The 63,260-nt window shown below is 38.5% G+C and overlaps 2 protein-coding genes, 2 long non-coding RNA genes and 2 pseudogenes across 6 annotated transcripts; 5 read left to right on the forward strand and 1 right to left on the reverse strand.

Moving 5' to 3' along the window:
* The first annotated feature begins 1,531 nt into the window (after positions 1-1,531).
* Positions 1,532-4,451, forward strand: LOC148735843 (uncharacterized). Its single transcript, XR_015998928.1, has 4 exons — positions 1,532-1,552; positions 1,858-1,987; positions 2,291-2,416; positions 3,818-4,451. It is a non-coding gene; the product is annotated as an uncharacterized LOC148735843 (long non-coding RNA).
* Positions 4,452-10,438: 5,987 nt separating this feature from the next.
* LOC148735844 (uncharacterized) lies at positions 10,439-12,543 on the forward strand (annotated as a pseudogene).
* Positions 12,544-18,954: 6,411 nt separating this feature from the next.
* LOC111338529 (uncharacterized) lies at positions 18,955-22,588 on the forward strand. The gene is made up of 4 exons (XM_088753442.1): positions 18,955-20,473; positions 21,059-21,164; positions 21,650-21,876; positions 22,377-22,588. The coding sequence occupies exons 1-4, from the start codon at positions 20,471-20,473 to the stop codon at positions 22,440-22,442; spliced, it is 402 nt and encodes a 133-aa protein (XP_088609568.1). The 5' UTR covers positions 18,955-20,470; the 3' UTR covers positions 22,443-22,588.
* Positions 22,532-46,407, forward strand: LOC111338525 (gamma-aminobutyric acid type B receptor subunit 2-like). Of its 2 annotated transcripts, XM_088753441.1 has the most exons (19): positions 22,532-22,672; positions 22,986-23,251; positions 26,832-27,068; positions 29,470-29,613; positions 30,372-30,548; positions 32,512-32,637; positions 34,354-34,419; positions 34,857-35,078; positions 35,945-36,181; positions 36,701-36,764; positions 38,739-38,822; positions 39,690-39,846; positions 40,608-40,740; positions 41,793-41,903; positions 42,131-42,256; positions 42,672-43,016; positions 43,595-43,724; positions 44,109-44,261; positions 44,811-46,407. In XM_088753441.1, the coding sequence occupies exons 2-18, from the start codon at positions 23,036-23,038 to the stop codon at positions 44,249-44,251; spliced, it is 2,718 nt and encodes a 905-aa protein (XP_088609567.1). In that variant the 5' UTR covers positions 22,532-22,672; positions 22,986-23,035; the 3' UTR covers positions 44,252-44,261; positions 44,811-46,407. The 2 variants fall into 2 exon arrangements, with proteins under 2 accessions (XP_088609567.1, XP_088609566.1); XM_088753440.1 differs by lacking the exons at positions 22,532-22,672; positions 44,811-46,407 and adding an exon at positions 44,522-44,804.
* A 4,642-nt stretch (positions 46,408-51,049) lies between these two features.
* LOC148735845 (uncharacterized) lies at positions 51,050-52,896 on the forward strand. Its single transcript, XR_015998376.1, has 2 exons — positions 51,050-51,740; positions 52,096-52,896. It is a non-coding gene; the product is annotated as an uncharacterized LOC148735845 (long non-coding RNA).
* Positions 52,897-53,793: 897 nt separating this feature from the next.
* On the reverse strand, positions 53,794-60,609 carry LOC148735846 (uncharacterized; annotated as a pseudogene). The gene is made up of 8 exons (XR_015998628.1): positions 60,579-60,609; positions 60,305-60,373; positions 59,491-59,960; positions 58,320-58,352; positions 56,539-57,922; positions 55,975-56,244; positions 54,347-54,378; positions 53,794-53,881 (listed from the first exon to the last, which is right to left on the reverse strand). The product of XR_015998628.1 is annotated as an uncharacterized LOC148735846 (transcript).
* Positions 60,610-63,260: the final 2,651 nt, after the last annotated feature.

The following is a 63,260-nucleotide window of genomic DNA, read 5'->3' on the forward strand; positions in this document are numbered from 1 at the left end:
TAGAGTTTATCAACCAGTGATCCCATTCCACGAAGCTTTCCATTTCCATCCCAAATACAACATTTTTGGGGACCAAACTCTACAGCGTTGCCCTTAGAAACTGCAGCTCTTACAGAAAAAAGGTTGCAAGTGAGTTTAGGGACGTACAGGACATCATATAAGACTGCTTTCTTGGATTCGGTTGCTTGAAACAGCATATTCATTCGTACACTCCCAGATCCCAACGCTTTCACAACACGGCCATCACCCAGCGCGACATTTTCAGGCTCGGCAAATTCCTGAAAATTCACCAAAACATTCTTTTCTGTCGTCATATGACTTGATGCGCCCGAGTCGATAACCCAAGGACAACAATTTTTTTCTGTAGACTCCACGCTCTCAACAGACGCCATAAACGCAGTAGCATAAACGTCTTCACCTTCGAAGTCAGAATTATTCGGTCGGCGCTCGTCGCTGTCAACTATTTTTGCTTTGTGCCATTTAAATTTCTTGGGACAATAACGGCGAATATGACCCACATCACCGCATTCGAAACATGTCAACTGCTTACGGGGCGGATCGCTTGGACAATTACGGCGAATATGACCCGCAGCACCACATCCACAACATGTTGGCCGATCGCGTGGCGTATCTCTCCTAAAGGCCCCCGTTAGCGCTGATTCAGCTTCATTCAAGTGACCGGATAGCTCAGATTGCTTCATTTCTTCGTGAATAAGTGCTTGTTGGACATAATCCAGGCTAACTCCATCTACTCTTGCTTCGATAGCGGTGACAAGGGTCGCGAAACTTCTCGGCAAACTTCCTAACAAAGTCACAACTTGATCCTCTTCGGAAATGGGCGCTCCAATTGCCGCAAGTTTATCAGTGATATCTTTCATGAGCTTCAAATGTTGTTCCACCGGTGTACCTTCTTTCATCTCGGAACGAAAATATTTCTTCTTTAAAAATAGTTTGTTCGCGAGTGTCTCTCGTTCAAAATGTTTCCTTAACGCATCCCAAGCTTGCTTTGGTTCTTCGCTTGAGGTGATCAAGTAAAGCTGAGCGCTATCAATCGCCAACACAATTGTCGAGAACGCCTTTTGTAGCCTCGATTGGTAAAGTGTTTGTGCCGTTGGAATCGCATCGTGTGCGAGGACTTCTGATCCTTCTACCAAGTCCCATAATCCTTTCGCCAACAGTAAATGTTTCATTTGAAATTTCCAAGTGTTCCAATTGCTCCCGTTAAGTTTGTCGATCGAGAACTTTTCCTCCATGATTCATTTACGTACTTCTGGGCCCATAACCTAAAGATTTTTGCACGTTTAAAACAGACTTCTGCTTCTTTTATTCCGATCACGTCCAAATAAACGGTTACAACAACAGAGAGAGAAAACAGAATACACTATTATATATATGCTAATTCCTAAAAAAGAAATTTTGAATAACAAAAGAAAAGACACACCTGGACCAATCATAGATCAAATTAACTATTCCTGTGAAATATTTCAAATTTAAAATAACAACGGCAAACATAATATGCATAATAACGCTGTTGCTGGTTTTTATTCCTAAGGTAAACCAAGCAGTTTCATTTCAGGAGTAACAGTTAACTTGACAAATACTGACCGTGATCATGAAATAAGTTAGTCTCGTTTATTGGAAAGAGAGCAGGAAATAATGCCCCATCAAGTTCAATAGTACCTGAAATAGTACCTAAATAGTACCTGAAATAGTACCTAAAAGCCACTAGGGAGAATGTTGAATACTTTTTAAAGAAGAGAATAGATCTTATTCGTCGGAGATACTCACGTTGCAAAATAATCTTGTTGGTGTCATACTTAAAACAGGTAGTACTGAACAATATCGGGTACATTTCAGATCTTCCAGTTTCACCGCGATGACGAAGCGCAGGGAACTGCTGTATTTGGTAACCTAGACTTAATGGAGGGGCAGAATAGATCCAATTGTAAAGGAACTCAGACAGACTACGACTTTCCTGGAAGTAAAGGTAAAACAAATATGTGAAATAAAACAGGTTAACCTTGCCTTCTCTTATGATGACAGACTGTTCCAAACAAACAGCACTTAATCGCTGAAGTGTCAGTTTTGATGAAACTAAGGGTCTGAGAGAACACGATGATGAAACAAAATGAGGTGTAAACAGGAACTGTTGGGGTGCTCGACTGAATGAAGCGGGAAGGAGAGAAACACAGAACTCTAAATTGATCTATAGGAGGACCTGCTTGGTGCGAAATATATCATTTTGTATTCTTCATCAGTGAGTTGTTGTTGTTGTTTTCGGTTAATCCAGGAAACGAAGGCTTGTGCTTGTCGGATGAAATGTCCCAAAAGCCAAAAGAGGCAAGAGTGGGGACGGCGCAGAATCCCCAAACAAACATACAAGCAGAAGGGTCATTGAAAACTGCTTAGAATGGAAGTAAGTTCAATTAATTTTAGGGCCTTTTGCAACCACAATTCGAGCTGAATATGCGCTTTTTAGGCTCTCAAAAAGTATTCTGAAAAACATATTTATAAAATTTGCATATTCCAAGGTTAGAGTTAGGACCACACAATAACCCAAAGCTTTCTTGAAAGAAACTAGATATACATTGCACGAGGTTTCTAGTTAAAAGTAAGACAAAAGAAATCCAAATTTTGAGTCAGTGCCACGACAAAGTAAGGAATAATTATCATACGACCCGTCCGCTGCGCTCGTTCAATCTCATAGAAAACCATATTGAAAGCTGGCGTGGGTAAACCGGGACAGATTGACATTAGCTACTTTGGAAAAAGCCGTCTGGTCCTGCTGCCCCCACGTTGTGTTGTTGCGAAAAATGAAAAGGAAAAAAGAAATGAGAGAAAAATTGCATTTTAAAAAGAATTGGGAGTTTCTTGTTCTGACTGGGAAAAATAAAGCATAACTTTTAATTAAATTTTTTTGTGCTCGTGTGGCTGCGTGTGCCCGTCTATTGCGTCCTTTAAATTCTAGGTTGGAAATTTTCAGCAATTAGTAATCATATGATAAAATTATTATTCAGCTTACTGATTTTGGTAGGGCAGACGGGAGAATATTTTCCCTTCCGGTCCGACCAAACTAAGTCAAAGATTATATAATATCAAAAGAGAGGCTTGGCACTTTTTTTGCGTAGTCAGTGATGTCACCTAGTATGAATTCCGGAAACTAAAGTGTTACCTACAAAGTCTTGGGTGACGAAAAATTTTGTTTCATTTTAAGTTACTAAGGGAAAAAAGAATGAAAGAGAGGATGATACTTGCCAATCTCGTTCCAAGGGCGCTTTTCCTTTCAAAGAGGTGACAGGCGGGAAAAGGCCCTGACGTCGGCCAGTCACGTGGTGATTTCAAATATTTATTCTATCACTGATGTATGCATTCCTGTGGTTAATCCTACTTGTTTATTGCTTGATAGAGTTTCCTCAAAATCTACATAAGCATATTCCTGGGAATTTCGCTTAATATGCGCTAAAAACTTCGCTACGGTGGTTCATAAAGACTAATAATTCGGTGAGTAAAGGTATCTATGGAGCAGTCGACTCCCAAAAAAGTCCATGTTCGTAATTGGGTTTGCCGGCTCTGTGGTGGTGCATACGAAAGTCATCATTTGCTTCATGTTTTCGGCAAGACAGATTATGATTATGCGAACTGCCACGTCAGAACCTAATTTATCACACCCAGGTTTTTCGGGTGTTGGATGCGCACGCGCGACCGACCGATGCCAGGGCCTTTTCCCACGCGTCTCCTCTTTGAAGGAAAAAGCGTCCTAGGAACGAGGTTGAATACTTGCACGAACAACGGCATTTTGTTGTCTTTTTTTTTACAGGAACCGAGAAAATCATCCTCGCTCTCTTGGGACGCATTGAAAATTGGGCTGTATTTCTTGCCAGATTCGAGTATTGGAATAGCTTCAATAAAATCAACAAGCTTGATGGAATTCAGTACATTTATCATTGGAATATTTAACAATTATTCCACGAGCGCGCGTTGGATATGAGATGATAGATAGCCAACGAGGCGCGTAGCGCCGAGTTGGCAATAATCATCTCATATCCAACAAGCGCGAGTGGAATAACTGTTTTATTAAAAACGTTAAATCAAATTATTAAATTTTTAGCTCCCGTTTAATTTTAAGCTGACATGTACGCCTACCATATTTGTAGATTATGGTATATTGGGTGATATACCATAATGGCTAAGCCAATAAAAATTCTTGAGTTGCATTATCCAATGATCTAGTTTTTAATAATATGGTTTATCCATTCAACCTTTTCATTAGCATTTCAACCAGGAGAGAATCGGCGTATTATTCTAGTATCTGTAATTTCATTTAATGTTTTATTCTTTCAGCAATCGGGAAAATATGGTCTTCTATGCTTTATCACGGATTATATAAGCAAAAATCGAAGATGGTTGTATTAGTTAACTTCGTATCAATTAAACTGAGATCGACGCCGCGAGTATGTTTGAAACTGACTCAAGCCGAATCATAAGGAACGACGTGGAGATACTCATCTTTTCTTTTTGTAATATTCATTATCATTACACATTACACTTGCGATGAAACACCTACTTGGTCGAGAGTATTCAGTCAATACACAGTAGCATGTAAAGTTGACATGACAACTCAATATCTGCTGCAGATATTGGGTTATGATATCGTGGTCAAAGTCTTCCTAGTTTCCAATACAGGGGGCCCACACAAGCGGCGTGTCAGGTCGTTTGTTCGAAATATAAAGAAATGTATGGGGGAATATTGAAGAGTCGTAATATCGTAAACTTATATCAAGGAATGTCTATGTTAAGGCTGTGTATTGTCGTTTCTGTGGTTCTAAATGGCGAATTCGAGCGATTTGGTGGGTTTTGCGTTGACTGTTACTTTACGTTATAAGAAGGAGACGGTCGAAGTGGAGATCTCTGATAAGACATGAAGTTCTCTTCATAATAACCTATTTTGAATGAGCGTTTCTAAATCTATAACCGACAGCAATTTTAGTTTTTTACGGCATAAGACAGCGGTCAAGACATACTTAATGGAATTTTGACAACATGTTTCAGCCCGCATGAGTCAGTCAAACAACTTCACATTTATCATTTATAAGAGAAGACCTCAGTTCGCGCCCACAGCACGTTCAAGGTGTTGCGGATGAAGTTTCTGTAATTACTTTTTGGCACTTTTCGGCGTCAAAATTGCATAGTTTGGGTAACCCAAAACCCTTAAGCTGACCTTTCTTGTCATAACACGAATGTTTTCCAGAAAGGGGCACGCGGTAATGTCGGTGTCACTCGTGTGCAGGCATTTTTCCAGGTAAAACCCTCGCGTGGAATCAACAAATGTTTACTTTAACGCTCCTTTTATGCGCACAATGTAAGCCAAAGCATTTTACCAGTTAAACGTAGAGATCAAAATATTTTCTTCTAAGGATGATAAATGATTGACGCTGAACTAAATTATACGTTGAAGAAAATGCAAAACAGCATAACATGCAAATGAGCAAATTTGGAAAAATACGAAGTTACGGAAACCATGAAAATCTTCGATTTTTAAGAAAGGAAATTTTTATAATTCCAAGCCAAGTAAGCTTTTCTAGTATTTCTTTCTTTAAGGTTTTGTGTGGAGCGGGGCCTTTGTTTTATAAACCGTAAAACTTAGTGACAAGTCGAAAGGGTTTGCTCTTGGTTATAATACCAAAGAGTAGAGGGACTTCACGGTGATCTTCCAGGTGTTTTATCATCGTCGCCGCTCGTAGCGTACTTCGCTACTTAGGTGAGCGAAATCGACGTTCTTCTGTGTGAAAGATCTCCTTACAATGAAAAGCGGTCGATTGTGCTTTTTCAGTAGCGGCTTTAACGCTCGTCCATATTCAGCGCTTATCCTAAACATGGCATCTCTAGCTATCTACAAGACACGCTGCGATGTATTATTCGTTCATGTTCAACACAACTGCGCTACTGAGATAGAGAATCGAAAGATCACATTATTGCACTCGAGGCAGAGTGCGCTACGCTTGCCAAGTTCTACAATGGACAACAGATCGTACGGCCTCCCGCAAGAGTAAGGACAAGGTCTGTCAGTTACAAGCAATGGATAAGTGGAATTGTAGAAAGTTTTAATTCATCCCTTCACCCAAAAGCCGATGGTATGTAATTTTGCTCTTTTCCGTTCTTCACACACTCGAATAGTTGTTAAAATTAAATTTAATTGCGGGTTGTGCAGTCAAAATGCAACGTCGCCCAACATGGTTTTAGTTAAACCGGCGTCTTGTGAGGCGCTTCCGCCAAAATAATTTAGAAGGGAACAACAGCGCTAGCGCTAACCGACTTAATATATTCTCAAGAACATGTCAAAGTCTATTAAAACCCAGAAATTAAAAATAGTAAGAATTGGTGGTTCATGTTAAAAATCATTAAAGAACAGTTCTCAGTTTGGCTCGATAGTGCTGTCACTTTGCACGAGTTGTTCATAGTGACTTAATTACTCGTTACTTTCAGTTTTTGTTCGAGCTTTTCTTCGACTTAATAGGGGACATAAAAGAAATCGCAATTCACCTCTAAAATAAAAATAATAACAAACTCTTCTTCCAATTGGACACCAGATATGACTGCGTAGTAATAATTGCGTACTACGCGAAGTTGCAGTGTGAGAAAAATAACGAGTGAGGAAAATAATTAAGTGCTGTACAGCGTAATTTTTAACATAGATTACCCAGCTGAAAGACCTGCTTGTCTTAGATATTTATGATAATATAGGAAGGTCTCCAAGGAATACTAATAACCCGGCGTGTAATTTTGTGATTGACAAAACCTGATAACTCAGGTTTATGTTTGAAAGGGCCAATCATTTAGTACATTTCACTCTAGAAGTAGATAATCACTTAACTTTCGTAATTATTATTTTGGTTTCAGGCAAATGGTGTCGAGTTGAAAGATACTAAGTTCCTGAAACATACATCCAAGCTTTGTTAGCAGGCATGCCGAATGCTTTTATAAGCAGTGCTAGGGAAAAAATGCATTTGCGGCCCCCCGTACGGAGAGAAAAATCCAAAGTTTCTTATTACAGGGATAGTAGAGTGAATGATGTTATTTCTGGTCTGAGTCATCAAAGTTCTGTACCATCAGAGTTAAAGAAAAGCCATCGGGGGAATATGGAGGTTGCTGCAAGTAGTAGTTGTTAAACTCTCAACAAGCTTTGCAGGCGACCAAGGAAAGAGCAATTTTGGGGCAAGAAATTAAGCACGATTCTCACCCAGTAAACTAAACTGGTTGTTGGAAATTGAGAGGGACGAGCGACCAGAGAATTTGAAGTAATCTGGTGGCCTGATCTTTTCTCAGGCACTAGAAATGGGAAACTGACCTTGCGATTTTATGTTCCTAAAGTGATACTTTGATTTCAATGATGTGTAGTACACAGTCTATTGACTTGTTCGTCATGTTTCCATAACTTTAGTAGCTGTTTCTTGGCAGTTTTTGTAAGTTTGTTTTAAAAAACGATAAAATGTGTTTTGCATTTAGAGGAACAAACTTGTCTGTAGAAGGCTAAGATTAAACCCTGAATACAGCAAAATGACCCTGTAATTTTAATGCAATTCATGTCTAGCTGGGCGCACTATACTCTGATGGCCTTCATTCTGTTGTAACCAAATTCAGAGGAAAAAAAAACACCTGGAGAAACTCTTAGAGGGATAATATCTGTGGACTTTCACCATTTCTATGGTCATCAGGAATGACAGAATAAAGCAGTAACTGTTCACAAAAGTCTTAATTCACTTGACTGAAAGAATAATGAGTTGGAGGGAACTAGATCATTTTTTCCCAAGCATCTCTAATAATTCATTATGAAAATAATAATAACATTGACAACAATAATAATGATAACAATAATAATAACAACAATAATAATAATAACAATAATAAAAATATTTACAATAGTTATAGAAATAATGTTCATTATCCTGATGATTATCCTATGATTATTTCCAGTAATCTAATCATTATTATTATCATTTATATTATTATTATGATTATTTCAGCATTTATCTATGAACAAAATGGCATTATTGTTAGTCTAGCTGGGGATTGAAACTGGGGCAAAATAATCTCAAGAAAAGACAGGAAACCCCAAAAACTGTTCAGGACTGCAATTCTTGAGTTGACCCATTGTGAAAGGTTTTGGGACTTCATGAAGCTAGTGCTGTCTGTAGTGGGCCCTGTGCCAAAGAGAGAAGAGTAGCAGCTGAATCAATAATATTAATAATAATAAGGACAGTGATAGCAATGATTGACCAAAATCACCCTATGACCAATAACAGATGATACATGACAAACAGCATATTAAAACTGCCATCAGATAAAAATAACTGCCCCTAAAGGACTGACAGCATAGAGCTGAAAAAATAGAGACTGGTTCTGCCATCAGATAACAACAGTCCATAGACTGACCACCCAAGAGAAACAGAACAGATTGGTGGTTCTGCCATCAGATAACAACAGCCCATAATGGACTGACTACCCAAGAAAAACAGGTCCACCTGTTAGTTCTGCCATCAGATAACAACAGTCCATGGACCACCTACCCAAGAGAAACAGAACCAGGCAGGTAGTTTTGAATCAGAAAACAACTATTTAAGACAAGCCCTCAGTACAATGTGTCTTAGAAAATCTTCTGCATTCTAACAATCCACTGAAGAGAAAAACTATCAGAAACACTTGAATTTCTATCTAGGGGGAAGGGGGAGAAATTAAATGAACATCTACTTGCCTCAGCATGCCATCCTCATTAAGCAACCTATTTCATTTTGAAAATGATGATCACAATCGTAAAGATAACAATAATAACAATAACAAATCATCATTATTATCATTTATATTACTACTATGATTATTTCAATGTTTATCTACGAACAAAATGGTGTTATTGTTAGTCTAGCTGAATGAGTATCCAAGTAATTGAAACTGGGGCAAAATAATCTCAAGAAAAGACAGGAAAACCCCAAAAACTGTTCAGGACTGCAATTCTTGAGTTGGCCCGTTGTGAAAGGTTTTGGGACTTCATTAAGCTAGTGCTGTCTGTAGTGGGCCCTGTGTCAAAGAGAGAAGAGTAGCAGCTGAATTAAAAATAATAATAATTAGGACAATGATAGCATTGATTGACCAAAGTGCTTATGACTAATAACAGATGATACGTGAAAAACAGCATAAGGAACACATTTTTCAAAACAAAAAGAGCAAGCTAAAACTGCCATCAGATAAAAATAACTGTCCATAAAAGACTGACAGCATAGAGCTTTAAAAAATAGAGACTGGTTCTGCCATCAGATAGCAACAGTCCATAGACTGACTACCCAAGAGAAACAGAACAGATTGGTGGTTCCGACAATTGTCCGACAATCCGACGATTGTTAGAAAATCTTCCGCTTTCTAACAATCTATTGAAGAGAAAAACTATCAGAAACAATTGAATTTCTATTTGGGGGGGAGGGGGGGTAATTCAATGAAAATCTACTTGCCTCAGCATGCCATCCTCATTGAGCAGCCTATTTCATTTTGAAAATGAGTCAATCACAATCATAAAGATAATGATAATGATAACAATAACAAAATCAGCGTGTAAAGATGAAAATAAACAATTTTGAAAAATCGAGTTTCCAGATGGGATTTGAACCCACGGAGGGTCGGAGGGTCGTGGGTTCAAATCCCATCTGGAAACTCGATTTTTAAAATAACAAAATCATTAATAATAATGATAATTATAATAATCATAACAACTACAATGACAAAGTCTGTGTTAGTCTGGTCTCTACCTTGCAGAAAATACAGCCCACCAACTGAAGCTGAATTCTTTATAGGAATTTTATTGCAATTGGTCATTGACTGAGGCACTCAAGCCACCTCACTACGACAAGGTACGAACATCGAGGTGGAAAAAAAGGAGTCTGTAAACTTGACTCCATGCTCGATTCGAGATGAGAAAACCGTGTTCGAAGCTTCTTCAGTTCCACTCCAAGGGAATTTACTCTAGCTGATCTTTCGGTAAGTTAGGAAGCGAGCTCTTCGGAGTCGTGACTGAGTTTGGCGCCAAAAGATAAATTTTTCGCGCCTTCGGGCTCAAAGTCTAGTATGGCGGAGTTCACCAGATTTACGATAGTCATAAATCCCGCAGATTTAATAAGTTCGTCGGGGATTGTTTTATTACGAAGATAGACCAGCTATTAGACCGAACGTGAACACAACGTGAACGAGGTCGGGAATCCTGGCTAACCCCACTACTCCGAACGATGATTTGGACTGCTGAAGTTCCCGCGCCGCCACACTTTGGATTTCGTCGGGAATTATCTTAAATACGTGACAGAGTCACTCAGGCTTATTTCCTACTTAAGACATGTCTGTTCTGTTTATTTTATTTTATGGAATTTTAGCGATTTGTCAGTAATGTTAGTAATGTGCTAATGGTGCTGCGCGCCAGGTCTAAAAATAGATATGTCATCTTTGGACCCCCCGCTAGTTTAGGACAAACACTCGGAATCTTTACAAGGAGTTGTATGCGAAACGTGTCAGAAGCAAGACTATTTTCGCTCAAAAAATGCTCTAACTTTCTAAAATGGTTGCAACCAGGCATTGCTGTTGGGGTACATGTAAAAATGACTCAAGATATCCAGAAAGATTACCAGATTCGCTTCAAAAAATGCTTAAAAACGGTAGGAAAGTCTTCATTCCGTTCCCAAAGCCGAAGCATGACTTGGAACTTTGTCAACGCTGGGTAAATGCGTGTTCTAGAAAGAATTTCTCAGTTGATAGTGTTAACTACAATACTTATATTTGTGCTGCACACTGGCCAGGGGGAAAAAGACCGACGGATGAGTTTCCTGACCCGTCTAAAGCGACTTTATCAAAGAAAGAAGTCCACAAATCACAAAGAAAACGAAAGGCGCCCAAGCAGAGACCATACGAAGCCGTGACCAAGAAGGCACGAAAACAGCTTAAAGACCAAATGCCCGATGTTTTACCAGAAAATTACTCATCTTTGCATGATTTTGAGGATGTGGAACCACCAACGAGGGATCAAAGTACCCAAACATTGCCAAATGCAGAGCTGAAGTCGAAGATCGAAACACTCATTACAACCAACGAGTTGAAGACGAGTAATGTTGTATTTAAACCTATTTCCATGACTTCTATGTCTTATGAATATGTTATACAAGACTCGCAGAATATGAAACATCTAACTGGACTCACTAGTCGTCAGTTCAAGGTACTTTTTAACTTTTTAAATGATGTGTGTCCTTTGGATAAGATAAGATATTGGTCTCAAAATCGAAAACAAACTAAATCGCATAAATTGTCAAGCAAATGGTCCTCAGAAGAAAAAGTTTATATCTGTCTGCTAAGACTTAAAAGAGGTTTTACTTTTAAAACCATGTCTATAATGCTAAGCACTCCAGATAAGAAAATAAAGGATACATCGATTAGAGAGATTTTCACTACATTCATCCAGTTGATGTACAAAGTATTTCGCGATATGAGTAGGGTGATGTTTCCTCCAAAGGAAACACTACAGAGATTTTTACCTCGAGTTTTCAAAATCATCAAGAGGATAAGATGCAGTGTGGACTGTACAGAGTTTCGAGTAGAGACATCCAGAAACTTCGCCAGACAAGGGAACACATACTCATCATACAAGCATGCTAACACTTTCAAGTGTTTGATTGCAGTGACTCCTAATGGAGGATCCTGCTTTGTATCAGATCTCTATGGAGACTTTTCTGATGTCCAAATTTTTGAACAAAGTGGAATCCTTAAGCATATTGAACCGCAAGATGTTATTCTAGTAGACAGGGGATTTACTGTTCAAGATCTGGTTAATCCTCTACAAGCAGATATTCAAATTCCTGCATTCTTGAAAGGAAGAGGCAATCTAAGTGCAGCTGAGGAACTTTCCACTAGAAAGATCGCAAAAGCAAGAGTTCATGTAGAGCGGTTTAATCAGCGCCTCAGCAGTTTAAGCTGGTAGGAAGAACCATACCCCTTTCACTTGCTCCATTAGCAACTCAAATCGTAGTAGTTGCCTGTGCTTTGGTCAATTTTCAGGAAGTCCTTTGTAAATAGAATCTAAGACATTGCAGCATTTATAGCAAAGAATTTAGCAACATTGGACATTTAACATTGACAAATAGTGAGTGGGTCAAAACACAGTATTTGGAATGTTACAGAGGGGAAAATAAGAGAATTTAATTGCTTGTATCTATTGACCAACTTCATCTTATTTAAGAAATTTACTATCATGTGATAGATACTTATTAGTACTAAGGCATAATGTCAATCAAACAAATGAAAGTTGTTTAATCTCTACAGCTGTATTCTGAAGAACAGAGAAAAAAGGAAGAAACATTATTGTCTTTGTGATGCTGCAGTTTTTATAAGAGACTAATTCCTTTGTATTCTTTTGTTGTCATTTCACTATTAGATATTGAGCTGTCTAAATTTTTTCACTGACTAAGTACACTCACTCTATTTCATTAAAGCTGTGGAAGTTTATTTTGATATTTCAAAATGAAATGATTAGTTGCTTCATTCAATTTACTCTATTTATTGCCTATTGCTCATCAATACAAAGCAAAGTGACTGATTATCTAATGTAGCTTGTTATATACAATATAAATTTTTATTGGAGTGATTTTTGACCCATGAAATAATATGCTTACAATTGCACACTTCAATTTCATTGTAGAGCAAAAACACATGATCTGTGAAATATTGGCAAATAATCAGTATTTACTGACAAATTGTTGATATCACTGAACCCGAACAGTTTTTAGTCTCTAGTTTTTTTTCCCTTAATTATGTGTTAAGTTCAAGTCATCAGAAATTTGCGAGTTGGCTATTGAGATTACTATCATGTTCAAGTGAATACAGAGTGTACAATGTGTGCTGGGCTACTCTATTATATGTATAATCTGAACTCTTGTAGAGATATGCAGAATTATGGTTTGGGAATCCACAATTGGCATTTTTTGGAACAACAGTATACTTTATATAAAATACTTATAATAAAATGTATATAATTTAAAGTAAATTATATCTTATTATGTACATGAGTTTAAACACAATACAATACATGGCTTATCAAATAGTCTTTAGGTACAATAGAGAATGCAGATAGTCCAGAATTTGTTTGATTGTACTCCTTCAGCCCATCATACAAAAACCATGCATTGCTGTGGCGGAATATACAACTGGAACTGTTAGATCCTTAAGTTTCACGCGATCGACTGTACAATCCTTTAGTATCTTCGCCTGAAGCCATTTCCCATCATCTATACTTGAATCAACTACATAATGTTTTCCCGACTTGAGGCAGTCACGAACACGTGCGATGAGGTCTGCTCGTTTTCCGCATAATTTCAAGCCTCTACACTTTAACCAAGGCTTCAATTGTGTGTTTGAATAGTTCTCTGGGTCTTGCTCGAACTTTGAGCCAGGAACACCGTCGTTTTGATTTAAAATACGAGCTTTAGAGACGTTTGAACTAGAGATGGGCGCATCATCGCCCATATTCCTTTACTCGAGATGCTTGTTTGTTTGTCCTAATCGCTCTGGGGGGTCAAAATTTCGTGACGTCACCGACGCCCAGCGCCATTGTATTATTCCTTTAACTGCCGATTCCCCTTACGTAATTCCTGTTTGACTGCCGATTTCCCTTACGTGATTCCTGTTTAATTGACCGCTCCTAGCCCAAATTTGGTTTAAAGTTATTTTTACCTTTTCCTGTATTTTACTATAAGTTACAACCATTTGCTCGGTGAGTTCAGTTGATTCGTTGCCTTCCTGAGAGTGCCCTTAAAGCGGATTCTAAGCTATACTAGCTTTTGGTATGTTTCAGTATTTTATGTTTGTTTGAGCCCTAAGCTTAGCATGTAGTTGTTTCCATTTGTATTTTTGTAGTGATTTTTCGGGTTAGAATTTGCTTAGTTTAGCCACATACTCCTTTTATCTTACTACTGTATTTTATTTATTTACTCTGACCTTTGTCACACAGCATGTAATTTCTCTGCTATATAAACTACAATTGTTTTTGTTTTAGCAGCTGTAATATTTTGCTTACCTGCTTCCAGTTCATTGTTGCTATGATTCCTGTGTTTTCAGAACCAAATTATGAGTTCATTACACTAGTAATTTCATTTTCCCCTTTCACTGTTTTATACTGTATTAGCTCAAGTTGTAATATTAAGCCTAGCTCGTAGTCTTTGTTGAATTCATGCCTGGTGTAGCAATCACTATTTTTGATAGTTTCTGTCACACAATTTCCTGTTTTCAAGTACTTTGTTTGTTTCTTTTCTTTACTGAATTATTTCTGTCTGTAGGTTATCCTTTAGTGTTAGGTACTTTCTCCTAATTCATTTTAATCTTGTTACATCATTTAGCTCATTGGAGCTTTGTTTTCTTATTTATTGTTTAGTGTCACTCGCTCCGGTTTTTTTTTTTTTTGTACCGTTGCATTTATTTGCTGTGTAATAAACTTGTAAATCTTCCCTCGTATCTTTTGTTCTTACGTCGACCGTTTTGGCCGTCTTACAAATACATCGCGCATGAAATATTTACGCAAAGGAACGTCACATACCTCTTTCAAAAGTAGATACCAATGCACTTGTAATCCTGCAAAGACTCTGCTTGGTTAAGTTAGCCGGTGGAAAGCCGCACGTCGAAACTCCGACTGCCTTTGACTTCATTTCGAATGGTTTCGAAATTGAAAACATGATGCTTCTCGACATTTCGACATTAAAAATCTCGTCGAGGTTTAATATTATAATATTGGTAAGAATTCAACCAGGATACGAGGCCAAGTCGTGCGATCGCCACAGGTTTTGTACAAAAACAATAACATCGTGTACTACGATCGCAAAGCGTGAACACTGATCGATCCACCAAGTGACGCAATACTGGAAATTCGATACGGTTGTTATTCAGGTCGTACGGCATATGAAAATTGCGATATCTTTTATTACTGTTTTATGGCAAACCAAGCGAAAGAATCATACCTAAATAATCGAAAGAGAGGCTTTTTCGAATACGGTGCCTCGCAGGTATTGCCTCTTCTGTGAAAAGGAAGGATCTTAGAAAGACTATGGGATTAGAAATGTCGTTATAAGGAAAGAGGCAGAAACAGAGAAAACGCAGTATTTTATGACCATTACGCGCACAGCAAACTTCATTTCATTTCATGATTTTGATATTCATTGCCAAGAGATGACCCCGCGTTAACTCGCACGCAATCGCGTATCTCTCGTGGATTCGTGGGCGCTAATCTGTGTAATTACATTGTGGTGTAATTAATGCGATGACATCCACCCAACACCTTCTTCCCCAAACCTCGGCATCAGTTTACGATGCCTGCTGAGAATTTTTTTCTTGAGCAAAGCTCGTCATGACTGTTAATTTTCTTTAACAGAAATGGTTTTGTTTGTACAGAAAAGGAGAAATGTTAAATAAATTTTCCATTTACTATACATTTGTGTGTTGATTTTAGTCAGGACTGTGGGTGTGAGATGATTGGACATGAGAGGATTGCATTAATCAAAGTAAATGCGATTCCATTTTAAACTGCCACTGAAACGATGAAATTTCTGATATTGTATTAAATGCAGTGTATTATTGGGTACTTGCAGCTCTAATACTGAAATAACATGTGGAAAAAGCAATTTTGTGTAAATTGACAACAGGATCATTGGAGGCGAACAGAATTTTGGATTATTTCATGACAAAGATGATATTTGCTCCACATTTGTCCTGAATTTGTTCTTACAAATGTCATCTTTAACGCATTTGTCCTTGTTTAGAGCAGGACAAATCATGATATTTAACCCAGATTTACACCACATTTGTCCATATTTACACTCAAAAGCAAATGTACAATTATCCTATTTATCTTTAGGACAAATGTCATATTTGTCTTAAGTCAAATACTGACAAATATGACAAACATCACATTTGAACCACATTTGGACTGCATTAGTCTGACGTCAAATCTGATTTTTCGCCCAGTGATATATGAAGACTTCTTCTGTTAAGCAGAAGAAACAAACAGAATGTGTCCCAGGAAGTGAAAGATATGAAACAGCTAAAAATGGCAGAATGATTTTAAAGTGCAAATGTGCTGAATGTGGTATAACCAAAACTAAATTCATTAAAAATAAATAAGTTACATCCATAATATAACATATTTATAGATGAGATCTTATTGTGTAAAGCAGAAAAAAGTTACAGAATGTGTTCCAGGAAGTGAAAGATATGAACCAGCTAAAAATGGTAGATTGGCGTTAAAGTACACTTGTGCTGAATGTGGTGTAACCAAAACTAAATTCGTTAAAAATAAATCAGGTGGGGAATTGTTTGATGTAGGAAACAGTCATTCAATTCATGAAATGGTTCTCAAAGGATTAGCCAACAGTGGAGCTTATCTTGCTCGACAAGGTGCTGCAAAAGCTATCAAATCAGATTATGCAAAGAATAAAATAAAACAAACAGCAAATAAATGTCTCGATCAAGCTCTTGACAGCTTCACAAATGATTTGAGTAAAAAGATAAGTGGTGGTAACATTGATTATTCACAATGGTCTCCAATGGAAATGTATTCACCACAAGGTGTTTATGATCCAACTAATCCACTTTATAAAGGTGGTGCTGTTGACATTCATAAAATGATTGGAAAGTTACCAAAAGGTGGATGGACTCCTCAATATGAATATATGGGACCTTATAATCCACTTGATCAACAATTAGTATATGATAAAAACACTGGTGAAGTCATACAATGGAATGTCAAACCTTATGATAAAGTCGATGAAATAGCCGCTTATCATGATATATGTTATGATATGGGTAAAAACAACATTTATTGTTGTTTTCGACAAAATTGCATTTCGACAAAATAGCCCAAGAGTTTGGGCTATTTTGTCGAAATGCAATGCGAACCGCTGAACAGCCGTCACGACCCATTTAAAAGTTTTGTATGATATAATTACAAATCAAAATATATATTCTCTTTAAGCTTTATCCTTGTAGTTTAACTCCTCTTAGTTTCTTTCTTGGCCCACCATAGGCGGCGCGTCCTATGGTCAGTGGCTTTTATAACTTATTATTATACAAAACTGTGTACATTGATCTCACCCTGGTAGATAACATAGAAGATTGACGATGTTTAAGATAATATAATCTTGTCAAAAAATTCATGGTGTTAAAATTCACTAGGTTTTAATGGTTGCAGCAAATCATGACCCATGAGTATCCTGTGAATATGTAAAAAAATTCATTGGCCATAACAATTTTCCCTGAATTTTTATGGCCTCTCCATGGTATTTTCATGGCACATGAAAGTTAATTGCCAGTTAGTTTTCATGGGGTTCTCGGAAATAAATTTATGCAAGGACCATGAAAATTCCTTGGAAACCCCATTAATTTGAAATGAAAAAGTCTCCACTTTAATTGCACCAAAGACTATACTACAGTGTATATATAGTTGTATGCTGGCAATACAATAAAACTGTTGTGTGCTAAAATTCAAATGTAAGCTGTCAAGCGGCATTCTCATGTTATGCTGTTTGTTTTTGTTGATTCTGCACATTGAAATTCAAAGATTTCTACTCAATTTTGACTTAACACCCTTGGGAGTGAAGGGCTTAATTACAGTTGAATAATTGATTTTTTTAATTAAAATCTTGCTGTAACTGTAACAATAAATTGTAATGAAGTTATCCTTCACTGCAGACTAAGCAGCTGTTTTTTGTTTTTTTTTGTTTTTTTTTTGCTGGGCTCGAAGCTTGTCAAGCGTGACTAAAATAATCCTGAAACCTTCAGCTTATTGATAGATTTATTTCTTTGTGAAGCGTAAACTTAGAAATTGTGGCATGCAAGTGACCAAATGGATTATCAGTTTTGATCACGTACCGAATATCGCAATTTGAACTCACCGCAAACTTTCAAAATCATACCTTTATAAATGGCCGCTCGACCCTTGGACCGGCCAGTCGATATGTGAACTGTTGTCCCTTCTTTTATCTCCACGGCGCCAACGACTTGCTTTTCATTCATACCACGCACGATGTTCTCGTTTTCCCATTGAACAACGGTAAAACCCATCTTTAGAGATGTTATGTTAAGCAAAACAGTCGAGAAAAGAAATAACTCAACGCACGAGCGATCAACCGATGAAAAGTACATTTAAAAACGAGCGCCGAGTTATTTTTTTGTTTCCTATCACGGGCATGATCACGTGGATATTTTGGGAATTTGTCATTGGCTTATAAAGATAATCGCTGGCTTGCCCGACTGCAGTCTCAAGAAAAGTACGCGACATTTTTCTGATTTCTCTGATCCGTACTCTGCCTTTCGACGATCGATTAATCTTGGATCCATGTTTTGAAGATGATATAAATAATTATGTGAACTCACTCTATGTAGAAATAATCGAGAAGAGTCGAACGTACTACAAATGAACGGTTCGTGGTCAAAAGTTGTCAAGGAAACAAAGAATTGAAACCCCGACTCGAGTTGTGTTCACGGCAAAGGTGGGCCATTCCATTTAATATCCGCATCCCCCATATTGAAGGCTTGGGATTTCTTAGGGGGAGGGGTTGTTAACGCTACATATTTCCTGGGGGGGTTAAATCATATTTCCTAGAGGGGGTCGCCATATATTTCCAGGAGGGGTCGATAGCACGCGGCTCCCACGCGCGTTTCGTGGGGCAGAGCTCCATACCCATGGAATATGGTCAACCTCTTTTCGTTTGGTTGTCACGTGACTGACCGAGCGTACGTGCCCTCTGTCATGTATGCTATCAAGAAAATACTTTAAGCATCATGGGATGCAATAAACCACAAGGTCTGTTGTGTTATACAGTACATAATACCTTCAGATTGCATGGGTAGGGTAGGGGGACTATCAAAACTAAGGGAGGGGTGTCTCAGGTGAGTCTTGGCAAATGCACATCTTTTATGTTATCATTAATATTTCGTACTTGGGGGCTCCACTTTTATGCTTAGCTAAATCTATATATTATATTATATGTTTGCCGAACAAGAGGGGTTGAACCATATATTTCATCTGATTGATGGCTCCAAAATAACTGTAAACGGCTTTTTCAACACTCATAGAATGCCTGAACACGTAAAGCACATCGAATGGGAGATGAAATAGGGTTCAAGATTACGAGTTTGTTAGTCTGCACCGCCAAAATTTCTCTCAAATCCTAAGTTGCCATTTTGTTGGTGTTTCATTGGTCAGCGGAGATTAAATGGATCAGAATTACACTTCATGTATGTGACTCCTGCTTACAGAGCTAATAAGGAATCCAGTTTTCTGAAAAAACAGTTTTTGGTCTGATTTTAAGGTCAAGAGTGGACTTGTCTGTTTTTCCTACATTAGTAGCAAATCAGGGAGTGATTGAAGGAAGAAGAGGATGATAAACTTAATATTAGTAACAGTCATGCACACACTCTTATTTATCTAAAATTATGTCATTTAGTCATGGTCACCTTGCATGCACAAAAAGACTGATGGTGAAGCTCTAATTACCCATTACGTCACAATTTATTCTTTTTTTTGTTTTTTTGTTTGTTTGTTTTTTTCGTAGAACAGACAGGGAGATAACCATTTTGAATTCCTTCAAATTGGGCTGTGTAGTGAGTGTACAACAAAGAAAACAAAACAGTTTAAAATGAGAAACTATTATTCAGAGAAAAGAACTTATATAACTGCTAACAGGAAACTGCGAAAAGAACAGTGACAGTTTAAACGATGTAACAGCTGTGATAAACGGAACTCACAATTCTCAAGAGATGCATGTAACTTAGAAATTCCCTAAAATTACCGCAGTTACAAGCAGCATCCCTACGAGTACCACACGTGTAATTTAACAGTCATTCGTTGATATTGCCTGATGAGTGCAGTAATTCTCTGTCCATATATATCAAGAACTTTATATTTATTTATATAAATGTGTATATATAGAATTCTGAGGGGGGTCATTTAAGGAAATTCCGAAGGGGGTTCAGTTGCTTAGCTTGATAGCTACATAGAATTTTTAGGGGGGTAATTTAAGGAAATTCTGGAGGGGGTTAAAAAATTTCTCTTCTGGAGGGGTGTTACAGGAAAGCCTTCAATAGGGGGGGTATGGATTTTAAATGGAATGGTCCGTGAGAAATAACAGAAGCCAATCACAACTTTGAATGTGATTGCAAATGTGTCTTACTCTCATTATTATAAAAGATGGACACCACCTTAGGAAGTATGAGAGAGACAAGGTGATCACAGTGTGCCAGTACCCAAATCAACAAAGTTTGACCGTAACAAGCATTAAAGAACACGTTCCAACATGGCCATCTCGTGCCCGATTCCTTAGTCTTTCTCTTCCAGTGTACTAGCAGTGGTGCCAATAGGGTCAAGTGCGTCTCATAACGAAGAAACATTTGTACAGAGAAGAAAGTGACTATGGTGAGTTGGAATTCTAGCCTACAAATGGATGCGCATATTCCGAAGCGTTCCCATGTTTATGATTATGTTTGTATTTGGCTCATTTGACTATTATCAATTTCCCCATGACTCTAATCTGACCAGGACAGTTCTTTTGGATGTTCTTGTGAGATGGGCTGCAGACTATGACCTAACTCTTGTACTATATCATTCTACAGTTTGACAACTGTGTTAGAGAAAACAAGAACCGGTTCATGTGAGCTCCACGAGCACTTCTTGTTGAAGAGGGGATTTTTGAGAAGCTTTGTGGAGCTTAGAACTTCCTACATTGCACAGAGTAGACTCTTGAACTCTTTCATGATAATCTTATTTTTTAAAAGTGCTGTGATAAGCTAGGTTCCCTGCTAGCAGAGTTAACCTTTTCCTTTGTGGTTTTGAGATGGGCAAAAGGATAAAAGAATAACTTTTTTTTGTGATGTTAAATCAAAAGTGGTCTCATGACGTTCTGTATTGGATCACAATTTACAAAGCAATAACACAAAGAGTTGATCAATCAACAGAGTAAGTGCTGTAGTAAGAACTGTGGTTTTTGTTTGTTAACTGCAGATCAGAGTAAACTTTCTCCCAGTGGGTCATACTCATGAGGATATTGATGCTTTTTTCGGTGTTTATTTGAAGCACTTGGATAAGCTTGATGTTTATACAGTTCCAGGTAATAAATAATGGCAAGAGATATCATAACATTACTTATCATATAAGGGGCAAAATTACTTGAAAATGAGTGGCTGAAAATCGCTCGTAAAATTAAGGATTAATATCACTAGTGTTTTCTAAAGTTGCAGAAATTGCCCTCGTCGCTGCACGACTCGGGCAATTTCTGCAACTTCCGAAAACATGCGTGTTATTAATCCTTAATTTTACTCGGCCCCATGCGATTACCTATACATGTAGGTTTGTGCTTTTGCATAGAAAAAACGTTGGGCCTGATGCCACTCATTTGTATTCGTTTATATTTGCCTTGATAAAGGAATGAGAATTTAAGAGGGGCATCAATCTGTCAGTACACTCTTATTTCAAAAGTAGAGAGCGTGTGAGATAGGAGGGCATATAGAGAGAAACTTGCAAGTTATACTGTGCATGTGTTAGCAGTGCAATGTAATTCCAATTTTATCAACTTTAATTCTCCTCATTATACAGAATTACTCAAGGCACTGGAAGATTGCATGAAGCATTCCACTCCCAAGCCGTTTATGCTGCATATTGTCTATGACATAAAGTCATGGATTTCAGATCATGCAGAGGAACTACACAAGCACATGGTTCCAAAGTGCTTTAAATTTGAGTTAAACGATGAAGGGAAAGCTACAAAGCTTTACAGAAACTGGAGCCATGAGCAGTGGCAAGGGCCAATTGTTATCCTCAAGGTGAGCACATCATTTCTTGTGTCCTTCCATTGTTTCCTTCTCTTCACTGTTGTTGGGACCAAAACGTCTGTCCAGAGCTTCAAACTTTTGACTAAAAAATCAATTTGAGAAATCTAACTGGATTAAAGAGGAAAATTGAAATTTGCAGTTTGAATGCTGTGTACTTAGTATGCAAAACAATATAAAATGACCAGTGAAATTGTGTGGTACATGAAGGAAATTCTTCTGATGTTTCTGTTATGCCAGTATCTAAGCATTTATCTCATTTGCTAATTTTAGTTTTCTTTTTGCATTTGATTGACCAGAATGTGCCTCATGGAAAGACTAATCTTTTTTTGGAATTATTTTTGCACTTGTTTGGATAAGAGGATGTAAAGCCTGTGACCATGCAATCACCTGACTACTTTGATACTTTCAGTTCTGATGTTTCTGTTATGCCAGTATCTAAGCACTTATCTCATTTGCTAATTTTAGTTTTCTTTTTGCATTTGATTGACCAGAATGTGCCTCATGGAAAGACTAATCTTGTAAGTTCTTTCTGGCCAAATTGGATGTGGAGGCATTAAAGAGAGACATACTAAACAAGTATCAACAGAATATGCCTCAAGCAGCATCAGATTATTGGAGAAGTTGGCTGGAAAATGTTGAGAGAGAAATAGCAGCAGTGCCTGATCATTATGTTTGGCTAGTGGATACGCTGAAAACTGCTGGAAGAACTGCACCACCACCTTTGGCTGCCCAAATCCCAAATGATCTCTTAGAACTTAAGGAAAGAGAAATCCAGCCTACCCAAGAAGTGAGTACATGATGAGAACAGGAATAAGATTATATATTGCTCGCAGAGCTATGGGAAAAGGGCCATTTGAGACTAATTTTTGAGTTTTGGGGCATTTTTTTTTTTTTAAAATTCCTTTGGGGGCAATTTTGAATTAATTTCTGCCAAAAATTATTCAGCATACAACACGTGCAATTGTGGGACTTTGCTTGTTGTATGTACATATATGATTGTATTATCAACACTAGCAATGTTGAATGTATTTGATAATATCATGTGTAAGAAGAAGCTATGCAATAGTATCATTTATGCTTTTGATATTTAAACTTTTCAGATTTACACTGGCGGTAAAGAAATCCCAGAGAAAGGGAAGCACCAGTGGAGATGGTGGATGATGATTTTCTTACCTCTCTGGAAGTTGGCTGCTTTGTGGCCTTGCATTTTAGCTACTTTGAAAAGGAGCTAGTGATAGGAAAAGTCATTTCCATTGAGGATAACTATTTTGAAGTGCACTATTGGAAAGGGACATATCTAGGGAAGTGGTCTCCTCAGCATGTACCCCGCAGAAGAGTGCAACCATGGGTGGAAAGGCTGCCAAAAGTATGTATTGTTTGCAGTTCTTTCCAGCTCACTGAGGACAGCAAACTTATGCCATTGACAAGAAATTTTCTAAAAGATCGGTATAATACACTTCAAAATTCAAGGACACGAATAATGCATCACCATTATCTTGTTCATTCTAGTTTGACAAAATTGTCTTAAAATAATGTTTAACTGTTTCAAACAATTTTGTGTAAACCAGGTAAACCTAAAAGCAGTACCTTGGCCTTGCCTCTGGAGCTGCAAGACAGTACATACAGTAGAAGTATTCTTTGTGTAAATACCATTAATTAGTTTGCAAATAGTTTTGAACATTTGCTAGAGAATTCTTAGATTGGCTTAATAACACATAATTTTTTAAGTCATCCAAGAAGTTATGATTTTGGGGGTGCAAAGGAATATATTCAGTCAATCTGCAATGTATGACCATTCTGTGAGGGCCTCAGAATTTCTGCAACATACCATCATTTCAGGTGGCTTAAGATTTCTTCAGTTTCAATATTTGAGGGGGTTGCAGAATTTCTGCAGCACGCAGTCACAAATAGGGCAGCAGAATTTCTGCAGCATGCAGTCACAAATAGGGCTGTAGAATTTCTGTGGCATGCAGTCACAAATGGGGCTGCAGAATTTCTGCGGCATGCAGTCACAAATAGGGCTGCAGAATTTCTGCAGCATGCAGTCACAAATAGAGCTGCAGAATTTCTGCGGCATACAGTCACAAACAGGGCTGCAGAATTTCTGCGGCGTACAGTCACAAATAGGGCTGTAGAATTTCTGTGGCATGCAGTCACAAATGGGGCTGCAGAATTTCTGTGGCGCGTGGTCTCAAAAGGGGGGGGGCCGAGAATTTCTGCGGCATACAGTCACAAATAGGGCTGCAGAATTTCTGGGGCAGCAGTCAAATACGGCTGCAGAATTTGTGGCATGTGGTCACAAAGAGGGGGGGGACTGCAGAATTTCTGCGGCATACAGTCACAAATAGGGTTGCAGAATTTCTGCGGCATACAGTCACAAATAAGGCTGCAGAATTTCTGCGGCATGCAGTCACAAATAGGGCTGCAGAATTTCTGCAGCATACAGTCACAAATAGGGCTGCAGAATTTCTGCAGCATACAGTCACAAATAGGGCTGTAGAATTTCTGTGGCATGCAGTCACAAATGGGGCTGCAGAATTTCTGCGGCATGCAGTCACAAATAGGGCTGCAGAATTTCTGCAGCATGCAGTCACAAATAGGGCTGCAGAATTTCTGCAGCATGCAGTCACAAATAGGGCTGCAGAATTTCTGCGGCATGCAGTCACAAATAGGGCTGCAGAATTTCTGCAGCATGCAGTCACAAATAGAGCTGCAGAATTTCTGCGGCATACAGTCACAAACAGGGCTGCAGAATTTCTGCGGCATACAGTCACAAATAGGGCTGTAGAATTTCTGTGGCATGCAGTCACAAATGGGGCTGCAGAATTTCTGTGGCACGTGGTCTCAAAAGGGGGGGGGGCCGAGAATTTCTGCAGCAGACAGTCACAAATAGAGCTGCAGAATTTCTGCGGCATACAGTCACAAACAGGGCTGCAGAATTTCTGCAGCATGCAGTCACAAATAGAGCTGCAGAATTTCTGCGGCATACAGTCACAAACAGGGCCGCAGAATTTCTGCGGCATACAGTCACAAATAGGGCTGTAGAATTTCTCTGGCATGCAGTCACAAATAGGGCTGCAGAATTTCTGGGGCATGCAGTCAAATAGGGCTGCAGAATTTGTGGCATGTGGTCACAAAGAGGGGGGGACTGCAGAATTTCTGCGGCATACAGTCACAAATAGGGTTGCAGAATTTCTGCGGCATACAGTCACAAATAAGGCTGCAGAATTTCTGCGGCATGCAGTCACAAATAGGGCTGCAGAATTTCTGCAGCATACAGTCACAAATAGGGCTGCAGAATTTCTGCGGCATGCAGTCACAAATAGGCTGCAGAATTTCTATGGCATGTGGTCACAAAGGGGGAGGCTGCAGAATTTCTGCAGCATATAGTTACAAATAGGGCTGCAGAATTTCTGCGGCATAAAGTCACAAACAGGGCTGCAGAATTTCTGCGGCATGCAGTCACAAATAGGGCTGCAGAATTTCTGCGGCATACAGTCAAAAATAGGGCCGCAGAATTTCTGCGGCACACAGTCACAAATAGGGCTGCATAATTTCTGCGGCATGCAGTCACAAATAGGGCTGCAGAATTTCTGTGGCATGCAGTCACAAATAGGGCTGCAGAATTTCTGCGGCATACAGTCACAAATAGGGCTGTAGAATTTCTGTGGCATGCAGTCACAAATGGGGCTGCAGAATTTCTGTGGCACGTGGTCTCAAAAGGGGGGGGGGGCCGAGAATTTCTGCGGCATACAGTCACAAATAGGGCTGCAGAATTTCTGGGGCATGCAGTCAAATAAGGCTGCAGAATTTCTGCAGCATGCAGTCACAAATAGGGCTGCAGAATTTCTGCAGCATACAGTCACAAATAGGGCTGCAGAATTTCTGCGGCATGCAGTCACAAATAGGCTGCAGAATTTCTATGGCATGTGGTCACAAAGGGGGAGGCTGCAGAATTTCTGCAGCATATAGTCACAAATAGGGCTGCAGAATTTCTGCGGCATACAGTCACAAACAGGGCTGCAGAATTTCTGCGGCATGCAGTCACAAATAGGGCTGCAGAATTTCTGCGGCATACAGTCAAAAATAGGGCCGCAGAATTTCTGCGGCACACAGTCACAAATAGGGCTGCATAATTTCTGCGGCATGCAGTCACAAATAGGGCTGCAGAATTTCTGTGGCATGCAGTCACAAATAGGGCTGCAGAATTTCTGCGGCATGCAGTCACAAATAGGGCTGTAGAATTTCTGCGGCATGCAGTCACAAACAGGGCTGCAGAATTTCTGTGGCATGTGGTCACAAAGGGGGCTGAAGAATTTCTGTGGCATGCAGTCACAAATAGGGCTGCAGAATTTCTGTGGCATGTGGTCACAAAGGGGGCTGAAGAATTTCTGTGGCATGCGGTCATAATGGGGGCTGCAGAATTTCTGCACCACCTATTTCTGTGGGCAGTAAAAATGCGTAGGTTTTAACAACCAACATTATTCAACCCAAATTACTAACACAACTACTTTTTTATCGGACATCCTCCACATTGCAGAAATAAATATCATAATTGATTTTAAAATTTTGTCCATGAAGACTGGATATTTTTATATGATTTCTAAAAACGTGCCGATAAAAACTACTGATTTTTGTTAAAAAAAGCTATTTTGAAAAAACGCAAAATATTTTTGAAAGCGTTTATTGTCGTGGGAAGCCTGCCGGACGGAAAAACACTGCCTTTGTTTCATACAAGAAAACAAAAAATTAACATGCTTGTTGGTAGGTATTTTTGCACTCAATTTCTATCGGGGATAGCTGATTCAGGTTTTGCCCCCTGCCTTCAAGTATCACACTTAAGAAATCTCGAGCTCATAATGAAGATAGTGCAAACGATCTTTACAGGGACTAGTTAGCCTCATTTTTTCTCCTATTTTTTTAAATTTTTTTTTTCTTCATTCTAGCCCAAGATGAAGAGTGAAGCGGCCTTTTTCACCTTGGTTATGCTACTGGCTGTGGTGTTATTGAATTGCAACGCCAATAGGACAGAGCTGTTTATCCCATCACTACTTCTTAGAAACCACTCCGTTAACTCTATTGAACTTGGAATACAACTTGCAATTGAAGCAGCTGAAAACTCCTCGGACTTCAGAGATTTCCTTAACAAGTATAAAATTAATGTTCCGTCTTATTACACGAAGGTATGTCGTACATTGTATTTTGGGTTTATCAACTGAATTGAAGATGTAAAATTGGCCACCGTAAAGGGTTAGCCCTTCGTCAGAGCGAATGGATGAAGTGTGGGTTGTGTGTGTTTAATAAATTAGCACAATGAAAAGCGTTCTTCGTTGATACCTTTGGGATTAAGGTGGCTCGTACCAGTTTCCTCGCGCGGGGAACAGGTCACTCTTCCGTGACGCGCGCGAGAGAAACGTGCGAAAGAAGCGCGAGATCAAAAGATGAAAATTCAAAACAAAGATGGCGGCGCGTGGAATTTTTTCTTCTTTTGTGAGAAGTTTACCTAAGAGCTTGTATTTGATGTGTTGAGCGGCCACTGTGAATGCAGGAGATAGAAACTAAGAAAACGAAGACGATTTTCGGAGAAGTAAAGGTTGCTTCCCTTCACATTTAAAAGAAATATTCAACCGATATGAAATCTTGCGACGGTGAAAAAAGAAGAACTCAAGTGAAGGATAATCTACCTGAAGTGGAAGAAGACTTTGAAACTGCAAGGAAAATAATATGATATAGCCAGAAGTCACGTGTAGGATTTTTAAGATGAGCTCGGGAGGCTGTCTTTGACGGCTGTTTAATGATTTTCTTAGCAGTAAACGTCTGTAAACATGAGATCGTAGGTGCTCGCGCGAGCACACGCAATTGTCAGCGGTAGCTAAAACAGATCATAAGCAAATGTCGAACTTATAGAATCCAGATTTTTAAATGCGCGAGAACGCGCGTGGAAATTGCTAAACTCACGAAAGCTATGGCATGAAAACAAGTCCGGTGACCCCTTCTTTTTATTGTTCCAATATGATAATAACGTCGAAAGGAATCATCAGAAAAAAAACTAGAAAATTCTACGGAAGGAAATTTCTGATGTGTGAAAATTGCCCTTTTTGTAGATTTTCTGAAATTCCGATCCGTAGAATTTTTAAAAATCTTTGTGCATTTTCCTTTTCAAGTGCCAAAAGCAATCACTGAAAAAAATCAGGGGGTCACCGGGTTAGTTTTCGAATTACTTAAGCTACAAGCTAAAAAATGCGTCTGAATAAGCCTATGAAAGCGTTGCCATGGAAACTGCTAGTGACGAAATGACACTTATTTTTGGATAACCAATGATTATGTAATTCAACCCCGTAAAAGTGTTCAACTGGCCTTGGTCAGTCTTTCTGTTGTATTCTTTGAAAGTTACAAACCATCAAAAAGATGAAAATCGGTACGAGCCACCTTAAGATTGCCAATTTGAATGATAAACCTTTGTTCATGAGTTTTTGTGGCTTCCCGAACTATCTAAATGTGAGGGAAGGCCGTAGACTTCTATATGCTATTTAGAATGATTACGTAGATTAAATTGTCGAACAACTTATTTGATGCGTCCTTGGCATTCCTTTCTACGTCGCGAGGGTGTTCTAGGAATCGGTCACTTAGTCGTCTTCCTGTTTCGCCAATGTATACATTTTTGCAATAAGTGCAAGTTATGCAATAAATGACATTGGAGGAGGGGCCGTTTGGTTCTCGATATTTTCTCAATGTTGTAAATGGTAGGACAAGTTTTGCATCGTGTGCGAGTGCATTTGAAAGTTCCGGGTGGGCCGTAAATTGTCAACCTCAGCTTTCACGTCTTTTGCTGAGGCAGCTTAAGTTGGTTATGAACAGAACCCTCTCAGGGTCAAATAAATTTCTGAACTTCGATACTTTAGCCAGGAAGGTGGTCAATAGGCGGATTCATGCTGACGTCATTGTTTACATTTTTGCTCATTTGCATACGGCTTTCCGTTAAGAAGGAAGCATGTTAGATGCAAATTGACTTCAGTCAGCTAAAGAGCAAGAACACCTTACTACATGGTGAAAGTTTTAGCTCCTTGGGTGTAATATTCAAGGAGAAATAGTTCATCAAAAACTGCAAAATTTCTTGGTGGCAAAAGCGCTAATGAGCTCATACATTCTATGTAAAAGTTTGAGTTTTTAAACCGGTGTTGCACAAAAAGTATTCAATGCATCAGGCTCGTATTCATTGGCCGAGTTAATCGTACTTTTACCTTTCGATATTCAGAGCTGATTTATTTTTAGCTCTATCAGAAACTGAATTGCTTATGCTGATGAGGCAAATATTGTAAACAAGGATTCCCCTATATACAATTTTCCGTCTCCGTCGAGACTGAAGAGCTGAACACGTTATTAATCCCCATTAAATATCGTGAAATACTGGTGCGAAACTAAAATTCAGATGTGATCGGCCACAAGGAAAATATTTTCATATGTCATTTTCAATATTCGAACTTGAATTTCTAGCCTGATCAATTTCAAATCTTTTGGTGCCAAAGGATGATAGCTATGAGCAAAAAAATAAGCCCAGAAACTGATTCCTTATTTCCACAACAGGGCAAGGTAACCAATGCCATCTCTACCTCTACTGATGTACTACGATATCGCGAAGGAGGACACGCTTTGCTGCTACTCGGACCTCAAACTCCTTCTGAGGCTTCTGGGGTTCTCCAGGTTGTGCGATTTTACAGAAAGTTTATGGTAAGGAAAAAAGTATGATGGTCTTTTTTCGTGAACAATTCATCAGAAAATGGCATGGGAGAGTTGATTTCAAAGTCGACTGCATTAATTTTGTTAACGCTCGGTCAAGCTAAGTTTTCTGGACATTAACACCATCCCTTATGGTTTTTAGTCTTTTATCTATTGCACTTTTTAATATCATGCAAACTATGGAACTGGTAATACATTATTATAACATAGCTTGTAAATTCGTGCAATCAAATTCAATTGCGCGAGCGTGCTTGAATTTCCCATCGTGCATGCTGATGACGTTCATTTACACGCATGAATTCACCTGTCAGTTTTTGACCAATCTGAGGCGAGATCATTGAAGCATAGCGAAATACTTTTCCGAAACAAAATAAACAATGCATTGAGGCATAGAAGAGGGAATTTCTGCCCTTTTCTCATAAACTACAACGTTAAAAATGTTACAAAACAATTTGTTCGTGTTTCAGCAGTGCGTTCATCGAGAATTGAAGCACTTGGGAAATTTGGAGAGCACTCAAGTAGCTAGAGTTGCTCTCAGCTGCGCCTCGAGCAATTCTTAGACATCTTTCGAGAGACTTTCTTTTGCATTTTTAGAGATTTCATGCAAATGAATATTTAGGTGAGTTTTAATGCACAAAACTTCGTCAAAACTCAATGTCCTGAACAAAGTTGTTTTTTTGGGATATGCAGCTTCAATGACATAACTGAGGTAAATAGTTTAAATTCAATTTTTTCTTACTCTTTGAAAGGTAACGTGTTTGACGACAACTTCCGAAATGAAGGAAACAGTGGATCCATATGGAATCACATTTGCTCCTACAGCGTATACCTTCAACAAAGCTGTCGTGAAAATAATGAATCATTTTAAGTGGAAAAGAGCTGCACTTGTGTATGACTATTCAGGAGAGGGAGGCCTTTACGTTAAGGTGCGGTTCGCTGTTGTGGTTACTCAAAATATGTGCTAATGAAACAGAATTAAACTATTCTACTAATAATATACATGAAAAAATTACTCAGTTCTGATTGGTTAAAATAAATGTATTTTTCTGGTAATTCAAAGCAGAAGAGAGTTAATTCAGTGCAGAAGAGGGTTAGTTCAGTGCAAAGAAAGTAAAAAACCAGACATTCGGATTGGTCAGAATGATTTGTCAATGTCATTGTCAAGATCAATGTCACTTGCAGGGTTGGAATAAATTATTTTTGCACGTGATGCGCGCGCTTTCCTTCAGCATAATTATGATAAGCTACCTCGTATTTTTTCATGTGTATTATTAATATACATGAAAAAATTTACTCGTGCTTATTTATTCCAAATTGCACGAGAAATATCATGTGATTACCTATACTAATTGTTCATAAATTGAATAAAGAAAGACAACAAGTCCAACCTTATATCTCCCTGACCCTCCTGCACTCTGAGATACTGAGTTGTATTTGAACAAAATGAATTTTTTGTGGCAAGACTCAAGGATTCAAATTGTCTCTATTTTTGCACATAAGTAGCCCCTAGTAAGACAAAGACGCTGCGCATTTTTTCCCTCCAATGGGGTTCTATTTTCGAGCAAAGCCATCTTATCACTTTTCGGGTCAGAAAGGTCGAATAGTTAGCACTTTTGCTCGTTTCGCGTTTCAAAGATATTGCCTCGAGGAAATCTTAACCAACGTGCGCTCTTTCAGACTCTACCTCTACTGTAAAATGCAAGTTTCATAGGAATTGGCTGTAGCTTAAAGCCACACGGAAAAACAAAGTGTTCTCTTCATTTACAAAAAAAGTGTTGGTGGAAATAACCATTTTTTTTTTCACCATCTGCCATTTTTTTTTTTTTTTTTGACTCCATCAAACAATGTATGTATACTTTCGAAGGAATGACCTTTAAAATGACGTAAACTGTAGATGGGAAAATGTTTATTCGCGACGCAGGAAACTGCAGAAAATACATAATTGTACCCATAAAAATGAAGTAGACCAACTCCACTCCAGAGAGACCAGCAAAGTTTTTGATCGTGCACTGTTTTAATACTCGTACTAGTGCACATACGTGCTACAAAGAAAGATGGCAGAATATCTCTTCAAAATCGACTGTGTAATAAAACAGAAGTAGATATGTTTACGTAATTTAACTTTGAATAAGTTCTCCTTTTCGATCCGAAGTTATTTCGAAGGCAGAATGCTCCTTATCTTTTTGGTCACGTAATCAACAAAATGCGTAATTTTATGTTTTCGGTGTGTTTCTTGGAAGAGTTTTCTACGTGGCGAGGAGTTTGATGGAAGTCAGCCGAAAAATGGCATGTGGTTAAAGAAACGTTTATTTTTGCTAACATTTTTTTTTTGTAACTGAAGAGATCACTTTCGTTCCTCGTGAGGCTTAAAGCTCAGTACTAAGCAACCAATTCACACAAAAAATTACATTTTACAAAAGAGGAAGATTCTGTGAAGGAGCAAACGTTGCTTATATCGATTTCCTTAAACGCAATACCTTTGAAACCGCGCTAAGCGAGCGAAAGTGCTCAATTTTCGACCTGATTCGATTCATCGATTTCATAGGCTGAAAGCGAAAAGTTAGTTTTTCTCGAAATAAAAACATATTTGAGGGATAAAATATTCAGCGTTGTCTTCCTCGCGGCTATTTGTGTGCAAAAATAGAGACAATTTGAATTTTTTAGCCTTGCCACGATAAAATTTAATTTTTTCTTATTTTGCACGGATGTCTTTATTATTTCAACCGTTAATGATGTTTTAGCACGTACTGAGAAATGTTGGGAAACAAAGTCTAAAAAGCCTTTGTTAGCGTTCACACTTTGCAGCCCGACATCTGCATTTTCTTTTAGAGATCTCAAATCTTGAACTTTTGAGTGGATCCTTAAAGTTTTTGCAATACTTCATTCCAGTTCGCACACAATCTGGAGCAGATGGCTGACTTCAAGATAACGGGTATTGGAGCTATCAGTACCGAAGAAGAAATGAGCCTAGTAAACGTGAAGCAAGATGTCCGAGAAAAGATAAAAAGACTACAGGTAATCGTCAATAACTCTTAAAGGCAATAAACTGTAAGGTTCTCTGCACGAGGCCGGGATTGTAAACGCCGCAAACAGTGCCTAAAATGCACACCTTAAACGAACTTGGGTTCAGGCTAGATTTGTGGTTTACTTCGAGTCTGACCTAGATCAGTCCTTCCACTGACTAAAGTGTTTAAGACATTGACAACAAGGTCAAAAAACAAATCCATTACAAAAAAAATGTTTGGTAGACTATGGTGTAGAGACACAATGATGCAGAAAAACAAAGTCACGGATGTGGCTTCTCTTTGATGCAGTGATACATGTAGGTTCAGTTTTTGGAAAAAATTGAGGAAATGTGGGCTCCTCTTGTAGGGTCAACTCGGGTGTCGACAAGACTTAATCCGACGTGAGGGGCTGACTAGCTGGCTTGACGACTATCAACATTGACAACTAAAGGGTTATTCTTCGGGGCGATGTGAGGAAAGGAAAATTCCTCACTATTGCAATGAAAGGCGTGTCTGTCATGCGGAAGTCTTGTTTTCAGGGCAATTTTGAAAGTTGTAAAAATTACATTTGTACTGTCACGAATAAGCGTTAATCGATGATGTTCCGCAATGTTGTTGAGACATCTCCAATTGTCGTCGCTCGTTTTTTTTTTTGCTGTCAGTCGTGTGTCTCTGCCACCAGTCTCCCTGACTTGGACATAGGAGGCCTGGCATTGTGGAACCAGCTCATCTTTAGTTTATTTATAACAACTTTATTGTAATAATCAATAAAAAAGGCTGCCATCAGAGAGGAACTGAATCCTCGTGTAAGATGACCCCCAAAAATATCTACAAAGCTATGAAGGAAATATAAATCGGATAAAAAGTATTTGTAAGGAAAAATGTAAAAAATATCACTAAAATGTATCTATCAGAATGGAGTTATTAAAATGATCTAATCGTCTAATTAAATATGCAATCGCAACAATTTTATATTCATCGCACACTAGTTAAAAAGTATTCTCTGAACTAAGCCCTTTTTAAATTTTGACAATGAATCGGCACATTTTAGAGAATCTGGTAACGAGTTCCATTTATCTATATATCTATGCCAGATAGAGAATTTTAAGATATTAGTTCTTGAAAAAGGTTTCCAAATCTTCCTACTATTTCTTGATCTAGTGCTAGCACGAGAGAACGATAAATAATTATCAAGCTTAACTCTCGAGAAACCATTAATAAACTTAAATAGTTGAATCATCGATAGATATTCCCTACAGGACTTAAGTTCCATCCAGCCAAGGTATTGCAGACGTTCGGTATAATCAATAGGTCCAGAAAGGATCCAGCGTGAGACATTTTTTTGGATTCTTTCAAGTTTGTCTGACAGGTAGGCTTGATGTGGATTCCAAACGGGACATGCGTATTCGATGATAGGACGAACCAGTGTTTTGTATCCAGATATTATTGCTTCAGAGCACCTGCCAAATGTGCGTTTTAGTAGACCCAAGATCCTGTTAGCTTTAGCAGTTGTAGTTCGGTCGCTCATTCTTTTTACACGTTGGTCAGTTCACGAACCGGCAACAGTTTGTCCAGCAAAGGGATAACTCAATCCCTCTAACTACACGTGTTATTAAAACATTTTGTTTATTTACAATTAGATTATAAAAACTTGGGGTTGGCAGTCGCTTATAATAAGAAAAATCTTGAAATGGTTAGGTAACACATATTTTCCTTTTACTTCAAGGATTTGGATACCAAAATATTTTTGGGAGCGTTCGACTCTAGGGGAGCTGCTACTGTGTTTTGCGAGGTAGAGTACAATCGCACTATTTGACCATAACTTGAATGTAATATACTTTGGATTGAAGTCTACTGTTTATACTTTATTACTTTAGTACAGTTCATTTTGATGATTATGTATTAGTGATCTTTGAGATTAGAACAGAAACTTAATTTATTACGGTGGTCTCCTTATGTTTAAAGCAGAGTGCTGCCTTTTGAGTCGCACCATCGATTTCCTTCCAACTTTGCCCCTACACCACGTTTTGTCCAACAGTAACTTCTAAGGGCTTAACTATGGAAAACAATTGAGCAAGGTGATGGTGTTTTTTTTTTTTCACTCGAGGACTAAGACACCGAATATTTTGAGAAGTTCACTGGATTTCTATGGAAGTGGAATGTGGAGGTACTCTCTGGAAATGAAGGATGTCGATGCTCACTAATTTTTAAATCTTCCCTTATTTTTAGTTATTCAAAATGAATAATTTTGGACCGGAGTCTGTTTGGATCTTACATCCGAGTGCTGGATCTGTGGAAGAATGGGATTTATATGCAGCGGTTGAGAGAATGAGGAATGAGACCGGCACTTGCACTAAAGAAGAATACGAAAAAGCTGCTGAAGGAGTTTTTATACTTGACCGACATATTTTATATCGCACTGACGACAAAACGGTAACCAGTTCTGGCTTGGTAAGGGTTAGAATTCTATTTAATGAATAAAACATTTCTTCAACTAGATGAACAAGTTTAAAATTCACCGTTCTCGATCTATTAACGATGTCTGTACAACAAAAAGCGTTAGCTAAATATGTGAAGTCGGATCCATATTCAAACCTCGAATCGTAAAGTAAAGAAAGTTTTGAAAAAAATTATCACGAAATGTTTTTCAGACATTTCTCTCGGTTCGCAACGAATTAAATTAATCTATATTTTTAGCTAGCATTTTGCGAATGGCTACGCCACTTCAACATAAATGTTGAGTTCCAGACCAAAACTCAAACATTTTGTCGCCGGGGTTGCCGTTCTTAGACAACGCAAATGTTGGTGTCTTCGCGTTCTTTTCTTGCAGAGGACGGCCAAGAAATGGGTGGTTTGTTTAAATTGTGTAAGGTCCATACTACCTCAGCCTCTGGCGAGTTGAATACTTTGCATAACCAATCCTTTACCGCTGGCCTTGAAATGTTGAAGTCACAGATTATTCAGTTTATTCTTCCACATAACCCTTGCAGTATGCAGGATTCTTATCGCATATAAACTGCAGAGGCTAGAAGATTCCTTCGAGAGTTGTAGCTTGACATCTACAACTTAAGAGCGCATTGAGAAAAAGTTAGAAAAAGAAGTGGAGAAAGGAGTCAAGTGATCCAAAGCTCCTGATGCTTTTGTTGTTTTGATTTACGTTTTGCCGTTTTACGGCTGATAATTAACCTCAATGACAACTTCCTTTAGCTAGTGTTCTACTCGAATTGATTATCTCTGGTAAATAAAGTCTTAGAAAGGTAATTAAATTTACATTACGCTGTTCATACTGCTACTTAACTATATTTTTTTCTTTTTAGTCTTTAAGACAAGTATTCGATATGGCAGGTGTAGGAGCCCTGAGTAACGGAGATAAAATCGAGATGACAACAGCTTTCGATACAATGTGGGCCATCCTGCTGGCTTTGAAAGAGTCCAGTGCAGCGCTGCCCCATAGTTTGCCCCTGGAACACAATGTTGAAAGTTTTTTAGGAAGTTCAAAAATAACTGAAACCATACAATCAAAACTTCGTGAAGTCAGCTTTGAGGGACTTACGGTAACATTAATATTCATCGCCAAAATAGTCGACTAGACATACACTGTTAAGACAAAACATTTAGTATTGATCCTATCATTACAGGGAAAAGAAAGGGAAAGAGCTTTTAATTTTCTCAGAGGGGTGAAATGTGTCCGAATTCACGGGCAACTTTGTATCTAATTAAGAGAAATATTAAACAACAAACATATGAAATACATATATATGAACTGCGGTTATGAAACGTATATGTGCACGATCCTTCGCAGTAAAGCACTATTTAAGCAATAGTGAAAATCGAGAGCGCTGCACTAGTATCGCAGAGGTCAGTGGTTCGAATCTCGTACAGGCCTGAATTTTTTTCAGGTCTGATTTTCACTATTGCTTAAATAGTGCTTTACTGCGAAGGATCGTGCACATATACGTGAGAGAAATATTCCCGAAGATTATTTTTAAGCTTTGTTTGGCATGAAAATTTAACTTTCGCTTCGCTTTTGTGAATTTTCCTTGTCAAGCTGTTATGTGTTTTTTATATTGTAGGGGCCGGTGTCCTTTACTAAGAATGAAGAAAGAGAAGGAATAGTAGTAATTAAACAATATCAAGGTAGGCAAGCACACGCTCATAAATTGATCTTATATGCAGGTGAATGGACGGGTAAGAATGATCAAGCTAAAAATTACACGTCAGACCAAAGGCGGCCCACGCGTACTGTGTGTGATTTTGGGGTCTAAAGGTCAGTAACTGGAATAGCTAACAGATCATGATCGAATTTTAAGCGTAAGCGTAGGCCGTTAAAAAAAGGAAAAATTATAAAGAAATATAAAGAAAAAATTAAAAACGATTATAAAAGCGAGGAAGACAACATATGAAGTCTCCTTACCGTTTTACCGTAGCTGCTTTGTCGTTTACGGTCCTATTAACGCTGCTTTGGCGCTTTCTTAGTAAAGCGTGTGTTACTACCAGTCAACTGTATATAAAAAAACACAAGGCTGGAAACTTCAACCGGTTCCGAACACCAACCTTTCCCACTCGAAGGCCGATAAATTCCATAAAAGTCCACTGATCTCCCTCAAATTTCCACCCGCGAAAGCGCTTTGCAGATACCTACCCGTTCTAGCGGCAAAAGTTTCCAAATTCCGTTGCATCGATCCGAGAACCGCTCCGCTTTACCCCCCATTGGGGCGAAATCGCTTTGTGGGTACACGTAATCCTTTTGCCCTCCCTACGGGATTCAAATATAAGCGCATCCGTCGAATTACGCGCACAACTCCCCAGACGGTGTTGTTTGACAATAGGGCAAACGTAGCAACCCTCCTATCGATCTCCTGGAGAGTCTTCAGATGCGGACCACAAACGACAAAGCGGCGACGGGAAAAAGGTAAGGAGACTTCATTCGTTATATTTGTCGCATGTATTATCCGTTTAAATTTTTTTCTTAATTTTTTTTTTATAACCTTTCCTTTTTTAACGGACCACGCTTGCTCTTAAAATTCGATCTTAATCTGTTATGTATTCCCGTTAATGACCTTTATACCCCAAAATCTCACAAAATACACTTGGGCCGCTAGTGGTTATACTCGATTATGAAAGGAAAAAAATGGCCGTGAAAAAATTAAAAAAATAAACCTCAAAAACATCGTCAGTGTTGTTTGTCCTCCAAGCGGCACGATTTGAGATAAAAGTCTCATTGTTTCAGTGGCTGCATAATTTTGATGTTGTTGGGATATTGGTGTATTATTGTCATATTGAGGTTGTCAGTGTCCTCGTGTTATGACAGCTTTTAAAGGAACTTCAGTTACTTTGTGTTGTTAGGCTGTAATCCTAATGTAGGTATAAAGACCAATCATCCCACACTATTTGAATATTAAACTCGTGCGCAGATCAATTCGAAACTTCAACTTTCCCCAACCCCCAACCTCTCCCTCTCCCCCTCCCTCCCCTCCCCCCCTAACAGTGACCCATGGGCATTTAAGCATCGTACTTGTCCGGGGGTGGGAAAATTGAACTTTGGCTGATTGGCGTAGGGAATTTGAACAGGAAGTGTCAAGGCTTTCCAGCGTAATACAAGTTTTATATATTGAATATTTATAATGTGTAGGTATTTAAAGCAAATGGCTCAGAAGAAAAGGTCAACAAGATCTAGGTTTTAAAGCTTGGCCAATGTGTAGAAAGTAACGGTCTTGAAAAAATTGGGTGGGGCATTCGGACACGATTATTGCTCCAGAGAGCGGGAATTTAAGCACGTCAATCTTAAAAAGTTCAAATGCACGGGGGGTTGCCAGAGGGGATGTTGACGCTTAGAAGTGATTGATACATAAGCTTGTCGATCCTCCCTTGAGCTTTTAGGGTACAGAAGCACGGATAATATCAAAGAAAGCGGTTATTTCTTTAATTTATTTTAAACACTTTGTAGACTTTAAAACGTTGTAAGAACAATTCTGATCCAGTCCATGGCGGTAAAAGTGCCATATTGTTCTAACCTAGCCAGAGTCTGACTTGCTCTTTTATTTTTATGACGAGAGACATGGAACACAAAAACTTTAAGGATTAACTTCATGTGCTGTTCATTTTTGATAGACAGTATACGTGGTTTCGTTCCAATCGGCGAGCATCACACAAGAGAAGATAAATTCGTATCATACAACAATACAGTGTGGAAAGGTAATGATCAGCGATTGATGTCGCTACCGCATGTAGATCGATTTTTTAGATCTAGTTTCATTACCAAAGGAGGAGAGTCTAGGGTGGGTCTCTACAAAATAAAGTGTTACGTCATACTGATATATCTTGAAAAAGTTAAACAAAATTTTGTATATATATATATTTAGTATATACCACGCAGGTGAAAAGTGCTTTTAACGCGCGCTGATTGGCTGGTTCGGAAGTTCTAACGAGTACTCTTCACTTTCGAATAGTCAAAGAGACAAATTCAGCACGAAAAATTTAATTTCCTATCTTTTTTGGTTATATTATCGGAAGTATGCTATTTTTTTTTTCCGTTTGGTATATATTAGAACGATTTTCACCTCCACTACGGTGATAATTGTTACGTATTTGCGATATCTAGTCAGTCTGGCCCAGCTCAGCTTTAAAGCTTGTTTAATTGAGACATTTAAAAACAAAACAAAAAAGGCCAGACCATAAAATCGGGAGCTACGTTCCCTACTCTTTGCCAAAAGTGCGTGGGTTCTTTAACCTCCCCTGCTCACCATAACAGGTCGTTTTTAATCAGTTTAGATCCTTTTCACTTCTTCCATCAAATTTTCTTCTTCTTTTTTTTGTTTATTCAAGTAATACACACACTTTCTGTCGGTTTAACGAGTGTTCGGCGTTTAAAGCGTCCCCTTCGTTTCCTCCCAACCAAAAGCCTTCAGTAAATTAAAATCTGGGAATTCGTCACTTAAGGCGCAATTTCTCAAAACACGAAATTTTTTGGATTTTTTATGTTTTAAATAACGAGATAATAAATCTTAAGGTAGATTTGGAACCACTGAGAGTCCAAGTTGTGTCCAAATTGTACATTTTCAGATAATCAGCCACCCCTGGACCGCACCATCATCTATAGAGAGATTCATTTGATGAAGATTTCCCTCCCAGTGACGATTGCTGTGTGGCTGTTTGCAGCCATTGGAGTGGCCTTTTCATTTGGATTTTTGGGTTTTAACATAAGAAACAGACAAACCAGGTGTGGCATTGGACGAAACTGTTTATTCTTTGTAATGTTTTAACGTTATATAAAACCTGAAAAAGGCTATATTTATAAAGAGCAAGATAAAAGTCAAGATATAGGAGAAAATCGGTCTCTCCCCTATATCTAAATTTTATATAATTTTTTCAAAGTTCTCAACGATATCAACAGTCTAAATTGAAAAACGTTTGTTAGTTAATGTAGTAAACAGAGCACCCAAAACGGATCTGGGCTGGGGATGGGGGAAGGGGGCGGTTAGGCGGGGCGCGGGGATGTTCAGCGTGCTTAGTAGGCCCCCTTAAATCAAGATAGCTTATTTTAAAAAGATAGGAAATAAAAAATAGCTTATAAAAAATAGCTAATACATACGGTAAATGGCATTTTATTTGCAAAGTTAAAAAAGGACTAACGACAACTTTTCGCATGAAAAGGATATTGAACAGCAAATGCATTTTACAAGAGCAACGCACAAGAGTAACATTTTGACGTGAACAAGTGAGACATTGAAACACTAAATAACACCTTGAGGCCTAAGGTCCTAGAATTTTTAAATTTTTGCTAGGAATTGACACTGCCATCCTCTCCCATTCCCCCCTCTCTCCCCCCTATTTGCCTGGTGTTCCTTCAGAGGTCGCTCGAAACCCCTTTTCACAAATCTTGGATCCATCTCAGAAACAAAGTGGATGGTAGACCAACTCAGTCCAGAAGAATATTTTATCGATGTGTACAAACTAACTTGATTTTCTCCCCTTATCTAGGATAATAAAGATGTCATCGCCAAACCTCAATAATATCATCGTCATGGGAAGCATACTATGTTACATCTCGGTGATTTTGTTTGGAATTGATGCGAGGTTCTTGACGTTGGAAGAGTACACCAGGATCTGTAACGTGAGGCTTAAATTATTGACATAATAGCATGCTTCCAAACACTTTCGAAATACTTTATCGGTTCCAATGGATTAAGATTTTGAAGGAAAAATAGAAAGTGGGGTACTACGGCCAAGATTAACTCCTCGATCCTATACAACTTGCACAAAGTGTAGGCGATATGAGTCTTCCCTGAGCAATTTATAGCAAAATTAGAAATCAATTCGCCAAAGCCCTCGTTTAATGCTTTCCTTTGCAATAATAGCATTATAAACTTTATTTAACGTGGTCAAATGTTCTTAGCGAATTAGCTACTTTACAGACATGCTACAAAAAATAAAGATAAACTAGAAGTAATAGAAAGAGAAGATTTCTCATAAAAACCTATATAATATATTTATACAATTAAAAAAACTTTTAAAACTAAGTGTAGATCACAATTAAAATGTAAAATTTGAGAAATCCAACATTGACATCAAGTTCTCAAATGTTCCGATTTTATCAGCAGCACGAAACTGATCTGGAAGAGTGTTCCAAATCTTAGCTGCAGGGTAGCTCGAGGATGTGTTTTCCTCTAAGATTATAATTAGTTGATTGTTCATGCAATAGCTCTCCTATTCCTTTAGGGACTTTATGCCCATGGATAGCTTTGTAGACACAGGTGGCCATTTTAAAATTCTTTGATTAAATGGAGACAGCAGGTTTAGTTGTTTTAGCAACGTCTCGAACGTTGTTGACTTGTCACGGGTCACAAAGCGAAAGGCTCGTTCATTGATTTTTTTCAAGTTTGCCGGAACCTCTTTTACCACAGTGATGCCACGAGTCTGAGCAGTAATTGAAATGCGGTGCAATGAAAGCACGATACATATCTACATGTCCTCAATTCAAAAGGCAAAGTTTTTTTCAGACGATTGAGAAAAGCAACCTGTTGACTTACTTTACGACAGACTTTACGAATCTTTCCCTCAAACTTAAGCTTGTTATTGAGAGTGACGCCAAGGAGTTGGTACGGAGTTTGTTTATAGAGAGCGTAGTTGAAACAGTGATGGCAATATTACTTTGTCTGGTCACAGGCTCGAAGTGCAGTTCTGTGCATTGGATATTCTTTATCATTTGGTGCCATGTTCAGCAAAACCTGGCGAGTTCACAAAATATTTGCAGCCGGCGCAAGCCTTAAAAAAATGGTAAGAATTTACACCTTCTTTCAAAATATCGAAACGTTTTTACATAGCACTCAGCGCAAATGTGCTTCTTTCTGCCATAAACTTTCAGACTTTCTTATCAGAGAAAAGATCGACGCTCTAAAAAGCGTATCTTGAAACTCATTGGGGCTAATAACGACCCCTGGCGTCCCATACTAATCATCGTGTGTGAATTCAATAGTTTCCACGCTCTAATTTGACTGTCGCAGGCAATCAAGGACCATCACCTGTTAGTGACTGTGGCGGCATTGCTGATGATTGATGTGGTGTTTTTAAGCTGCTGGATTGCAACAGATCCTTTCCAATCCGAAATGCGGAAATTCGAAGAAACTTTGGTGAGTTGTTACAATTTTAAATGGAAATAAGTATACATTTTAGGTTTTGAGTGATCGAATTGCACATACAGAGGAGACCCACAGAGATTGCATTTATCGTCGACTGCCAATAACTTGAACTTTCGGGAAAAATCAATAAATTACTTATATTTAAGGGGTATTTTAAGGGGCTCTATTGCAGTTTCTTGCTTGCAATATACCAGCATCTCATTCAGGGGGAAGAAGCGATGCTCATTGTCGCTCAATGTCGCTTAGTGTCGCTCGTTGTCTCAAGTAAACCTTGAAAAGCTCTGCATGGCTGGTGGGCCACTTAGCTCGAGTACATACTTAACCTTTTACCATTATAGACATTCCAGTTTCCTGAAATCAGCACGTTGTTAAAAATTTCAAGTTCCATTGTTTTTTATGGTTACAGGGCGAAGTTCACCGAGAATACCAAGTTGTTATCATCCCAGCATTGTACCAATGCACTTGCAAATACAAGATGTATTTTTTTGCGGTCGTATTTACATACAAAGGGCTGCTGCTGTTGTTCGGGATCTTTTTGGCCTGGGAGACACGCAACGTAACCATCCCAGCCCTGAATGACTCAAAATACATCGGAATGTCGGTTTACAACGTGTTCGTATTGTCCGTCATTGGTGCTGTGGTGTCGCTGGCATTGGAAGGATCTGAGCACTATAACGCATCCTATGCCGTTTTATCCATGTGCTTGATCATGGGTACTTCCTTGACGATGCTGTTAGTGTTTGTTCCCAAGGTGATGATTTTAACTCTCGAGTTATTAACCCTATCACTTCTACTTCTGATTGTATGGACGTTTGGCTGAACGGTAATTAATTCTGACAATGCAGTTGGTATTTGCCCCCAAGGTGACAGTTTAAACGATCTAGTTATTAACCCTATCATTTATACTTTTGATTCAAGGGATGATTTGCTTGACGCTACTTAATTCGTTATGGCCTTTCAAAAAGCGTCAGAAAATTCTAGCTGTTTTGCAGGTTGCTTTGCTTTCTAGTTAGGATGTTGGTCTGTCCCCTGACAGGTTCACCGGTTCCCACTCACACTTTACCCGGAGAAAGTCGTATTGATTATAAGAATAAACCTTCGTGCCCAAATTGCAATGCAATTTCCCTTTGTGATCTCTGACACAGCACTTTCAATCTGGATTCATATTTGCGCTCTTATAAAACGGAAAGCCGAAGTGAATATATCTTTGGCAGAAATAGTTAGTCCACGAGATGGTTAGATTTTCTTGGATCTCAGCAAGGAAGTACAAGAAATAACGGAGGTATTGAATAACAAGATGATATCATTGGATTCGTTTATTGGTTTCAGATTTACCACTTTTACACTAAGGGTGAAGTAACAGCCCGGGGGATCCGAGCGTTTTACTTGATGGAGGGGCAAAACTCACAGTTTAGCTGTAAAGCAACGCAGACGACCTTTAACGCTTCAGGGTGTGCAGGTAGAAAAACAAAGTGACTAAGAATAGTAGGAAGTGTGGCTACTATTTAAATGACTGTACTGTTAACTATTTGTCATAGGAGTCTACTGTCTCCGGTAACATATCATAAAGGCAGTTCTAAGTTCACTCCAGTCAAGCAATGCTGACTTTCTCTTTTATGTCAAACATGACTTTTATTGAGTCATTTTCAGGAAAAACTCTCTTAATAAAGATCTAACCAAATTCATTATTTGCCAGGGAAATAGGAAGCAAAAAGAGAAGGGAAAGCATACTTATTTCATCGACTGAGATTCAAAGGAGATGCACTATATAATTTACATGAAATTTCTTTCATCTGTTAATTTAGATTTGTTTTTTCCAATTTTTATTTTTTTGTTATGAAAGATAATGACGCCTCGAACTTGTCAGACGAAGTAGGTCCCGAAGCCACGGAGGAGGCAATGACAGTGGCACTGAACCCCGATACCTGCCAAGTCGTGATCAAAAGCTTGAATGCACCATGTGCATCAGGCAGTTTTCGGGATTAAAGGAGTGAAGGTAAAAAAAATAGAACTCAATTCTTCATCTTGACTTGGATATTTTGTTTGTTTGGTTGTTTTTCCAGATAGGAGATCTGAACATTTAAACCCTCAGATCTTCAGCTTGAAATGTTAGCTGATCACAAGTTAAACCCTCTATAAAGCGGACCTTAGGGCATTTTTCATTGTAAATTGAACTTACATTTACATATCGTTTAATTACTCTGGTATATCAAGCCCGGTCAAAAGGTTTCTGATTACACACCTTGTTCTATTTAGGGTTCAGCAATCAATTAATCTCAAGAAAACGGACACTGACGCTGGGGGAGTACCTCGAGTATCATCTATTTCAAATACTAGCCTCGCAGTATTCAATTGTGAAATACGAGTGTGGGGTAACGATGACTGTTAGGCTGACATTACTGAAAGAAAATCATCAGAGCGCTGTTTTAAACAGCAAAAAGAGTAGAAATTTTTCCTTACAGCCTCGCGTTTTCAAGAACCTTTGATCACCTAGACCGTCCACGGCTTCTTCTTTTTTTTTATTTTATTTTTTTTTATATTACAGGAGTCGAACCCTTAACTTCAGACAAGTTGCCACATCTCCTAAGAAGACTCTTATTAAATAATTATTTGCTGTAGAGTTTCCTCAAATTTAAATGTAATAGTAAAGTCTTTTCGATTGTGCAATTCAAAGGTGTGGGGAATCTAATTACCGGCCCCAATTCCCTGTGACACTGAAGACTCGCGTTGTAGAATTAAACGTTTTTAATAATCTAAATATCTCAGCTACTCCCTACGTGCTTCTAAAAGCCCATCTACTTGTCGCATGATTCGAATTTCGATCGTTCAATCACTTAGCAACATGAAAGCAAAAGTTACGATTATTAAAGCTGTAACACAACATGTCATGCAGTCAAAACATTTCTTACAAAGGTATTAAATTTAACGATCGGGTTTATTGGGTATATTTGATAATTAGTAGCAAGGATCGCGCACATTAAGCATTTTTCCACAAGCTTAGTTTCATAGCGTACCTCCAGATTGACGTGGGATCGATCAATCGATGAATTGATCGGTGGTTTGGTGGTTTACTGATAGATCACTTCCGTTCTTGATTTATATGTTGGTTCATTAATTTTGTTTTTGTAACATATTAAGTTACCTTGTGATTTAAAAACCATCCAACTTTTTGTTCCAATTTCCCCCTATTAATAGTTATATAATAAGCTGAATACTACAAGCATTTTGATCGGTTCTTACCTACGATCTCTTAAAGGGATATACGCATAGATGACGTCACCATTTACGATACTTTGCTTTTTCATCATATATAAAGAAAGTAGATTACATGTTATTGTGGGTCTCCTTAGTGACAAACTTGGTTGCGCTTTCGTGTGCCACTTTTTTGTGCTTACCACGTAACGATGTCATCGATCTGCGATCTATTACTGAACAAATGCACGGCAACAGGATAGAATTTATTGGTCAAATTTCAGTTAGAGTTCGTGCGCTCGAGTTAAGATGGATCAAACACTGATAATATATATTTCCACTCCACTTTCAACAGGATAGAATTTATTGGTCAAATTTCAGTCAGAGTTCGTGTGCTTAAGTTAAGATGGATCAAACACTGATAATATATAGTTCCGCTCCACTTTCAACAAGATGGAATTTATTGGTCAAATTTCAGTTAGAGTTCGTGTGCTCACGTTAAGATGGATCAAACACTGATAATTTATAGTTCCACTCCACTTTCAACATGATGGAATTTATTGGTGAAATCTCAGTTAGATTTAGTCCGCTTCAAACACTGATGATAGATAGTTCCACTCCACTTTCAACATGATGGAATTTATTGGTCAAATTTCAGTTAGAGTTTGTGTGCTTCAGTTAAGATGGATCAAACGCTGATGATATATAATTCCGCTGTGCATTCGAAAGGTTTAAAAGTAAGGTTTAATTCCACTAAGACATTTATAGTTTCCCTTTTTTGATTCGTGCAAGTGTGGTCCTTTACCTGTACGCAGTAACTGAAGTAATAATGCGTATTTCCAAGTGATATTGGTTTGTTGTAAGTTTAGGCTACAGAACAAAATACACATATTTGTGAGCAGATTAAAAAAAAAGAGTCTTCACGCTAAATAAATCTGCGAAGTTTACAATGGTTGGCATTCTCTTTCTTTCCGTTTTTTTTTATTTCTCTATCGCGTTTCTAGGGGCGTAGCTAGAGGGGTGTCCTAGGGTGCCCTTGAAACCCCCCCCCCCCCACTTTGTAAGTGGTTTATTTTTAGGGTATCACAGAAGGAAAACCAGTGTTTTAATTCAAAATGAGATAGCATCAAAATTATGTGCGCTATCCCAGTAAGTATATATACATTTACAGATGGGGCGTTTGTTTCCTGTGAAATGTCACCTTTTGCTTTATTCAAAGAGCGCAGGTTGTTGGTAGATGCTGTAGAGGCTGGGCAGGTTTAAGATCTTTATTTTTCCCATTCTCACGTTCAACACTTTTTTTCATTTGAGGTTAGGCTATGGGTCTTATGTTTGGAGCTAATCCGAGGTTAGGGAAAATTAATTATCTGCTAATCTTTGCATGGCTTAGAGGGAACATAAGGAACATAATGGACTTATTTGGACTTGCTTTTCCCTAGAACGTGATTATTTTTTTTTCTTTTGAAATTTTTGCTAATATCAGTACAAAACAGTTGTTTCGAAACAAAAAAAAAGAGGATTCCTACATACAATATTTGGCCAAGTTCTGCAGAATTATTTCATTTCTCGGTATACCAATAGACCTTCCTACCAATTTTCTTCCGTATTGCAACTTTCAGTAAAAGTTTGACACGCAGAAGAAAACCAAAGCAAGATTTATTTTCTTGGAAAAAAAGCAAAAACAGAAACAAAACAAAAAAAGAAAAGGAAAAGAGAAAATGTAAAGATGTAGATGAGAAACAAAACTGAAGAAATTTGAAATAGCATATAGAGTTTCACCCGATTCCACCCACGGCTGCTAACAAAACCTTAAAAGACTCGGATATCAACTAACCTTTGGATGTAGTTTCTGTTTATTTTAATAGTATAAGACATCTCCATATGCTAAGATAACAAAGAACTGCCGCCAGTGATTTCATTTTATTCCAGGTGCCTGTCTGCGGGTCAGATGGAATGAGGGAATCTTTTAAGTGTAATCTGTCTATTTTCTTTATCGCTAATCCTTTGAAAGTCTAAAAGAAGAAATACAATGGGCACGATGGCGATTTTTATCTCTAACATCTGGCAAAAATAGAAAATTTGATGTTGTACGTTGTTAAAACTTTTGTTTACTATTGTTCTAAAATGTTCAGACTCGTATTTTCTGCCTCAAACCCTTAGAAATTACGGTCAACGCAAAAGTGACAATTTCTATATTGTTCATTCTGATGGTTGTCGCACTACTGAAAGCCATTGCCAACAAGATCGAGCTTTCTATCGCGGCACTAGACACATCTGCATCTAAAGACAGGGGAAATAACTTTGGGATACAGCTTGCAATTGATGTGACCTAAAACACCTCCGGATTTAAGGTGGCTCGTACCGGTTTTCATCTTTTTGATGGTTTGTAACTTTGAAAGAATACAACAGAAAGACTGACCAAGGCCAGTTGAACACTTTGACGAGGTTGAATTATATAATCATTGGTTATCCAAAAATAGATGTCATTTCGTCACTAGCAGTTTCCATGGCAACGCTTTCATCGGCTTATTCAGACGCATTTTTTAGCTTGTGGCTTAAATAATTCGAAAACTAACCCGGTGACCCCGTGATTTTTTTTCAGTGATTGCTTTTGGCACTTGAAAAGGAAAATGCACAAAGATTTTTAAAAAATTCTACGGAGCGGAATTTCAGAAAATCTAGGAAAAAGGCAATTTTCACACATCGCAAATTTCCTTCCGTAGAACTTTCTATTTTTTTTTCTGATGATTCCTTTCGAAGTTATTATCATATTGGAACAATAAAAAGGGGTCACCGGACTTGTTTTCATGCAATAGCTTTCGTGAGTTTAGCAATTTCCACTCGCGTTCTCGCGCATTTAAAAATCTGGATTCTATGAGATCGACATTTGCTCATGATCTGTTATAGCCACCGCTGACAATTGCGTGTGCTCGCGCGAGCGCCTACGATCTGATGTTTACAGACGTTTACTGCTAAGAAAATCATTAAACAGCTGTCAAAGACAGCATCCCAGGCTCATCTTAAAAATCCTACACATGACTTCTGGCTATATCATATTATATTTTCCTTTAAGTTTCAAAGTCTTCTTTCACTTCAGGTAGATTATTCTCCACTTTAGTTCTTCTTTTTTCGCCGTCGCAAGATTTCATATCGGTTGATTATTTCTTTTAGATGTGAAGTAAAGCAACCTTTACTTCTCCGAAAATCGTCTTTTTATCTTAGTTTCTATCTCCTGCATTCACAGTGCCCGCTCAACACATCAAACACACACTCTTAGGTGAACTTCTCACAAAAGTAGAAAAAAATCCTCGCGCCGCCATCTTTGTTGCAAATTTTCGTCTTTTAATCTCGCGCTTCTTTTGCACGTTTCTCTCGCGCGTGACGCAAGAGTTACAGTTCCCCGCGCGAGGAAACTGGTACGAACCACCTTAAGTGTCCTTGTCTGAGAAAGTGTTCTAGGGGCCAGAAGTGGTGGTCAACCGATTTGGCTGAAACTTGGCACAAAAGTTGAGTATGATAAGATATTTCAAAAGCCACTTTGGCTCACTTCTCTGAATGTTTTTTCTGGAGTTTCAGGGGGGGACCCATTTGTGGGCTGTGGAGCACCAAAAATTCATCCTTCTGGTTGGCATTTTGAAAGTGCTATAAAACTCCACTGGTAAATTGTGCTGCCAAACGAACTTGACCATGAACTTTACTATAGTGGACTTTTCACTTCATAACTATAACTTTATTCTCAAGTGGTTAGACAGAGAGGAGCCTGGGGCTAAAGTTTGGTCAAATTTGAGGTAAAAATCATTACCCAAAATTGCCATTTTTTAAAAAACTATTACACTAACCTATAAAGGCTGATAGTTTCCAAAGAAACTGTTTGGGGCCGCGTCGGTGGGGGTAACGAAGTAATTTGGATATATCAACAAAGTTGAAATGGTAAATTGGCCACCGTAAAGATTACAAAAGCTGACGTTTCGAGCGTTAGCCCTTCGTCGGAGCGAAATGTTTTTTTTTGGTTATTACACTAACCTGCCTTCTTGAATAACTTTCATATTGCAAGAAATAGACAACTTTTTTGAGAGACATGTTTCGGCATGCATATACCATCTTTAATCAATGAGTAACTGAACGTGAGTAATTATATAACAGACAAGTAGATGAATAAAATATTTACAGTATGATGTAATACAAAAGCGGGTACTAATTACAACGTGACACCAAACATCAAAGGTGTGAACTAAAACGCTAGAAAAGTGTTATAATGCTGTAATTGTTTGTGTGCAGGTTTGATCTTAATTATGTAAAAAGCTTCTTTGAGTTTTAAATCAATTGAGTTGTAAGCAGAATCCAGAATGCTAAAGCAAGAAAGGGAGTATTTGTTCTTACAAGAAGGAGATGTGTTGAAATGCTTAAAAATATGCGAGTTTTTATCGCTTTCCGTGTGCTCTTTTATCCTAGCACAGGCGGCCCAAGCTCTCTTTGAGAACCACACAAGGAACACAATTTGCACATCGATTTATAAGGATTTGTATTGGATTTTCTACAAGATAGCCATAGAGGTGGTTAAAATCGAAAATATTAAATAAAAATGGCTTACCTTATTCCATACGTGTGTTGCTTAGTCCTGGTGTCGTTATTTTACCGATTTCACTTGATTAAATCGGTTTTTTTGAATCCTGGTTTTCTCTTCTTAAAAAACCAGGACTCAAAAAAACCGCTTAAATCAAGTGAAATCGGTAAAATAACGACACCAAGAGCAAGCAACACACGTATGGAATAAGGTAAGCCATTTTTATTTAATATTTTCACTTTTAACTATCTCTATGGATATCTTGTAGAAAATCCCATACAAATCCTTATAAATCGATATGCAAATTGTGTTCCTTGTGTGGTTCTCAAAGAGAGCTTGGGATGCCTGTGATCCTAGTAGAGAAGTGGGGACTAGTTTCGCCACTCAGCGGAAAGCGATAAAAACTCGCATATTTTTATAATCGCATATAATTACTCACGTTCAGTTACTCATTGATTGAAGATGGCATAACCATGCCGAAACATGTCTCTCAAAAAAGTTGTCTATTTCTTACAATATTTATCATACTTGCTACTACTACGACCTTATGGAAATAACTTTCATACCAAATACAGTATGTAGTTTAGTGACCCACTTATCAAAATCAATTGAGAAAAAATTGGCTTATCAAGATTTGTTAGGTTTTTGGCACAAACTCTCCATGCTCCTCTAGGGCCAAGCAAAATGGAGTCTTGAGCATAATTCATGATATTGACAAACAAAATTCTTGACATAAGGCCTTAATTTTGTATTAGGTGAGTGAAAATGAAACATCAAAGCCAAATCAGTGACACAATCTAGAAATACCTCGACTCATAGCTTACAAATGCACTAAGAAGGCCTCTGATTAGCACTACAAACACCTAGCGGTTAGCAAAATAAAGTAAAAAAAAAGTAATAAATGAAAACCTTGAACCCATCATAGAGCACAAACGATGATGTTCTGACCTAGATATGACTGTTTTTTGAAGATGCTTGGATTTTCTCTGATCTATGTTTCTTAGGTCATATTTCCATACATGTCATACTCCAAGCATGCAAAGTCTCTATATTTTGTCAAGCCGTTTTTTATTTGAAAATAAAATGACCTTAACCCAGCCTTAACCATTAAGCTAAATATAAAACGATCGTTAAAAGATGATTCACGTCTGACCTTTGAATGGGCTGAATAGCTCTCGCAAATATTCATCACTACGCGAGCATGACCATGCATACATAAGCTTACGTGCCGCAGTGAGCACCGTCCAGGAGACTTGGGATCCACCAGAGATCCTAAGTACTTTAGAACTGAATAAATGGAACTACCCAACAAAGAGGGAATCCACAGTCAGAAGAGGTGGATGACAAAAAATTATATTTGCTGTTTAAATGAAATATTCCACACGAGACATGTGATGATGCCAATAGGGCCTGCCATTTTAGACGTGAGAGTATTAGGACTGGACCGAGTTTCCATCCCTCCCTCTATTCAAGTGTAAATGTTTGTGTTCTTATCAGTTATTAAGAGTGTAGCGATAGGAAGGTTCAGGATAATTTTACGATAGCGCTTTTTTTTCCTTTGGAGGGGTAAATGATCAGTGCGGTGCCTTGTCATGGGCTCTGCACGAATCAAGAATGACTCGTGATGATGACATGACTGCTTGGTTAAAACACAAGTACAAGGGGTCAGGTGCGTCCGGGCGAGAGGAAGACCGGGTGATACCAAAGCTACGAGTACAGGTAATTCAAAATATAAGAAAGGGCTCATACACGCGCATGAATGTAGCAGATGGCTTTTTAAGTGCCGCTCTTGCTAAGAGCGGTCCTCCCAACTTCCCGTCGAAAAGAGATTTTCCTTAAATTTTTTTCCCTATGAAGAGGATTTAGGACACATGTTTCACAAATAGTTTGGTTGTTTTCCAATTCTCTTTTGTATGAAGATTTCAGCTTTCGCAAACTCTCTGCCAAGGGAAAATTAGTCAAGGTGTTTCAAAAGCAAACACTCAGTCAACTACTGTCATCGTGCGAGTTTTTCGACTTTGAAATTATAGGTAGTACTAATCCTAAGCCTTCGTATTATGAACCTCTTCTACAGTTAGCAAATTCCTGTGATTACCGCAAGTGATGGTCGACAAACCTGCGTTACTTAAAACTCAGTGAGCGTTGGGTGACTCCTCGACTTGGTCCAGTCCTATCACTCTCACGCGAACTTTCTACTAAGAGAACTTTCTACTATGGGAAGATTAGCCGAGGCCGGTGTTGCAATAGCAAAAGCTTAGTCAACTACAGTCATTGTCCGAGCTTTTCGACGTTGAAATTGTAGATAGTGCTAATCCTGAGCCTCCGTATTATGAACCTCTTCCACAGTTAGCAAACTCCTGTGATTACCGCAAGTGATGGTCGACAAACCCGCGTTACTCAAAACTCAGTGAAGGTTGCGTGACTCCTCGACTTGGTCCAGTCCTCTCACTCTCACGTCCAATATGGTGGGCTAGTTGACACAATAACAACCGCATCTCGAGCTGTTGCGTGGCATGTTACATGCAAACTGCAACACAAAATATATGTTATCCAGCTCTCCTAACTGTGGATTTCTTATTTACTGTCGGATGATTTGATTTATTAAGCTCTAACGTACCAGGGAAGTCGGATGGATCACAAGTCATTAAGACGCTACTTATGCCCTTTTACTGATGCCATCATGCGTATTTACAAGAGCTAGCAAAGCTATTAAAAGTTTAACCATAGATCTTCTGTTAACGGTCGTTATCATTAAGCTCACTTCGTATTGCATGAAAAAATGGATCCGACAAAACATAGACTTTGCATGCTTGTGAGTATAGTATTGTATGGAAATATGACCTGCAAAATATAAATAGGAGGAAATTCAAGCATCTCCAAAAAGTGTTGTTGTTTTTTTCTGTTAATCGTGGAAACGAAGGCTTGTGCCTGTCAGATTAAATAACGTCAAAGCCAAAAGAGGAACGAGTGGGGAAGGCGGGGAATCCCAACACAAACATACAAGCAAAAAGATCATCGGAAACCTCTTAAGACAGAAGTAAGTTGAATTAATCTAAGGGTCTTTTCCGACCATAATTGGAGCCGAATAGTTTCTTTTTTACCCCTCAGAAGATATTCTCACAAACATGATATTTCTAAAATTTGCATATTTTAAAGTCAGTATTACGACCACATTATAGCCCGAAGCTTTCTTGAAAGAAACTAGATATGCATTGGAAGTGATTTTTAAATGAAAAGCAATACCATAGAAGTCCAAATTTTGAGTCGGTGCTTCACAATGCAAGGAATTTTTTGCCCGACGGGTTATTCTAGTAGTTAAAATATACTAGGAGAAAATCATTCAAAGACATATTTAATGATCTCGATGTTGACCTCATTTGAAATATAAAACCCTTTCAAGATACGTTTGAATAGAAGATATTTCTTTAGTATAATTGTTCCGGAGATTATAAAGACGTGCGCGCTCTGATTGGTCGAGGATTGCATCCTATCAGTAGTAAACTTTAGTACCTCACGTTTTTGATTTAAAAAAAAAAAAGAAGATGCATGCGCATAATAGACAGTGAGACGATGCTACGAAATATAATATTATTTACTTGGTACTTCACTTGGTAACCGTAAAGTGAGGATACATGTTCATTTGACAGTAGAAAAATCAGCAACATTTCTCAAGAAAACAACACGTTAACAGTGTTACATAATTATGTTAATAAAAGCTGTCAATGAGAACGGAGCTTTTGTCGACGAGCATGGCGACGACAAAGTTCCTTCGCTACATTTGGTAGTTTAACCAATTCATGGCATAGGGCATCACATAGAACCTGACATGTTGTAGACTGAGCCATCCCTCTGTTTCCAATCTAACAACAATTTATAGGCTTTTTCAAAGTGTTTTTTAATTTCCTTGTCAAACGCCGTCAAAGTGGGTTACTTGAATTTGAGACGACGTCCGAATGTCTTCCAGTCTTCGAGCTGGCGCGAAGGCCACTCTAATTCTTCGTTATCGGGTACTTCTTGTTTAACGAAATAAAAAACAGAGATATCACAGCAAAGCATTGGACGACACGACAGTGAGTAATACGTGTCGCAGTTATTTACGCCATGTTGCTGGATACATATTTTAGCGAACCCTACTCAAGACAAGATTGTTAAGTAATTACTTTACAAAAATAGCTATCTCACAAAGGCAAGGACGGGGAGGGATGGGGTTATAGGCGCCTCAGAACGCCTTTGGCTATAAACTTCATTTTACCTGTGAAACCAGTTTTTCGTTTCTTCGGTGTTAGGGTTTCACACGAAGGCGATTCCTCGCTTGGGCGTCTCACCTTCGACCGGGGAAAATGTTCAGTAGAAACACCTGCATAATAGCAATGTTAAAAAAACCTGATTAGGACATATTTTGTAAGCCATCAGATGGGCTTGTACATAGCAATTGTACTATTATGAGTCATTTTACATGCAATAAGGGTGCCCAAATACACAAACAGAAGATTTTTGCCAGGGAAGAAAATTGTCGTTGCCTCGCCGTAATCGAGTTTGGTGACCTACCATTTACAGTTTTGTTTACATTTGTACGAAATAATTGTAAAGAAAAAAAAACATCTTTTGCCTTAAAAAATATAGCCAGTGTAGAAAGACAGAGCCGCTAAACAAGGAAATTTGCAACGATACTTGTGAAAGAAAATTACCAGTTTCAATAAGTAACCGTAGCAGAAAACTTGAACAAGGAGCTGGACACGAGGCTTCTCTCCTGGAGTCTAAGTTGGGCCTTTTAGTCCCTTTTTGAGGTGTTATGCAACGCTTTCCCAAAACGAAGCGGTTAATGAAAAAGGAACTCCACTTCTCTTTAGCAATATTTGCTGTATCTTCGCATTGTACTTGACGGGCCAATTATTTTTCAGAAAACTGATATATATTGATTTATCTATTAATCAAAAATTTATCTCTGATAAAAAAAAGGTTACCAGTTTGTTTCTCGCGTTCAATAGATTTCAAAGTCTATAAAAGCAAGAGGAGTTAGTGGCTATATTACGTATGCGTAAGCGGTTAATAGAATAAATTGAAGAATAAATAAACATATGTATGAATATATGGAAAAAAATAGTTCTTAATGTATACTTTTATATCCCCACTGACTATCTTTCATGTGATCTCTTGTTAATTAAATAATTTGGATATATCAACAAAGTTGAAATGGTAAATTAGCCACTGTAATGATTACAAAAGCTGACGTTTCGAGCGTTAGCCCTTCGTCGGAGCGAAATTACTTAATTAAGTTTTGGATACCAAGTTTATTAAGGTCAATGGTTCCAAAAACAGTATGTATTAATTACCACGTATAGAAATGGACTTTGTGCATTGTAAAGTCCCTCTCTTGGGGAAATGAAAAAAACATTGTAGCTAAAATCCGATGGTAAATAATTTGGGAAAACAATACATTATAAATACTTCTAAAAGGTTACGAAAATGTAGCTCCCTAAAATATGGTCATCCAAAGCGCTACAGCTCAAAGATAGCTGCTTCTGACATATAATTTAGAAAACGTGATATGGCATGAAAAGGATGGAGAGGAGTAAGCATTTCTCCAAAACCCCCACCCCCATTAAGAAATATTGCCTGAAACATACGGCACATCCTCTGTTTGGCAGATACGAGATAATTTCAAAATTCTTTATCTTTGTTTTCTTCTTTTCATCTTAGAATTTGTTTCTTTTTTTTTAACCTATTCTGGAAATGACATAAAATTTAAGAGAAAGATCATTGCAGCCAGAAGAATATTTAAAGTATTTATTACAGATAAAGCCTACCCAAATTCAGGCTTTAAAGAGATTCGAACCGATGAACATCCTACAAAAGGGGTGCGTGCAACAGAGTTATCTGCCAACCGTGAGCATCAAATTCTCCAGATTGACTTTACGTAAATTGAATAGATAGTTTTTTTAACTTTTTTAACCTGAACCCAAGGGCCTAGTTTTCTGCAGGGTATTCAGGAACAGCATCATAATAGCATTCACAAATCAGGCCAAAGCGGCTTAATGGAATTTAGTGGCCACAGTCAAAATGAGAGCAGCCTTCCTTTTTGTGTAGTATGCAAAGGTTGTTTCCCTTGAGACACTTCTCTTGCCAAGGTTCACACAACCAGCATTTCACAGACAAATTCATCGTAACTGAACGTAGCCAAGGACAGGTAACGCTTAGCCTGGTCCTGCAACGTTCCAGATGACTGGAAAAGAACATAAATTAGCAACAAAGACACCACCAACGCACATAACGTGGATATGAATCACTGTAAGTTACATTCAACTGAGGACTTCCCACCTTACCGAAACAATTGCCGCCCGAAAAAGTCCAAAATCTAATTTAAAAAACTGTCAAAGGGATCATAACGATTTAAAAAGTCAAGACATGATAATGTTTCAGCAATCTCTTTGATTATGGTGTACCATTTATTGTTACTTTAACAGTCAACATTAACTTCAAATGAAACGAGATAATGTCAAATACGATTGTGGCTTACCTCAATAATTCTTCGCAAACTCTCTGCTCCTCCCTCTTATCCGAGTCTTGCGATGTCCAGATTTGCAACTGGATCACGGTTTTGTGACACTCTAAAGAGAGCAAGTAAACCTCACCGACACTGAATAGGGCGGCGTTTGCAAAAAACGAGGGGGCTCTACAGGTGCCACATAACTGTAAGGCCCATTCCCAAAAATGTACAACCAGTCTGCAAAACAGCCCGCTTGGAACATAGTTGGTGTTAAATGTGAGAAATACTGGCAAAGGGCCATTGCGTATGTTAGTGCCTCTTGTATTCTTCGGTGTTTCCAACATACATGGAACAAAAAAGGTATTCTTCACCTTTGCAGTTCTTACAGTTCCTAATAACATCAAAGCTTTCCATGATATGAGTCAGTGAATCCTTAATATCTTCTAATCCAAGTTGTTTAAAGGCTCGATTCAGCAACTTCTGCGAGAGCATTCCCTTTTTTCCAAGGACTTTTAAATCCCGTTGAAGAACAGGATCGTTTTTCCATTCTGGACTCACCCGTAACTATCTCACAAAATAGTTTAATTAACCACTGCGGATCCAGCACAATCAAACCATCTGGTTTTTCAGGGCGATCTTGGCAGATAACACTTCTACGAGCTTGTAAAAAGTGCAGCAGTTCTTCAACTTCATTCGCGTCATTAAACTGGCAAATGCCTCCCAGCAATGTCTTCTTTAAAACGTTCTTTTCCAACAAAATGTACTGGTTTATCTCTGCTTACCATTTCATGGATTTTTTGTTCCATACAGAGCCACTGCAGAGAGATTATCTTGTTGACATGCGGCATTCTTTTGGCCAGATTCAATATTTCCGCACGCAAAGAAGCGATCTGTGGATCGCCTTCCTGTCAGGATTTGTGTTATCTATGAAGAATGATTCCTTTGAAATATGGTCCATGGTTGCCTGAATAGCCATGCTGCAAATGGTTCCCTTCAAGGATTCCATTTCTTTGCCGGGATCCCTCGCGCCATCAGCATGTGTACCCACGAGCACCACAGGAGGCAAAACGTCCCCATCATTTGCCGAATTTTTCTGAATCCCTAGCGTTCCCAATGAATGCACTAATGCAAGTCCAGCCATCTCATCATGTGATCAAGATTAGTGCCATCATCTTGCGGCGAGTTGACTTCTATTTCATTGCGATTATGCGGTCTTGTCCGACATTGCGCAGGAGCACATAATTCCTTGGTAAGATCTGACACTAGGAAATATATGATTTCGGGCAATAGGAATGATGGGATGAATGGCATGGTATACTGCCTGGCCGGTGAAATCCCAAACTACAGGCCATATGCCAGCACTGTCAAAAGAATCGTTGTCCTCGAGACTACGCTCTATGAGGGATAGTACTTCCTAGGGAATTTTATTTGTTTGTTTTTTTTTTTTTTCAATCTTGACATCCTTGGTACCTAACATTGATAACTCGTCAGTACTCGCTTAGACCAAACATACTGTCTAAGTGCATACAACATAACGTGGAATATCAGTCAAGCATTATTCATTACATTATTCTAAAACCATGGACTAGCTCTTCAAAACAATAATTTTCTAACAACTGAGTATATCTTCATCCAGTGCGCAATCCACTCTTTAAGAGGGAAAGGACTTTCTCGGGTGTTTCATCTGGTTTTCGCTAACTTTCTTTAGCCCAGGACCGGTTGTTGAAAGCTAGCTATAGTAATGCTAGCATCAATAACTGAATTATTATCCAGTAAAATATTCTCTCAAATTTACAAAAGCATCACCTTACTTGACATAAACACTTGCCCACTCCTTTTGCAACCTGTGCAATAAGAAAAACATTTAAAAGGGATGCCTCTCAGAAACTGGTGCTTCTAATTTTGCATGATTTAATGTAAGTGTATGGGCAGAAACTTTACGGGCTTTGCGCACCAAAAATGATTACTTTACAGAGCGACGGCTTACCACTACTTGGAGTGACTTCCTCCGAAGTATCATCGAAGTGACGTGGGTTGGAAGCTGCTTGGGCAAATAATGATAATAAGAAATCACCTTCATCAATACCATGATTTCAATACAATATATGCAGGTAAGGCTAATAAGCTGACGTACGTAAGATTTCGAGACAGAGATGGAAATACGTAAGTGAAAGACTTGACTGTTGCAACCTCTCTAGTAGTTAAAAGTACCGTGACTCTGTAAAGAGGCTGTAGTTAATGTAAGCTGCAGATGTAGATAATAATATCAAAGTATTGATTTCTTTAATTTCTTTTTCTCTGTTTTGAGTTTCCAGATGGGATTTGAACCCACGACCCTCCGTGATCTAGTCGGATGCTCTAACCACTGAGCTACAGGAGACTCTATGGTGAGCAATGGTCAATTAGTGGGTATTGACTGGAACCGCATCACGCGGTTACACAGCCAAACTTCAGCTAGCGCATAGAAGCTCACTAACAGCATCACGCTGTCACATTAAAGCATCATATGCAGCCAAACAGCCTCCAAAGTGGGCATGTAAAGATGAAAATAAACAACTTTTAAAAATCGAGTTTCCAGATGGGATTTGAACCCACGACCCTCCGTGATCTAATCGGATGCTCTAACCACTGAGCTACAGGAGACTCTATGGTGAGCAAGGGTCAATTAGTGGTTAGAGCATCCGACTAGATCACGGAGGGTAGTGGGTTCAAATCCCATCTGGAAACTCGATTTTTAAAAATTGTTTATTTTCATCTGTTTTGAGTTGTACAGACAATAGTCCGGGCTTCCGATTAGGCAGAATCTGGGTCGAGTAATTTCTTGAATTCTTAAAAATCTACTGCACTACTGAAAGCTAAGAACTGCCACCAGCTAGAAGAGAATTTCCCCTGTTTGGTAAATTGTACACGAAAACAAGCAAACAAAAAACTAAGAAAGGAGAAAAAGATGGAAAGAATATTAAAACAGAACTTTTAAACTACTTCGAAGGAAGGACTAGAAAGAAAGAGTTCCTGAGCAAGGTGGTGACTTGCACGTTCTTCAGTGGCTTTCTTTCCAATTGTAGGTTCGCCTCTTGTTTTCTTTCGTACTTCAGTAAGCAGTTGAGTCCCATCTGATTGTTCTGCAGAGTTGCTGAGTATCTCTTTTGTAACCTCTTCTGCGCACTTGTGGTCAAGTGCACTTGTGTTTTCAAGAGCGGCTGGGTTCCTCCATGCCCCTTTTCCTACGCTCTTGACAGAGGGAATCATTATTTCAATCCCATCAGTGCTGGCTTCACCTTTATCAAATGCTTCACCTCTGAGGTATCCTCTGAGACATGTCTTACCGGTACGGTCCTGACTAATCAACAAAATTTCGGTACGTCTATCGTAAGTTTGGCCTTTCTCTAGTGCTCTCCAGTACGCTTTCAGTCCCACTGGTCCCCTTGCCTGTATGTAGAAGGGGACTGAATCTGTAACAGTTAAAAAAAGAATAAATATAAAAATCAATTAATTCGCTCCCTGTAAAATTTAAAACACATCCACAAGTAATTATTGTTCAGTGTGTACATAAAAGCAATCTTATATAGCAAATAAGGAAAGCCTTTAGTTACAAGGACCTTGTAATGATATTTCTCCGTAATCTCTTTTGGGACCTTACTTGATACCTACAATCCCACTCCAAAAAACGCTCCTCCGAAAACCATATCAAAATCTAAGCCAAGTTCTGATTAGAAAAGGCTACGACAAAACAGAGGAAAAATTTATTTAGGTTACTTAGGAAAAATGCCTTTAGAAGCAGTCGGCGCAATATTACCAGGGGGTGTGGACCGCGGTTCTCCCTGATTTGAACGTCCAGGTCGTGCATCTTCTACGTAAGATCCTCCTAAAAGAAGTGAACGGATTAGATTAACTTCCCACCCACTATCATTCTTCCTTAACCCCCTCCTTTCCCTCCTTCACTTCAATCCTTCCTAAGGAAAGAATATTTATGCTTGATTTTCCCCTTATCTGTTTTATCGCCCAAGTGCATAGATTCTCAGCAAATAGGAAGTGTTTATTTTCACTACTGCTTAAGTTGTGTTCATTACCGGCGAAGATCATCATCCTCATCACCATCATCTTTATTTGCCTTATTTTAACAATTAAAAAAATAGTTAATTACAGCGATAACAGTTAGAAGGCGAGGAGACCCAAGAAGCCACCAGGCTTATGGGAGAGCCACCTCACTTAGAATAATAAACTAAGTAAAGAAAAAGTGCTGCGAATGTGCGGCTTGGCCAATTCAGTGATTATTTAAGTAAAAACTCTCGCAATTTCGCTTTAAAGCTAAGAAAGTTTGACGAACGAGTGACTGAAATAGGGAGAGAGTTCCAAATTTGAGGACCTTGGTAGAGAATTGTAAACTGCTTGACATTTGTACGGCACAAATGCGTTCGACAATTACTGGCTGTTCTGGTACCATAGTTGTGAATTTGGCTATTCCTTACAAAAAGATCGAGAAGCACTGGGGCAATAAGTTATTTTTGAAAAAAAACATAAATTTAGCGATTTCGAACGTATTGACTTGGAAAATATCTAAAATTCCTAGTTTGGAGAATAAAGGGGCCGAGTGGTCTAGATAGTCTGAGTTGGCGATAGCCCGCACAGCTCGCTTTTGCAAATAATAAATTCTATTTAAGTTAGATGCGTATGTGGACGACCAGACGGAGTTACAATAGACGATATAAGGATAAACTAAGGTGTAATACAAAGTGAGCTTGGTTGCAAAGGATAGGGAAAAGCGAGACCTAAATATAATACCTATTGATTTAGCGATTTGTTTACATACATAGCTGATATGGTATCTCCAGGTGATTTGAATGTCAATATAGACCCCAAGGAATTTAGTTACATTAGCTTGTTGAAGGGGTTTACCTCCAAAGGAGAGAGAAATGCTGGAGTTGAATTTCTTCTGTCTGGGTTTAAAAATTATATAGTTGGTTTTCTTTACATTGACTGAAAGCTTGTTACATTTTAGCCAAACGTCAATGTTTTGGAGTTCATCATTAAGTATAGATTCTAAGCAATTTAGATTTGAGTGAGAGTAAAAGATACTGGTGTCATCAGCAAAAAGTAGAGGGTCTGATAATTCAGAGGCATTAGGATGGTCATTAATGTATAGAATAAACAATACTGGGCCTAAAATCGAACCTTGAGGGACATCACACTTGATGGTTTGCATCGGAGAGCATGCTTGATTGAATTGGACAAACTGCTAGCGGAAAGAAAAGTAGCTTTTAAACCACTGAAGAGCCACGTCACGGATACCATAGTGCTCCAATTTGGCAAACAAGATTTGGTGGTCGAGGGTGTCGAATGCTTTGGAAAGATCTAGGAAAACACCCACCATTGTTTGGTGTTGGTCGATTGCAGATGCAATTTTGTTTACCAAATGAATTAGCGCGTACGATGTGGTGATTTTTCCGAAATCCGAACTGACAGCGGTAAAGTATATCGTGTTTTTCGGCAAATTCTACGAAGCGATTGAGATCTCTCTCATATTCATAACTTTATATTGATACCTCTTTATAATGACTCTTTATTAATTTGTCACGGATAATATCCGTCTTACCAATGTGATTCTTTCTCTCTTTTTTTCCTTTGTTTTTCTTACATAACCTTTTATGATATCCTCAATTTTCTCTTGCCTAGTTCTTTCTCTCAATCACATTCTCCTCAGTTTATCTCTTAGGTTCTTTATGGTTTGTTGAACCTGTTACTGTTTTCGTCAGTTAGCTACACCTATCTGAGCTTGAAGTTCTTTTTGATACTGTAAATATCGTTCTTTCTCAGCTCTCGACCTTTTCCCTCACTTCGGATATGGCGGCTTCGATTTGTTCTTTCTGTTCTCGCCGATTCGTTCTTCAACCATGCGTTTGATGTTATTTTGACCTCGATGTGTTTCTTTTCTAAGCGACTTATCTGAAGCACAAAGAGTATGAGTTTGTATGTTGTTATCAATTCACAAATCGACTTATGCTGGAGAAACTTGCTATAGACGCCCCTTTAACCATAAATTGCCAATATTCTGGCCATTAACGAGACAAGATATGACGAATCCATGTCTGATCATGACGTGAAAATTGTGGGATATGATGTCAGCCGTTGTGACAGGATAGTCAATGGGAGCCGACTCGGTGGGGGTGTGTGCCTCCATATTCGATTTCATATCAATCAAGTAATACGTGAGGATTTAGACAATGATACTCAGAAATCATAATAAATCATAAATTTTAAAACCAAACTCTAAACCTTTTGTTGTCGTGGGAGGAGCGGACGGGAAAATATTTGGCTCTAGTTCATGACGCACGAACCTTTCTGCGCACGGTCCGTACGTCACAAACGAGAGCCAGATATTCTGTTAGTCCCCTGACACTTTTATGATTAGAGACCGAATTGGACTCCAATCAGACCTATTACCATTACTTATCTTGACTTCCGTCAGGGAAAGTGTTCTTAGTTGATTTACTCTATTTCTAGAATGAGTCTGCCTTCGGTAAAGCGTCGCGCTAGCCTACAGCTTTTGTGTCGAACGCTGATTAGACGCCGACTACACGTGGCCCATGATGAGGATGTTTTAAAAACATTTACCAAGATCGTTATCTTTTGTGCTTATTTTGCTGTTGAAAGCAAGCCAGTCCAGTTAGTTAAATTTCGGACTGATACATATGAAACACATTAGAGGTTTTGAGGTAAAATGATCGTGAGGAACACATTTTTTTTTGCCCACA

The sequence above is a fragment of the Stylophora pistillata genome, chromosome 3 (assembly GCF_964205215.1).
Source record: "Stylophora pistillata chromosome 3, jaStyPist1.2, whole genome shotgun sequence".
Classification (NCBI taxonomy): Eukaryota; Metazoa; Cnidaria; class Anthozoa; order Scleractinia; family Pocilloporidae; genus Stylophora; species Stylophora pistillata.

Coding starts and splice junctions, on each gene's coding strand:
- LOC111338529 (XM_088753442.1), top strand. Junction 21,165..21,649: donor TGATGTTTATACAGTTCCAG/GTAATAAATAAT, acceptor CTCATTATACAG/AATTACTCAAGGCACTGGAA. Junction 21,877..22,376: donor GGCCAATTGTTATCCTCAAG/GTGAGCACATCA, acceptor TTGATTGACCAG/AATGTGCCTCATGGAAAGAC.
- LOC111338525 (XM_088753441.1), top strand. CDS start 23,036: ATGGTGGATGATGATTTTCTTACCTCTCTGGAAGTTGGCTGCTTTGTG. Junction 27,069..29,469: donor TTCCGTCTTATTACACGAAG/GTATGTCGTACA, acceptor TTTCCACAACAG/GGCAAGGTAACCAATGCCAT. Junction 35,079..35,944: donor CGGTAACCAGTTCTGGCTTG/GTAAGGGTTAGA, acceptor TTTTCTTTTTAG/TCTTTAAGACAAGTATTCGA.